Source organism: Lineus longissimus, chromosome 18 (assembly GCF_910592395.1).
Source record: "Lineus longissimus chromosome 18, tnLinLong1.2, whole genome shotgun sequence".
In the NCBI taxonomy this organism is placed as follows: domain Eukaryota; kingdom Metazoa; phylum Nemertea; class Pilidiophora; order Heteronemertea; family Lineidae; genus Lineus; species Lineus longissimus.
The window spans coordinates 2,497,693-2,569,781 of record NC_088325.1 but is presented as its reverse complement, the minus strand read 5'-3'; the positions used below and the strand labels follow the sequence as shown (position 1 = coordinate 2,569,781).

The 72,089-nt window shown below is 41.8% G+C and overlaps 4 protein-coding genes across 5 annotated transcripts; 1 reads left to right on the top strand and 3 right to left on the bottom strand.

Annotated features, from left to right (window-relative positions):
• Window positions 1-5,440: 5,440 nt before the first annotated feature.
• On the bottom strand, window positions 5,441-13,875 carry LOC135502389 (uncharacterized). The gene is made up of 8 exons (XM_064795183.1): window positions 13,714-13,875; window positions 12,059-12,382; window positions 11,310-11,604; window positions 10,233-10,535; window positions 9,212-9,526; window positions 8,142-8,453; window positions 7,842-7,920; window positions 5,441-7,484 (listed from the first exon to the last, which is right to left on the bottom strand). The coding sequence occupies exons 3-8, from the start codon at window positions 11,341-11,343 to the stop codon at window positions 6,437-6,439; spliced, it is 2,091 nt and encodes a 696-aa protein (XP_064651253.1). The 5' UTR covers window positions 11,344-11,604; window positions 12,059-12,382; window positions 13,714-13,875; the 3' UTR covers window positions 5,441-6,436.
• A 10,504-nt stretch (window positions 13,876-24,379) lies between these two features.
• Window positions 24,380-27,139, top strand: LOC135502482 (uncharacterized). Its single transcript, XM_064795340.1, has 2 exons — window positions 24,380-25,280; window positions 25,483-27,139. The coding sequence occupies exons 1-2, from the start codon at window positions 24,927-24,929 to the stop codon at window positions 26,539-26,541; spliced, it is 1,413 nt and encodes a 470-aa protein (XP_064651410.1). The 5' UTR covers window positions 24,380-24,926; the 3' UTR covers window positions 26,542-27,139.
• Window positions 27,140-40,988: 13,849 nt separating this feature from the next.
• On the bottom strand, window positions 40,989-65,547 carry LOC135502506 (peroxidasin-like). Of its 2 annotated transcripts, XM_064795412.1 has the most exons (9): window positions 58,230-58,793; window positions 57,609-57,959; window positions 55,504-55,773; window positions 52,814-53,086; window positions 50,535-50,807; window positions 48,259-48,528; window positions 45,577-45,849; window positions 43,574-43,664; window positions 40,989-42,910 (listed from the first exon to the last, which is right to left on the bottom strand). In XM_064795412.1, the coding sequence occupies exons 1-9, from the start codon at window positions 58,321-58,323 to the stop codon at window positions 42,775-42,777; spliced, it is 2,031 nt and encodes a 676-aa protein (XP_064651482.1). In that variant the 5' UTR covers window positions 58,324-58,793; the 3' UTR covers window positions 40,989-42,774. The 2 variants fall into 2 exon arrangements, with proteins under 2 accessions (XP_064651482.1, XP_064651483.1); XM_064795413.1 differs by lacking the exons at window positions 57,609-57,959; window positions 58,230-58,793 and adding an exon at window positions 65,497-65,547.
• On the bottom strand, window positions 61,779-64,877 carry LOC135502497 (uncharacterized). The gene is made up of 3 exons (XM_064795397.1): window positions 64,772-64,877; window positions 64,078-64,168; window positions 61,779-62,588 (listed from the first exon to the last, which is right to left on the bottom strand). Exons 1-3 carry the CDS (start codon window positions 64,833-64,835, stop codon window positions 61,946-61,948), a joined length of 798 nt encoding a protein of 265 aa, XP_064651467.1. The 5' UTR covers window positions 64,836-64,877; the 3' UTR covers window positions 61,779-61,945.
• Window positions 65,548-72,089: the final 6,542 nt, after the last annotated feature.

Genomic DNA, 72,089 nt, shown 5'->3' with positions numbered 1-72,089 from the left:
CACCAACTGCCGCTGAGGAGACTAGATCTGCAATACTCAACGGCGGAGGATACAGATAAGGTGATTTTTCGGGGTGGCAACAATGTGATTGAGCGTCATATACTCGGCTCAATGGGAGCAGAAATAACCTTAAGCGCGGGCACCAGCTATCTAATATATTCTGCTATTAACTCACTACTGTCACCTGGTTTTCAGGGTTTTCCTTCGTCCTCATTCTACGCCAATAGTTATTCTAAGATTGGTGAGTGCAATGAGGTCAATTACATGTAATTTCCATTTTTATCGTCACTATTTTCTGACACCAATTTTCTTTATGGTGCAGTACACGAGTGTTATTACCCCCATTTCTCATTTAATCCCCAGTATTGCGATTCGAAACCAGTGACTACTAGCAGAGTATTTCAAAAAACGACTCCTCTACTACGAGCCACAAATGATCGGGCTGGTTTATTGTTATCGGGGAATCTATTGTTCTAACGTCTAAAGTATACTCTCTTTGGTTCACTGTCGCCTCTGGACACAAATGACCCAACGCGCCGCGTAGCGGCAAAATAGCAAAGCTGGCGAAACATTTATAACGGGTCACCGTGGCCTTGACGCAAGGACCCAACGCGCCGCGTAGCGGCAAAATAGCGAAGCTGGCGAAACATTTATAATGGGTCACCGTGATCTCATTATTGACTTATAGCGCGTTTATGGGGTTGTAACTATTTTGCTGTATATTTTCACTAGGAAAGAAGAGCACGCGACCTAACGCCAACTTATGTAAAGTGATAATTAGAAGGTATTTAGTTCAGGAAATGTTAAGAAATAATCATTCCTTATCGTCTTTTGAGAGCATTTTTAATTGTAAAAAGTATATGCCTACGTCACAGAGTCTCTACAATGGTCATTTTTATCACAGTAGTCTCGCGCAGCCAGACCTTCTTCACTTATTAGTCTGGCGCAAGCCAGGCGTTCTTTGTATTAGACATTTTCCACCACAATGTATCTGGGCCGAAGAAACACTGCGCAAGATTACCTCGAGCTGGAGTTAAGATGAGATTATGCTAATGACTCGAGGAGCATACTTCCTCATTGAGTTTTCCCAGAATGGTACATATCGCGCTAAGCTACATAGCCTAAAACCATTAGGCCCCGCCTGGTGGCGTTGAGGCGGCCGTTGTAATCAAGAGAGTGGTAGAGTCACTCTAGAAGCTACTAGATGATAACAAAACGGGCCTAACCAAAATTGCTTACATTTTCGCATTGCTACAATGAAAGACCTAATACTGAAACCACATGTCTGTTGACTGTGCTTTAAGAGAGACTGGCATCATGCCTAGTCTCTCTAGTCTCTCTTAAAGCACAGTCAACAGACACCACTATACCCCCTCACACTCAGAAACCACAAACACCCACCCCTTCCTGCTACCGTAATACTTCTGGACGCAAGGGCCCAACGCGCCGCGTAGCGGCAAAAAAGCGAAGCTGGCGAAACATTTATAACGGGTCACCGTCACTTATTATTGGACTTATAGCGCATTTACGGGGTTGCAACTATTTTGCTTTATAGTGTCACCAGGAAAGAAAAGCATGCGACCTAACGCCGATCTATTTGTATAAAGTGATAATTGGAAGGTATATAGTAGGAAATATCAATAAAATAATCATTCCATGTCGTCTTTTGAGGGCATTTTTGATTGTAAAAAATATGTATGTACGTCACCGTAGTCTCTGCAATGATAATTTTATCAGAGCAGTCTCGCGCAAGTAGAAGTTCTTTACCTATTAGTTCTTCACTTATTAGTCTCAACGTCTGGCGCAAAGCCAGACGTTTTCCATTACGATTTCACTACGATGTTTGACAAGAAGGAGCAGTGCGCGAGATATGCTAATGAGCAGACTTCCCTCGCTTGAGTTTCTGAAGAATGTTCCATATCGCGCTAAGCTCATCACTACTGATTATGACAGGCGTGCAACGGTAGGTATCTGCTCCCGAACTTCCACCCTAATACGGTACAATAAGTTACCATTTGATGGGAATGGGACAATGCCCTCACTGTGTATGGAGTCATAGGGATAAGAAGACATTATTCATTAGTGTTGGTACAAGTGATTTTGCCCAAAAAGCATGCGCATTCAAAAAACAAAATATGCAAGGTATCACGTACATGACCATGACGACGTGCAGAAAGTGCACTGGCCAGTGCATACCCTATGGCTATGTACTAGTAAACATGGTAAACATGAACAACATCATTATTCATCGGCAGTTCATTTTACTCCGAGCTTTTCCTGAAACATATAGCCATGATGATTAGGCCTACCATGTACCATGACCAATAACAGCACTAGATCATGTAGATGTCAACAAGTTCACATGAACCGTATAATCCCGCATGGCGCATGTGGGGCATGCGTCTAAACCAAAGCCCCAAAATCACTTGTTTTGGTCTATTTCACTTGTGTTTCCCCCGTCTCCCAGTCCATAATACATTTACAGTTTACAATCCCCGATTATGGCCCAACAAAAGGTCATCGGTTGACTAAAGGAACACAACTGTTCAATGGATTTATAGTTGAATGCGATCAAACTACGTCTTTTCAATCGTGGATTGTAAATTTAACCCCATGGGCCTAGGGAAGGCCCTATAACAATACTTTCGACACAGTTATTATCTCCGCTGCCTCCACCATGTTACACACAGTGCTCACTGCTGATTCTAAAATGCGCCACCTAGTCAAAACAGGACATATGTTCTTCTAGGAATAGATCTCTTTCCAATATTTCGTCATTCCACTATCGTCATCACCTCATCATACTTTCATTGACATTACAGGCACACATCCACAGAGCACTCTTCAAATCATCTACACAGTGGTTATCCAACTAGGATTATAAAGGTAATTTCTTAGCCCCGCACAGTGGGTTTCAGTCTTGATAAAGGGGCACTATTGCTAGCAGCTAGGAAGGCAAGATAAAGTTAGCCGAAGTAGCCGATAGGGGTCTCTCACCTCTCAAAGTCCGTCACAACTATTCAAGCTTGTACAAGGAATACATGCAGCGCTGACTCTAACAAGACCCAATGGGAATGTCGCACAGTCATCTGTCAAAAACAAGACCTATGTTGTAGTATGATCTCTTGCCAATATTTAATAATTGCACTATCGTCATCACCTCATCATACTTCATTGACATTACAGGCACACATTGACATAGACCACTGTTGCAATCAACGACACAGTCGCTATCCAAGTAGCATTATAGAGGTAATTATCATTATCATTCATACCTCATTAGCATGTGAACCAATCGCGTCGCGTCCTTTGCGATCACGGCAAAGCCTCATGGAATAATGTCTTTCACCGTTGAATAATTTTTCATATTCCATGCCTACAACTTCAATTTCTTCATATTCCATGGCTAGAAGTTCAATACTAATATAATATCCAAGATAAAATTACAAGAAGTAGTCAATAGGGGTCTCTCACCTCTCACTGTATGTCCACACTATTCACGCTTGTATGAGGAATACATTCAATGCTGAATCTAACAACACCCAGTGCCCTTACTCTGTATATTAGTCTCTGGAAGATGGCCCATTTCACTCCTTGCTTCTACTTCACCTATAGTCTCATTGCAAACGCCTCAGTTATATGATATCACATTCACTTTCAGCTGTCATGCAACGCAACAACTGTGCTATCTGCCATCGCACATCAACGAAGAAGTGCAGCCGCCCACATTCCACCTCACGTCTGTCCGACCAGCTGCAATCCTCGAGGACGCCCCACTGTACCACGATTTCACTACGATGTTTGACAAGAAGGAGCAGTGCGCGAGATAGGCTAATGAGCAGACTTCCCTCGCTTGAGTTTCGGAAGAATGTTCCATATCGCGCTAAGCTGACCACTGCTGACCATGACAGGCGTGCATTGGACTGGTACAGGTTGGAACTGAACATTGAATATGCTGGTGGTGACGCTTTCTGATGAGAAGTTGGTCGTGACTGATGCAGTATCCTTGGACTTGTCCACAGCATCGTTCAATCATTGCTCTCTGAGCTGCCTTGATTCTGTACTTACCCAAATACTAAGACCAAATGCCTGTTGACTGTGCTTTAAGAGAGACTGGCGCCATGCCTAGAGATATGACTGACCCCTATTGGCAAATTTGTATGACTTTATCTTGCCTACCTAGCTGCTGCCTATAGTCTCCCTTTAACTGCGGAACACTTCAAAGTCGATAAAATGCCATGTTCCACCTTTTAATGTGTTCAGACCGCCATTTTCAAAATAATCAAATCAGGACACTGCCTTCTAGTCTCATAATAAATCTTGCTTTCCTCAATAATAACATTTCTTCTTCTTCAATGCTTTCATCATTCCAAACTTCTCCTCCTCTGACTTTTACAGGGGTACAGTCATGGCAATCAAAACCCAAATACTGAGACCAAATGCCTGTTGACTGTGCTTTAAGAGAGACTGGCGCCATGCCTAGTCTCTCTTAAAGCACAGTCAACAGACACCAACCCCCTCAGACTCAGAAACCACAAACGCCCAACCCTTCCTGCTACCTTAATACTTCTGGATCCAGACGTGCATATACATGAATTTCATAATACGAAAATGGCATTAATATTGTTGCGCCATTACCGTTGCAATGCGGCCGACTTAAGAGAAACAATAGAGAAACAACGCATATTGTTCGGATATCAGTTTATATATACTATTCTAAAATACCTTGGTACCGTAAAGTCAACTTTTAAATGGAAAATGCTTAAGCCTCGTTCTGAGAGTGGAGTGTTTTGGACACGCAACCAAGATGCTCTACCAAAGTTCCCTCGGGTTGCACTAAAATGTGGAAACCATGCACACGTCATCCCAATGGAATTTCAGCTCACTTCAGAAGTTTGAGGCTCTCAAAACACTGCTTCAAACACAAATCAGCCAAGGAAGCATCAACCACCCTAAGTTTTTTAATGAGCACTACACATATTTGCCGAGAAAAACGCTCCAAACAGCCCATTTGCGCGGATTTTAGCATCACTTGAGCGAGCCGATGCGGACTTCCTATGCGCGCTGTACAAATTGTACATGTCTCATTTTCTGTAACGTTGCCGTAACATAATGTAAACAACGGCGCTACCGGCGCTCCGGGCCGGCGATGGATAGAATTTGCCAAATTCGCACATATTCAAGTTATTTTCGTGGCCTATCTTTTTAAGTTTGTGGTATTTTAGAATAGAAATTGAACCCTCGGCTTCGGACCTTGGTTGAGTTACCAAGACACTCTCGGGTGGAGCTAAAATTTCGTCCAAACCCTCGCCTATCGGCTCGGGTTTGGACTGTATTTTAGCTCCACCCTCGAGTGTCTTGGTAACTCAACCAAGGTCCTCCGCCTCGGGTTCAATTCCTTAAGCCATCAATGTTAAATATTTACATGCAATACAGCGTCGGAATCCAAGCGTTGACTCCCAGCTATGGTCTGGGACCGGTGCATTGGATCCGGGTTAATATACTTACAGAACACAATTAAAACATGCATTAAAGGTAAAACTGGTAATTCCGGCTTACCTTGCCGCTCGATGGAGATACCTTTACTTGCGTTTTCGGATTAAAATGGCGAAGATGAATGAAAGAAATAGAATTCGGCAGATGTTCTTGCTTCGGATTATTTTTGAGAGTCGCCCCGAAGCGTTGTGAGTTTCAGGTTTTATATTTCGCACCACACAAGATATCGCTACGCCAAACCCAATCCAGCGTCGCAATTTGTCAAGCCCACGAAATCCATGTGTTCAACAAAAGAAGAAACGCCCCCTAGCAACTACGGTTGCAGACGGACAGGCTTACGAGGTCCCAAAAACTAATAAGGACAACTTATTGCATAGAAACCAGATTAAATATCAGTCACACGGAATAAATAAAAGTGACTGGAATCGCAGTTAAACGCACAACCACGGTTATCGACCGAATTATTATAAATTGACGATCTAAGTCAACGCGCATGGATATTCTTAGCAACCGCGTAAATGGGACACAACACGATCACGTGATAATGGCTGACTTGCCGTGCCATGTCAACAAGAATTTATCACAAGCGCTTCAAAAAGGGAATATGAAGTAAACACGCGATAACATGCGGTGAAACCGATGCACACTGACAATGAAAAGATGGCGAAGCCAAATTAGAACGTGGTAAGCAATGACGACAGTCGCTGTCATGCCGGAAATCGCGAGTCAAATGTGCTGACGCAAACAACGAAAGTTATGTACAGAGAATGCTGTACATTATATACACAATAATACGTTGGCCAAAATGCCAAATCACCATATTATATATAGACTATACGAGGACGCCACCTGTACGTCGGCTCTGTCACCACAATCACAACCGCGATCAAGTGCTGCCATGTTTAGAGTTCATTCGGTCTCATGCTCAATCGTTCCGGACTCAGATGTGAAAGTCCAAATACTCTCCATCCTTTACTCTCTCTACTTGATCCAGATTTGCATATGGCGGCTCTTGACCGTGAGTCACAACGTCACTCGATCGACTAGGAGACGACTTGTTTTTTCCATTGAATTCTCTTGATCCGGCCTTGGCCATGCATTGGATTGGCAGTCCCTGTGTGAGGATTGGTAAGTCGCTTTGAATGTAGGTGTATTCTGACTCCGGTCCTCTCTGTTTTATTTCGGAAGGGACAGCATACTCCCGATCCGCCTGGGAAACAGGAACAGGGTTTTGACCTGTATCACCTTGCTGGCAAGTCGTAGAACCATTTACGCTGTAGTAGGCAGCCTCGTCTTCGATTGAGGACATTCGAACTCGACTCAGCTCACTGATGTAGATATCATCTTCATCGTATTCTGTCTCTTCAAGATCTGGATGTGCACATGGCGACTCTTGATCATAGGCCACATCGTCAATTGAGCTACTCGGACTCAACGTTTTGGTTCCGTCGACTTGTCTTGAACCGCCCTCAGTCGGGCTTTGACAGGGCTTTCTCTGTGTATGTCCGTTGTTTGTGCCTTCTGGTTCCTGTCTCCGCACTACTTTGTTGGAGGAAGTATCCACTCGTTTTCTACTTCTGCCCAAGCGAGCAGGAACATGCTTCTGACGTGTGGCATCCAGACCGCTCTCAGCCGTTCTCCAGCGAGGCTGTCGTAGCTTGCCCATTGGATTCTGACCAGCAATTCCGGCCTGCTGTCTTGACGTTGAACAAATGATTTCATATTCATTCAGGTCATCATCTGAGGACGCGGATTGATTCCCAGGAAGTCCGTGCGCTGGCATGTGGCGCTCCGTTACAATGGGCAGAGCGGTTTTATGGCCGGCCGCGCGTTCATGGTGAAATGTTTTAATCACGTTGTCACCCCCAATGTCAGCGAAAGTTTGTGCGGAATCATTCCTGGGTGTAACTCTCGATTCCTCGAAATCCACAGTGTCATTTGCAGGTCTCTGATCCTGCCTCTTCCCCCATCGCACAAGCCCACGTTTCCTAAAAAAATAAAAAATAAATTGTTTTAAAGTAAAATCATAGGCATTGAAAAACTAGCCCAAAAATACCCTAGCCCGGCAATTTATAGTTAGCTTTTGAAAACGCCAGATGGTATCACTGGTAACGAACTAAATCAGCAAGCCCCACCCAAGATCTGTTACGAAATGCGTCTTTATGTATATTGTGAAGGCCATTTGGCATGTTCCGTAAGGTTAAACCCTTCATACACTTGCACGTCGCAGTTCTGTTGGGAGCCATTCTTACAACGACTTTCTTGAGTGTGTGAGTTAGCGTATAAGTAGGCGCTGCCGTTTTACCCACAGGTCTCTGTATGTACCCGACGATGTCGAGGCGTACCATAGAACAGCTGCCACCATGACGCCTGCTATCGCTACAATGACTGCGCCAACCAGACCGCCAACAACACCAGCAACAACTGTAAAGAAAACAATGGTCACAAAATTTGAATGTATCATCATTAAATAAGACTTTGACTTTTCATCAGCCATACGGCATGGGGTATCCTGGTGAATGAACACACCATCAAGACAAATCGGACCAAAGTTGCGATTAAACATACGTTATGTTCTATCGTGCTTTTATCTACTGAACCGTCGATACAAATATCCATATAAAAATTTACCAAACCAGACTCACCAATGTTTGTCTTGTCAGCAACAACTGGCGAATTACTCTCGTCAGGATATTCGTCATTGATGTCCGTACTCCTGTATACAACATCGCCGCCATCTTGGACAATCATATAATAATAATATGTAAAGGCATCAACGAAAAATGTTGCCATGTTGACATCTTCTGATTTAAGCACGGCGTAATCCATGCAGTCTTTCGTGCCGGTCAGGCAGTATTTGATCTTGAGTGCTGTATATATTCCGGTCACTTGTTTCCAGCGCACGGTTACTTTGTTGCCTTTTCGGGACACACCTAGGAGTGACGTTTGGGGCTTCTCTGCAAAATAAATAAACAATGATATTCGGTAAAATGACCTCGACAATGACCATGCAAATAATGAGAGTACGGCAGTGTTTTAAGCAGAATACGGCTCTATTGGAATCGGCACTCATGTGGAGCTCTGCTATAATGGAGAAATTAAATTGCTGACTTATTAAACCCGCGTAAAACTCCTACCTCAGAGGCCCAGGGTATCTTAATTCATAAGCCGGTGTAGCAATTTTAAATACCCCCTATGCAACATAAACAAAACTCTCTGCCTAACCCTCTGTCAACAATTAAACATCCCACGCATGATAAAATAAATATTGCACGTCAATCCATCGAATAGTCAAAACTATTTGTCCGGTAAAAACATTATTTCACGATCCCACCTTATTACTGTTACTAAAACTTATATGTGCAAAATGCTTCAAATTAAGATTACAATAAAAAGTATTGATTACAAAAAATGCCACCTTTATATAATGACAAATTAAGATACATGTATAGTTATATAAAGATACATGACCTTCAATACCTAAGAGATTCCTTCATTCCCTGACACTTTATCACTTGACATTGAAAACTATACACCTGTTGAAAGATTGGGAGCGCAGATGTGTCGGGAGTAACCGTTCACAGAAACCCCAGAAAGAAGAGGCATTCCCCAATCACTGCACGCGCAGCTCAGTTGTGTATTATAATTGCCGAAGGGGGTCCCTATGAAGGTCTAAAAATGGTTGTTCCACCAGAATGAATCTGGTCCCACATACCTGGTGTTTTTCCAAACGCATTGTTGCTGAACTTGCTCGTGTGTGGCCCAGAGTTGGAATTCTTGCTGCGCACCCGAAACACATACACGGCATTAGACTCAAGATCCATAAGTCCATAAGACACCAATTTATTGAGGCCTGGGTCAGTTATTCCTCCTTCAGGACCCTCCGAGGTCGGCCACTTCTCTGCAGACTTCTTGTATTGGATGTAAAATCTCTGCTCTGATCCACCATTGAATCCTGATATCCATTCAAGAGTCGCAGCTACAGCAGATGAGTTGACTACTTTGAGGTGTCTTGGCGCAGATGGTGGCCCTAAAATGTAACATAATTTATGTCATGGATGTTTTACTGAAAATCATCCAAGCAGACGAGGTAAACACCGATCATGACATAACTTAGGCAGATATGGGAGAAATAAGCGCATTTTGTATAACAGTCATAACTTAGGCAGATATGGGAGAAATAAGCGCATTTTGTATAACAGTCATAACTTAGGCAGATATGGGAGAAATAAGCGCATTTTGTATAACAGTCATAACTTAGGCCGATATGGGAGAAATAAGCGCATTTTGTACCCTGAATTGAGCATAGGTCTACAAAAATACTGCTTTTCTACTTATTCAAGATAGCCACATCAATATAAACCTAATGACAGATGTCTGTAAGTTATCATCTAGAAATGTCTACCAGCAAATCCACATCGAGTGCCATAGAACAGGAATTATTCGCTGTTGAATCGGCCTGAGTTTTCAAATTTGATATTGTCGTCTGCTAGCGCTGTTGCAACCATAGTGGACAGTGACTTGCTTGCATTGTCCGATTCCCCACACTACTCTCTATCACATGAGCGTACCGGTACCGATCGGGAATCTAACCCGGGACTGACAGTCGCTGATGTTACCACTGCGCCACTTAGACAGCCCGTGCAGCCGATGACTCACGTTTAACGCGCGGTGTCCATTAGAATATACATTCCCAGTTTGATGAGGAATCCACCAGCCCCAGCAATGGCACTTACCTGCTCCGAGAAGCCTAAACTTGAAGACCTTCGTGTGAAATGCGCTCGTTTTCACAGAACATGTATAAAACGTATAATCGGAGGATTTGACGTTTTTGATTTTCAGCTTGCTGAATGTTGGCCCGGACTGTATTTCATAATCTGGAGAGGAGTTCGCCAGGATGTTGCCATGTTTCTCCCAGACATAACCAGTTGCGGCCGGAGTCGGTTTTGCGACAATGAACAGTTCTAATGATGCCTCCTTGCCCATCTTGCCTACCGCGTCATATTTCAATTTGGCCTCTGGGTCTATCCTAGGCGAGTCTGCGGGTGAGAAGAAAATATTAAGCGAAGTTCTTTCTTCAATCAATACATACCTACTTATATCTGAGTTGTTAAATTTCAGCATGGATGGTTCAAATTATAACAGCGCAGCGGGAAAGCCGAAGGGTTCCATGCTCGTTGATATGAACAGGCCATGTGGTTATATGAAGAGGGTTACCCCCAAGAGCGGGTTAGATCTTCCCCCGTGTCCGTTATTCCCTTGTATCCTTTGGCCAGCAGCATAAACCATTTGCAACGAATCTTTCATGCAGACCAATCAGTGACAAAATATTGCCGTTACTTCTATTTCTTACCCTTACCAATATATCCAATAAAACAGGTTTCTTCTATCCATTTAGTATCTTTGTTTCCCTGGCTCTATGTTTTTCGATGTATGAAGAGGTACCTTTTGGGCTCTGTGTTTCCCAGACGTTCATTCAGTGTGTTTCGGCAAGTAAAAACCGTTTCCAACAATTTTTTTATGCACTAGGACTATTCAGTGCAGTGGCAACATGTAAGTTGGAAGAACTCCATACCCCTTATATCCCTAGTCCTAACAAACTCTCTTATTCTAGCAGTTAATCCTATCCCAAAACCCTAGTTACTTACACTCTTTGAAATAAAGGATTTTGAGTTTCTGAAAAACCATCACAAATGTGCATAGATTTTTGGGTAAAACTTGAAAACCCAAATAGTTTTTGCTCAGTTTGGATATACAAGTTTCAGTGAAAAATATCACAGTATATTTTAAAAAGAATGAAGAAACAAGCTTACATTGTACTTTGAGGCCAGTCGACGCCTGTCCCATTCCACCAAGGTTCCAAGCCTTGCACGTGTACGTCCCACTCCTATCATACGGTATGCGCGCGAACTCTTAAGAACTTTCCATTCTGCCTGCCGGTCTCTGTATCCTGGATGACCTGCCTCACGTTGGAGCCTCTCTTCTTCCAGAGCCACTGGTATCGCTCGACGTGCTCCGGGTTGCCGCCGCTGGTAGCACATTCAAACCTCACGAGTTCATTTTCATTTACAGTAGACTTGTTGGTTTCAATTTGAACGTAGTGAGGAACTGGAGAAAAGATGGTGCTGATTTGAAATTTCACCATTCAGAAAAAGAGATCGGTGGTGCATTTTGAAGCAGAGCAGTAGATATTGTTCATACTCCCCCGCCCCCTTAAAAAAACACGAATCCTAAAATTCAATAATCCCACCATTAATTCGTTTGATTTTAATTTCGCACAATCGACGGATGGGTAACACTGCAATCTTCGAACAGAAACCCGGCATATATAAAGCGGATTCAGTGGCCCAACATTTGTTGTCCGTAATACACTCTATGACTGAAGGTTTTTGAACTTTTGTCAAAGCTAGGATGCGATATAATGCGGCCTCTGCAATCACGAAATTGCATATTAAATAGCTATGTTTTGAGCCCAAATAAGGTTACGTCAAAAACGATGTCGCAAGTTCTCTCTCGATCCCTGGAGGGTCATTGATAGAACAATCTGAGTCCTTACACTTACCTAAAACATCCAAATTTAGTTTGGTTGGCGCCTCTTGTCCATCAGCCTTACATCCCCATTCCCCGCGGTCCGAAATTTTAACATCATTTAATAAAAATTGAAAATTATAATTATTCCGATCACACCTATTGTTCGTTAATCTTAATGTGTCCCCTCGAACTTGACAATTGTTCGTCATGGGCACCACTCCCCTGTGACGGAGGCCCTTCCACAATATCACCTCGTCGGGAGTTCCACCCAGAATGCTACAACTTAACGTTATCGTCTCACCGATGCGCGGGTGTGAATTATTAAAGGCACTTGTTATCGTTATCCCGAGAGTACCTGCAATGAAAAAAACACACTATTTTTTGCCCTCGTAAAACGGGCCAACAAAATAGCAACCGAAATTTTAACTTGTTGAACAATGCATTAAGAATATACAGGATCAAACGAAAAATGAATAATACCAAGCATAAACTAGACTGAGAAATCTTCTTACCAGCAAATTTGATTGGCCCCAGGATTGTGGAGGAAGCAGTGGTACCTGATGATGGTATCCATATGCGTAGAGGGGGAGGGGGAAATATATGACGAATAAAAATCTATGACGAGATTTATAAAAATATATGACGAGAGCGGAGAAATTACTATGTCCGGAAATAGATCATCCGACAATCGAAAGTGTATCATTTTTACGAAGCCTAGAGGTCCGACGTCAATGGGTAATGTACTAGGCCTATACTATAGTCTATAGTGCACTAACGTTAGAAACCCCAAAACACTACTCGTTACAAGCGTCAGGCGACCAAACACATTGATATGAGGACTACTAGGACTACAGGGAGTCACATACGCCCTAGTGAGTCGATCGAGAACCAATCTATCAACGGTCTGCCTTGGCTTCAAATGTGTATGCATGAACCGAGTAAGCCGAGTTATAAGCCGAGTTAACTGTTTTATATGAGAATGCCAACACACGGATTGAACTCGGGTTTAAGTGATGTCATCGAATCGAACTCGTGTTACGTGACGTCACCAGAATCGCTTAGGAGATTTTCAGAACTTTTTCAGATTTTTAGAACAAATCAGAAAATCCGAGCATAAAAACGCTTCAAAGTCATCGAAATGATCCGAATTTTGAAAATCGTTTTGCGATATTCCATGGATCAAGTTGAGTTCGATGGAACTGGGGTAATTGATTTTCGGTATATTCAGCAGTTTCGCTGGACTACCTCCATAAATGTTCATGGAAGAAGAATAAGAAACGAGAACCTAGTACCTGAGTGATATCAATATGGTCTCCACTGTAGTGTGGAGCCCATAAAAAATGTTTCGAGTGTCTTCGCATTGCGCTAGCGATTTTGACTGTCATTGTAATTTCCTTCTGAGTTGTGAGCCGTACATGTATATCTTCGAATTATTTTCTTTTCGTCTTCGAACAATGTCTTTAGAAGTTGAATGCGGATTCCTGTTTCACAACTTTAGAATGGGACGCTATGATTATGGTCAATATCAACAGTAGCCCTCGCCCCTAACATACATATATTAGACTAATTTAGCCCTATCCAATATTCACTGACTTCACCCAAAATACTACACTTGTGAGAATCGGATGTATTGCAGTATTCAAGCCAAAAGTGTAATGTTCGAAAATGTTCGCAAAAATTACTTACCTCCAAACTGGAGAAGCGAAAGTGTCAACATTGGTAGAAGTTTCATCGTGACTACGATCGAAGTTCTTCTGTGTTGGTTAAATTCAAGGAGAGTATAGTTAATTCAGACTTATATCTAGACTATCACTCTCCGTTGTGAATGACTCCATTTAAACGCAATGACCCTTGGCGATGTAGCATAAAGTTTCGTTGAAAGCGATGACTCTTGGCGGGAAACCTATAGTCCTTGTTTTCCTTTCGATTGCCATCGTCGCAAATAATCAGATAACATGACGTGTAAGTTATTTTAAGCCAAAACATTTTCGTGACAAGAATGGAAATTCATATCAAATACAAGATGACTTGATGTTTTACAGGTCAGGCAAATAATAAATGTTTACAATGAAGTGTGTGTAGAAAACAAATCTCAACTATTGATCAGAAAAAAAGTTTCCTGAACTCAGATACTAAAAATTATTGTTTCATGGTAAATATATTACCAATACGAACAGAATAATACCTTATTCAGCTCTGAACTCCTAAAGATAAATCTAAAGGAGACATACTTGATTATTTTCCGTGCTGTAGCGTGATGGTGGGCACTTTTTGTCTTTGAGGGATTTTAGAACCTCGTTAAATACCATTTCCTTATTGGCCGAATAATCGCTATTAACGAGTTACACTACCTGAGACATGTATTTTGTGACAAAAATAAAGCAACAACGAGCCAATTGTAGAAACAGCCATTTATTCTTGATAATATGTAGCTTAAATAAATATTCAAATCGAAAACGAGATCGATAAACTGGAGTAGTTGGATGCATTCATGTAGATTCATAAAAACATGTAGAAGAGAACACATCCTTCTTTTTCAAAACGTATGTAACTACAGTAGAATCTCTTTATTAAGAGCAGTGGGCACATTTGTGACCCGCTCTACCAAAACTAGGCGCTTGTCGCATCTGAACTTGACAGGTTGATACGGACTTGTTGTTCATTTCCCTATTGTAGACCTTTTGTGAAATTTATTACAAACTGATTTGGTCACATTTCACAAAAGGTCTACAATAGGGAAATGAACAACAAGTCCGTATCAACCTGTCAAGTTCAGATGCGACAAGCGCCTAGTTTTGGTAGAGCGGGTCACATTTTCTGGTTAATCATGTCATTATTATGCGGGAACTTCTCTTGTCTGTGAAGTATAAGCTCCTTACTTATCCAGATAAGATCGAGTATATCTCCCCCCAAAACGCTGTCATGAATTCAAAAACTAAACGCTTTTTGGATTCGACCCAACGCCTGAATGAAACTCTGCCAATTCAGCGATTATTATCCAACGACTCCAAGTGTACGTGGTGACATAATTGAATATAAACCACTAATTAACTGCATTACCATAGTATATACCATTTTTTGTGACCACTTAATATATGAATAGTATACGTGCTCCTTGCTATAATTGGATAATGAATAGTAATGTACATTTGGAAGCTGATGGGCGGACAGATCGACTGGTAGGAAATGCTGCAGCCTTTGGCGATCTGGACATGACTGTAGCAGACATTGTAGACACGATCGTCAAAAACGTGCTGGACAAGGAGGAAGAGGGGGCACAGACATGGTGCATGGAAAGGCTACAAGAGAGGGGCATCAGTAGGGGTGATGGCGGACTTGTTCTTCTTCGGGGCGAGAAGCGATGCAGTCAGTTGGCCGCGGCCCCATTTCCGCGTAATTCTCTCTGCGCTATGACGTCACTGCATATCATTACGAGCTCATTATCGCGTACATTTTGGCGTGAAAAATATGAAGTCGGAAATCGATCCTAAACTTGCCAAAATCTTTCTGAATGACACGTAAACGGAACATATTATTCTAGATGAAACATTAATTAGTAGTTTCATTAAGAAAAAAGTGTAAAAAGTCCTGAGGTTTGCTGTTTACGTGACTTTGAACAGCGGTCGTCGCCCGAAAATTTGCAATTTTTTCACGTAATTTTGTTGAATAAATGCACCTAACTCATCAAAAACATCGCGCGTGCTCAGAAGTAATGACTGATATTTATTGTTATATGTATCTTTGACTGAATAACAAGATAGTAAAAATGATTATTTCTGCCGCACGGCTAGAAAATACGTTTAAGTTGCCTCTGATTTTTGTCAGAAAATGTTGCAGCCGGATTTAGGTTCCGACCACACCCGAAGTTGAGCCGAAGAGGCCCGAACACTAGGATCGCCACCATCGCTACAAAACGTGTTCTAGAATACTGATTATGAAAACTTGTCCAATAGCCCATCCTGCCGTCCCATCCCTCCTTTCATGAGACCACCATTGCCCAAATTTAATGACAAAATGATGCAAAGAAGAAACTTAACATTAAAGATAACTAATCCTCTCTTCTGCATCTTGAAACTCTTTAACAGTGAAACGCTAACATTGAAACAAGAACACCAATAACAAACAGACAGTCAATTGTTGAAGGGTGTAAAACACAATGCCAAATTCAAATTCTTGCAAGTGGTGCTGTTGAACTTTTCAAGTGGAAGGAATCAAACTTATTTTCATTCGTGACGTTATTTGCTAATGATTGTTTACACCATTCAACAGCTTGACATGTTCATCAAACCCGATTGACTGGAGAAGTGAAAGTATGAGCTGAAAGATAAAGCAGATTTTTCCTGAATGACAACAGCCTGGATGTACAATTACAACAGTCAAATTGATGACAAACTTCAAGTTAAACCAATCACAATCTTGCAGGAAGATGTCCTGTAATAGGTTAAGTTTACACCTTTAACACTGGCATTGGTCATGCTGCTCAAATTACATACTTTATCAACTTTTTGGTATTATCTTTTACTGATACAGCAACTCTAAAAATGAGATCATGGCAAGTTCTGTGCGCGATGTCTGGCACAAAATAACTCTTGTGGGGGTACTGATGAGGCTATTCCCGGCTTTATAAGCATCATTGATGGCTTGGAAGCCCGTTCAGACCCAGGCCAGAGTCAGGGAAAATAAACTATCCATCCAAAGGTCGTCCAAAATTACCAGACAATGCCTATTATTGAGCCATGTCACCTAGTAGGCCCTGGTGTTTTGGACCGTGAAGATCCACATTGTAATGTGTATATGATTTCTTTTCCTGAACTATGGCAGCCTTTTACAGGCAAATCTGGCAAAAAAGTGCCTAAACATAGGCAACTAAAATTACCAAACAAACAAAAGATATATCATTATGAGAAAGTTTATTTTCACAGAGGATATACAGAGAAATTTCTGAAGAATCAGCCGGATTGCCCAACAGTAGTAGTAGACATCTCAGTCACCTGGATCTTTTCGGAAGTGAAGCATCATGGCTCATGCTTTACTGTTTGAGCACATCCACACAAATCGATAGTATTCCTGGTCAATATCAATGACCATATGGTGGAACACATGACATACCTCCAGTCTCATAACATAACAATAACATAACACTCACTCAGTCACTGTCGCTCTGACATTTCTGACGACTATTCTACCAGTAGCTTTATCAAAAGGCTCAAAATCATCTGGTCATTTGGCCACAAGTTGTAGAAATTATAGTCAGACTAAGCATATTCATCAACAGAACTCAAACAGGCTACCATCATGCCATTCTCACTTTTAACCACAATTTTTTTGAGACACGCTGTGCATTAAAATATTTTTACAATATCGCGTCGTGCACGCAATTGCCGCGAAAAACGGCTTGATTAACATCACGTGATCCAAAACGTCATAAATATTAATGAGATTTCTTCGAAAAATCACCAAATTAAGTGCCAAAAAAGAAATATTTAGGAAACCGGGTGCTCAAATGTTTTAAAAGATATGAATTCATTTAGGATTGGTCAACCACTTCGCAAAAAATCAATTTACCAAATATCGCCGCAAAGCTGGAAAATATCTTTGAGTGAGGTATGTTCAGCGAAGATTGCGAAAATATCATATTTCGAAAAATTGATCAAACTCGGTTGATTTTGCTTGGAATTTGATGAAATAAACACCAATTTTTTCTTTCAATAACGAACAATTTCGCCATCTTTGATCAATCGCTCTCCCCGAACAGTCGTGCATGCTACAGAGGTTTTAGTCTCTGCCACAAATATGGCGCGAATTAGTATCAAATTTTTACCGATAGGTGACAGTAGCAGCGCAACGCAGAGAGAAACGCTCTTTTGGCGCTGCGAACGGGGGCGCGGCCAACTGACTGGATGGATAGCGACCCAGCTACGGTGGGTGCCTTATCCAAAGCGGGACTGCGCACGCTGCTGGCGATGCTGGAGGGAAGAGGGCCAGTGTACTTGCCAGAGCCGTTGCTCTTCTGATGTTAAAACTAAAACATCATCAACAACAACAACAACAAGAGAATGTATAATACTAAAAGCGATCACGAGTTGAGAGGTTATTTTTAGAAACATTTCCTTGTCATTATACATTTTTTGCCTGATTTGTCAACAATCAAGTCATTTAGCATTCATGAACATGTATTTTCATTCTTGTCACGGAAAGGTTTTTATCTAAAATACCTCACAACTGTAATTACACTGATAGTTTGCCATGATAACGATCGAAGGGAATACGAGGACAGTAGGCTTCAACAAGTAGAGGCCAATCCAGTGTCATTAAATCACAAAATTTTATGTCATCCCGCCAAGAGCCTTCTTGTTCAGGAAACGTTTATGCCGTACAGCCCGGAGTTAACGCGGCGACGAAACTTTTTGAGGTACAGCCAAGAGGCATCGCTTTCAAATCGAGTTACTCGCAATGGAGAGATTTTAGTGAAGATATTAGGTTAAAATGATAACACTATCCTCGAAGTTAACCAACCTTGTAGATCAGGGCCCGGTTGTTCAAAAGAAGTTAAATTCCATTGATGTTAAGTTAAATATCAACGTTAAATTCCTTAACTTGGCGTTAGCTAACTTGGCGTTAAATTTGGGTTGTTCAAAACAACGTTAGGGTAAACTAACGCTAATGTTAGTAAATATTGCATCTTGGTTCACTGATGTTAGTTGCCATGGTAGGTATAGGTAATCAAGTTAAAGATAACGTCAGATTTAACTTAGGGTTTTAGGTAAGTTAAATCTAACGTTAAAGATAACGCCAATGTTAGGCTAATATTGTTTGAACAACTCAAAATAAAACTTGACGTTATCTTAACGCCAAGTCAGGAATTTTAACGTTAAGTTATCTTTAAAAATGTATTTCTTCTTTTGAACAACCGGGCCCTGACATTGATCGCATTCAAGATGAAACTTGTACCAATGGTGGCACTTTCGCTTCTCCAGTTTGGAGGTAAAAAATCTTCGCGACTATTTTCAAACATCACACCTTTGGCTGTTAAGGGTGAAGTGAGTGAATATTAGAGAAGGATAAATTAGTTATACTGGGGTAAGGGGCGGGTAATGTTGACCATAATCATAACCGTCGTTTGATTGAGGAGCGGGAATCAGCTGTCAACTTAAGCGGAAATCAGCTGTCAACTTGAAATTCAAAAAAGGTATTGTTAAGACGATTGTCCTTGACTTAGGTCATAATGACGTAATTCAAAAGCATCCAATAAGATGTCAGCACATACTAACTGCGATATATACATGTTGATTCCCGAAAATAACCGGATGCTGCGACCGTATTAGTTGCTCAAATAGGCCGGCCTGTTTCCCTGTCCTGCGGGGCTCTGGTAATAATGATAAAGATATATATTTACAATGTAGTTAATGTGACTTAATATGACTACTCTCTCTTGGTTCCAGTTCCACCCCTCACCCCGTCAGTCACAAATCCATCGCCAGTCAAAGTTGGAAAAACTGCAAAGTTCACCTGCAATGCCGAAAATGAAAACGTCACGAAACCAGTCACGTACACGTGGACAAAAATTGCGACACTGTATCACCAATAACCATTAAACCTGGTGCCCTGCTTTTTTCGCCGGTCAGGAAGAGTGATGCCGGGAAATATGTCTGTGTCGCGAAAAATGATGCTGGAACTATGACAAGCATTGAACAGAATTTCGTTGTATACTGTGAGTAATCTTTGTGTATTCTCGGTCATTACGTCTGTTTGCCGCATACCTCGCAGTAAATTCAGGCCTAGACAAGTACACGGTCAATTGTCTCTCAACAAAGTCAACAAGGCCTAAATTCCCATTGTCCTTCTGTATATCAAAGGGTTAGAGACTCGCCAAAGATAGACCCAGGGGCCAAAATGATGTTTGAAGCATCATTCGAACTGTTCATCATCGCCAACCCGACTCCGGCAACAACTGGCTACGTCTGGTCCAATGATGGCGACATTCTGTCCAACTTCTCTCGAAGTCATAAAATCATTTCCGGGCCAACATTCAGCAAGTTGAAAATCAGAAACGTCAAATCCTCCGATTACACGAACTACACGTGTTCAGTGAAAACGAGTGGCTTTCAAACTAAGGTTTTCAAGTTTGAGCTTATCAAAGCAGCAGGTAAGTTAAATTGCCGTTGTTAGTGGATTACCCATGGAGCTGGATACTTCAATTGGCATCAGTTATCATCGTTATCCAAAAAAAAACACACATACAAATGATGGCATATTGTACCAGGCATACACAAGTCCGCACCAGCCACTCCTGCCTCGTTCAGACAATGGGTGATATGAATAAAGGCTAGCAAATGCTTTTACTACAATTTTGTACAGAAAGGCCAAGTGTAAATGTACATGGAGTTTTAGATAAAAGCATTTACTACTCTTTATTTATATCACCCAATGTAAACTTTCCCGGTTCATACAGTTCCAATGTTTGTATCCACTATTATCTCGCTCGACATAACATAGAATCGTCGGTAGATTTAATATTGACCCTGCCTTCAATTTGTCCCATTTGTTTTGATAATGCATGTATATTCATTTAGGATATTGCATTTGTCTGGCTGAAAAGACAAAGATTCGTGAGATAGAAACAAAAGTATGCTAAATCGTTGTTTTTCTTTAAAGTCCTTCCGGATGTCGTTGACGGTCTGGTTGGAGTAGGAGTCGGAGCTGCAGTCATTGCATCCTCGGCACCCAGTGGTTGTCCATATGGTCCAGCTCTCGCTATTACAAACCCCTGGGGAAATCCATGCCCTTCAGACGGATTGCAGCGGTAGAAAAAAAAGCGCCCAATCAGAGCGTCGGTTGTATTTGAGTCTCGGAAATTCGTAAACCACGGACCCAGGAATTAATGCTCTCAGATGCACTATCAATTGTATAGTCTTTTGCGCCATAGGGCTCGGGTCCGAGGTAGGTTAGTTAAATTTCAATCAGCGCCATGAAACGCGTATTTTCATTAGCTGCTATTTTTAGAACATCCAGGTATTTATGAAAATTCTTAATTTTTCAGTGCTGTTCCTTCGTATTGCGCGCACCCCGCTGCAAATTTATTTCATTACTTAATTAAAACACAATTACACGTCTACACAATGTTTAACAGCATAGAATCGATGAAGTATAAAACGATTTAACGATAGGATTATCTTAAACTTTATTCATATACATTTTATTGTCATATAAAACACTTTATATACATACATTACGCACAGTGTATCAGGTTATCAGAAGAGCCACCCTTCGCTGTCGATTCTAATGGATTTTCTCAGGGTTTTGTATGGGACGTAGGAGTATCAAAAACCTGAAGCTCAGGATGCAGTCATTGTAGTGATAGCTGTCGTTATTGTGGCAGTTGTTTTATGGTAAGCTATCCATAAGTAAAATCAGATACGAGACAAGACCACCATTGATTTTTTAAGCTTTTTAGCAGCTAAATAGCATTCCGCGAAGTTACTATTTATAGCTCACAAGGTCATTTGCATAATATATTGATGACGTTTTAGTCACGTGACAGTCGGATATCGACACTTATTTCTACGCATTTGAGCTTATTTCAAAGTCAATTATCTTTGACCCTGCATTGTTTTTAGCATGAATGATACCATAGAGTCAGAGAGAGAAATATTCAGAACAATTATGTAGTATTAACAACATTCGGACATGTGCCAGATTGAATCTAACTGCCCTAGTTAGAAAGCCTGAATCCATTACGAAACCGCCCATGTTTGTCCGACATTGCCTGTAATTCAGCGATGGGGAAATAGAGGGCAGCAGCTGCAGTGACGTCATCTTCGCGGAATGCTATTGTCAATGTTTGACCGCGTCGCATCAAATACTGCGTGGGGTTGTGAATCTGAAATTTTGATATGATATTCCCGACAGTCGCGCAAGTAAATGGTGAAAAGTAAACTGGTAGTTGACCACGGAAACTTTTTTGATAATCGACATTTTACACAATCAATGTTAATCATCACGGTTACACCATTCTTCTTAAGAAATTAGACGCCTGACCGCTAGATGTCGTATCGGGCAGACTCTGATCCCACACGTGACTTGGCTTGGCCGATACGACATCTAGCGGTTACACGTCTAATTTCTGAAGAAGAGTGGCGTAACCGTGATGATTAAAACTCATTGTGTAAAAAAATATATCTTTATCTTTGGGTCTAGACTGTTACATAGTGTTCTGACGATATTAACCAGAGGGAGGGGACCTTTGACGAAAATGTAACTCATGAATTTTTAATGAACTAACCTTTTCACTCAATTCTTGACTTGGTTTCCTTGGTTCTCGGGCTACACAGCTCCTTTCCTATTCCTCTTGTTTACTTTTTACGGCAATTAATTCCAAGGATCCCTCTTGGGCTTCAAAACATGTATGTAAAGTCTGAAGTTCCAATGATTGTTCATCTTGACCCTCAATGTATTGACATTGCTCAGCTCCCAGACAACGCGCGTCAAGAATCTATTTCCAGCTGCAGTTGATCGGCTATATCTCACTCATAAACGGCATCGCTGTACACACAAGGGTTCAGTACACAATTAAATCTGCTACAGGGTCCGTGTACATTTTGTGTACATACATTTTCGTGATTGAAAAAAAAATGCTGCGATTTTCATCGACCTTTGCAGAAGTGTAGTCCTATATCATGTCAATGTCATAAGTGAATTTTAGAAAGTTCCAATGATTCTGAATTGTTTTCTTAGCGTTTTCACGAGACATGCCAGAATATGACATGATGCGGGGCGTGTTTACTGCCTGTGAGAGAATATTTTTCCGACCCCCTAAAATCTAGAAAAAGAGTTCCTATTTCAAAAGCGACCTGGATCGTGTTAGTTGATATCATTCAAAATCAAAAAAGCCTAAAATGATGTTTGCAAACCAAATAGCTAACATTCCAGGCGTCCCATGGTACCGCTGAACAGTCGATACTGATCTCAGCCCTACACACAACGGTAGAGCAAGTTAGAGTGAAGCCACTGACCATCGCTGTTGCTCGATCAGCGCCGGTCTGATAACTCGGCAAGGTGGACTGTCTCATTGAAAAACCACAAGATACTTTGCGTTGAAACTTACGTACGCAGTGTCCAGAAGATGAAAAGGGCAGACCATATGAAGTAGTTGTTAAATCCAGTTCATTTTGGCAGCGCAGTGGTCATGGAAAGCGAGCTGTGTGATCGAAAAACAGGTTCACCATGCTGCTTTATATTCAGATACACTATTTCCTCACGTATACCGTATTTGGGCGCTATGTTTAAGCGGCCCGAAGGGATGAGTACCTCGTATACCTAATACAAAGGTTAGGCCTAGTGGATTGGACTGATTGGCTCAGATCGTGGCGCAGACCAGAGACACCCAATACTTGCAGTCCACTACCATTGGTTGATGGGATTTTAAATGAGATTGAATGGGTTGTATAACCAGACAATCGTGTTTGGGCTTTATTCTTGGCGTGACCGAGGCGGAGCAAATTGACAATGCCCATTCATCACGTGAAACACCGCCCCACATGTGGTGAACCCTATTGCGTACCCCATCCAATGTATGGACACTGTTATTTTGTGTAAGTGGTATAGGAAGATTGTGTACGTGAGGAAACAGAGTAATGTACGTTACACTGCATACGGCAGAATCAGATCAAATTTTACTTCGATTGAAATGTTGTGTGATCTAAATCTTTCTCATCAAAGGTCATAAATCGAAATTCGCATTACTAAGCACTTTATTATAAACACTCAAGTGTGATGTTTCCATACATTGTTCAGGTACACTTTTGAACTTTATTATATCATGCTGTTTAATACTTAATCAACAATAATTTCTCTATTCTAATGCTCCAAAGTCGATCAATATAAAAATCGATATGGCTTAAAAATCGATAGAGCTTCAGATGCGAACAAAATAAAAGCACCATTGTTGTTAAACTTTTTATAGATACGTTCATTCTAATGGTGTGATGTAGTCGGTTACCAGTACTGTCAATTCTCTGTTTGAAATCCCCTTGGTTGGCATTTTAGATGGCTCTATCGTGTTCCACGAGCATTACAGATTTTAACCCCATCGTCTTATCTATTCTTTTATGCGGTGGCTATATGACCATTCTAAACTGTTTGCTTCTTTCGAAATTTCTGCCATCAACGGTCAATAAGATATTTGGCGCCAATGGGATTTCGCGCAAGATTTATGGATGTTTTTATTACCACTTTTTCAAATACTAGCATCGGTCTGCCTGGCATGCAGCGATTCGGGAAGAATTAACGAACAAATTGGCCATCTTCAAGTTTGTCATGTTATCTTTTCTTTCTATAGGTGAACTATTTACAATCTTGATGACTTATTCGATGAGTTTGGCAAGGACCTAATTACTGTCGCGCTTGTAAGCTATTTCTGTACAACACTGCGTCGTGGTTTGAATGCTTTTCGGCCGGACAGCAAGACCACTGCGTTACGCATCGGCGCCTATTTGAATGAGCTACCAGACAGCGTTCTCTCGTCCAATCAGAATTATAGAAATCTTGTGTAGCCTTGGGTCATTACACTCCTCTGTCCGCGGTATATGATGAAGTCGTGACGTCGTGAGTTAAAGACTATACTGCAATGATGAGAATCAAGACGTTCCCGAAAAATGCCGAGCTCGTGACTTCGGAAGATTTGGTACAAACGGATTGGTAATGTAACCAATGTTTACTAGTTGTATAGTATTTCAGAGAAATGAAATCTTTACGCAGAGGAACGACTGATATACGAGTAACCATTTAAACGAGGACCTGGTGATTACAATGAAGTTGGACTCCGTCAGTTCAAGAGTGGATTATTTCTTTCATGATTTATGTAGTCAAATGCTGGACTGAAAAAGCATGGTACAGAATATATGAAGGAAATGTTGTATGTGATGCGAGGATCAAGAATTCTAAAACCCAGAGCAATTTATTGGTTCGGGGGTGCTATGCTCGAGATTAAAATGGAAAAGATATTCATGGGCTATTTGTTCTATCATTTAATAAACAATAAAGTTCTCATTCACCCCAACCTCGGGACTTCGTTTGTCGTGTCTAGCCTCCACTGCAGCATCCAGTGCATTTCATTGAAGAATTGTACCACGTTTAATCTCGTCCCTAGTACGGCGATGAGATTTTCGTGTCAACTGAATCAAAAGCAAGGAACCAGATTAGGAGAGGAACAAGCGGTTTCTCTATCAACTGGATGCCGCATGTTTCAAGAAAAAGTAAATATTGTTTTCTACTTCGGCTATTCTCTCCTTCGAGTTGGCTTATTCAGACAGTATTGGACGTATCACTCTGTATTCGGTATAACACTTAGTTTTCGTGTATATACTTGTACCATAACTGCTGTCGATGGCATGACAAATCAACGTTTAGCGTTTACAGTATAGCAAATTCATGTCATGTGTATTGTTTGTGTTTTAGATGATGAAATACAAGAGAATCATGTTCAGAAAAACCGGGAGACCGACACTTAAACCCGCTTTTACGATAAGGCCTGGAGTGGATTCATGGTGGTACGACTCCTCGTCTGGATACTTAATTATATCATCAACAGAAAATTTGGGAGGAGGTCCTTTTTCATCACGGGGTACAGTAAGATGTTATCATCAAACCAAGGCTAACTTTCGCCTCCTACATCTATTTACGTTCCCCGGTAAAAGCCTGCTCTTTCTCAATCAGTACCAGGAGATGTACAAGAAAACGATGATTTCATTACTTCCACGCATACAAGAAGGTAACCGTCACGACATTCATCTTTATAATATTTCCCAGGACTACCATAAGCAGAAAACAACGACTTTAGTCCTTCCATCTTCTGACCCTTGCCTGTCCATGAAACAACGGATGGGGAAACAACATTACTTCCCTCCAAGATACGGCAGGGATGTACTTTTGATCATCTGTAGTCGCGGTAGTGGTGAAGAGGATACTGCAGCAGTTATCTATCCGTTTGAGCTGGTAAACAGGTATAGTTTTAACCGAATAGTTTTACCAGATGGTGTGAATGTAAAAGTGATGGGTCTTTCGAAACCTTTCATTCATGCCTTTATTCCGGATGGCGACTGGGTACAAGTTACTCATTTTAAGTGGGATAGCTTCATACAACACCGAAGAGCGTTTTATTTCAAGACGGAAACAATAACACTGCGACCACCAGAGAATGCCACATGCGTGGGGTTGCCGATATGGAGTCTCAATCATCAATCCTATCTGAGATTATACCGGCGACGCGGTGCACGGGCAAGACTTGAAGAATATATGTTGGTCAGTTACAAGGTCTCCTGTAACCTGAAACCTCTACTCCCATCATACTCAGTTAATCCGATAAGTTTTTCATTTGATGATATCAAGTTGGAAGCTCGTGACCGACTATTGCCGAAAGTTTCTTCACCGGATGGCAGTCTTCTGTCATTTTCGATGGGAAAAGAATCTCGAACTATAGAAGTGGTCAGAGTTTTTTCTTCATCACTGCGATTGTGAAGAATTTGCGTGTCGCTTTGGTTGTACACTTGGTTATACGTGCCCTTCATGACGTACATGTAACGTCGTTAAAGACATGTATTGTCGCTAGTGAGCACAAGTCTCAGGAAAAAAGTCCTCTTGGTTGTGGTAGTTAGACGCCCTGGCATACACATTGTAAAGTCTATGCCAGGGCAACAGATTAAACCTGATGTTCCTCTAAAGAGGAACAAATTAATTACGTCTCAATCAACGGACTGCTGAGGGAAACCGAGACGAAATAGTCTAATTTTGACACTAGAAGCGCTGATTTCGTTCCTTACAACGCCTTTAGTACGAGGTTGTTGCCACCATCTTGAAAAGGAGTACCGCGGATGTGGAAAGGGAAAAAAAATCGATTTGCAAATTGGCCATCGCTGGCATCATCACCACGTAGCCCGCGAAAATGACTGCAGCACTACGCGGTATTTATACTTTTCCATAAAATCACTTGAAAACGCACCAAAAAGTGTCAGATTTTATTTGCAAAGATCCTATTTTGTTATTTATTGATAAAAAAGCCCGTTCGTTTAATGAAAGAAGCTGGCACTTATTAGGTCTGATAAGACTTACAGTCTGAACTGGTGACGCCGTAGACGACGGAAGATTATCAAAAACCTGAATCCAGGATAGCGATATCCAAGATGGCGGCATTCAATGAATTCCATTGTCTGAAATTTAAGTTAGATTTCGTCACTGTACGAGTTTGGATACAGACGTGATCCTTCAACGACCCCTTACGCCTCAAGCAAACGCTAAAAATGTTATAATTCAGTTGGAAGGACTGTACAGTACATTATATGTTTGGAGATGATAGTCGAACAACAACAAGTACCTAGTTCGTGTGAGAGGGTAGCTCAACAGTGATGCATCAAAAAGTGTGCACAAAGATTAGCATGCAACACTTTGTTCTCACTTTCGGATGTATAGCAGTAACTACAGTAATTCAAATTCGACTGTAAACATGGTGACAGTTACTTATGAAGCTGACTACATGAGATGGTTCTTGAGGTTTTCCAAGCTGTGCACAACACCGCAAATTTCCGACTCACCAATGCAACATCTCACTCGAATCTGAATTGCCCTTACTCCGCAGTTGTAAATTGTCAGGCCTATTACACGGTCTATTGTCGTTAAACAAAGCCCGCTCGCACCTCGGCCTAAATTCCAATTGTTTTACCAAAATGTTATCACGGCATATCTTGGTTACATGGACCCCATGTACAGCTTTCATGGGGGTCGACAGGCGTTAACCAACTGATCAATACTTTGAACTCGTTTATATCTCAACTAAATTGATCATGCGACGATAATCAAAATACATATCCATCTACATCGCGTTACCAAGTGTATGTAACGTGTTTTATGTCTTTACATATTATTTTGGTTGACTTTCGCAACATGGTTTACATTGCCAATGGAACTAACCATGGTATAAACTGGAAATTATTGAACAAGAATTGATAGTTTTGTTTTCTGACGAATGATAATTATGACAATTATGACGGTAAACAAATTTCAAATAACAGACACTTTCAATTCCCATGCAGGAAACCAACTAATGCAATGTCTAACAATAACATTATGTATCCAATGCCCCATGCTTTGCTCCAAAGTGTGGTTAGAATGATAAGACTGGTAATAGTTTATGTCTATGCCCATTGTCCGAAGCTGACATAACATTCATGCAAATTGTCTCTGCCATTATTTGCTTCCATGTTGTGACGTTACTGTAAGTGTAAAGACTGAAAATGGCTATGACCACAGATTCGTACTCAATTTGGGGATAAAATTACAAAAATTGATGTCGTTTAAAATAGAATTATGTAAACTGAAATATTCTTATGTGCCACCTTAACCATGTCACAAACTTTCGTGTGACTGGAGAGCCTGTAAGTTGTATAAAAATGAAAGAGGCCAGCCTGGGCCAGTAGGGGGCAACGGCGGCCAATGAAAGATGGGACAGAACAACGTCATCCAATATAGAATATAGGTCTTGCACAACAAGGCTTGGTAAATGCCTCAACCATGTTAACTTGGCGATATATAAACATCCCAACCTTGTACCGACGAAACCTACAAACAATGCTCCGATAGCATTTGCTCTTGTCGGTAACGTAATGGGTTTGGGTATTTTTAACAAACAAATCAGGCCAGTCGGGCAAATAAACCTTGCATTCTTTGAACGATGGAGATAGAATTGTACGCTGCAAAAACGTGTTTGCACCGAGATGAAAGATACTATGTATATGCTGCCGCTGATTTTGGCTTTTGTTTCGTGCGTGGCTAAAGGTAAGTTCATTTTTTAAAAAGGCCCTGTCATTACGTGTTTTTACCTTTACTTCGACGTTAAAATAATTCAAGCCGAAATACAATAAGAATTTATCTTAAGTTTTCTGAAGGTAATGCCGATCTCATGGATACTGATACCCTCCTTTATGTTTCCAGCTGCATTCGATCCACATCCTGTAGGAATTTGGATGATGAACACAGATTCGGGTGGAACAGACACGTCCGGAACCGGAAATGACGTCACACCACATGACGTCACACTCACCACGGGTCCAACGGGTGAGGAAAATACAGCCTACCGGTTCCATGGGCGTTCAACATCCTATCTGAGTATTGAAAACTCCAGCTCCATGGATGTTGGAGCAAATGGGTCGTTTACTTTCACAGCGTTTGTTAAAACTGAGAAGAGCACCGCTGCGTTTTTGGAATACGTCCACGCCTCTCAACCCTGGTGTCTCCACATCTGGAACTGGGATTACAATAACTTATATGTCAACCTACCAAAGCGATCACCATTTGAAGGACAAGCTAACAATTTCGACAAAAACCTTCCAATCATGAAAAGCGCGTGGCATTTCATTGGCGTTAATTATAACAAGGAACAGCAATGGTTATTGGGCATTGTAGATAACAAGACTGATATTCAAAGCTTCGGTGGGTGGACCATCGAGTCGCAATCGACAGAAATATTGCTCGGAAAGCGCGGCGGGGCAGAGGCGAGCTACCTACTGGGCGAGATGAGTTGTGCCATGCTATTTAGCACCAGTTTGTCCGAGGTTGATATTCACAGAGCAAAGAAGTACTGCTTGAAGAACGCAAAGCCACAGGGTACGTATAGACTCCCAGGGCAGTCCATCTCGTCATCTTGATCGTCACTCACATGGGTGACAATACGAGGCCGGTCCACTGAGTCCGGAGTGTACATACGGCTTGGCTGATATATTCTTAGTGTCTTTACTCGCCCATAACAGACTGATCTAGCCCTATGCGATACAACATGCACTTTTTTGTCCATCATTAAACAATGCTACACAAGATCTGTCTATGAATAGAATCTCTCTAACAATCTTCCAATGATGTAATTCCTAGATGTGCTGTTCGTGGTGGTTTTCGTCAATTATTGTTCAACGATACGACCTGATGCCGCGTTGCTTCAATTCAAACAAGACATATACCAGTAATGTGTTTCTTTCCTTTTTCAATAGATTAGATATGATTGACATAATCCAGATTTCGTTCCATTCTTCATTCTCATTTTATATCTACCCGTCCGTTGTTTAAGATTCAACATTTAAGAAGTACGCGAATGGAACCATCCCTGCCGTGTATCGCCTCGAAGAACAGGAGTACCAGTTTAAACTCGACTGCGCTCGGAACTGCGAGAAGAAGGAAGCCTGTATGTCATTCTCCTACAACAGGGTCTCCAAGCACTGTGTCTTGTCGAATGTTGACTTCTTCTCGGAGAGTGTTTCTCCCGATTTGGATGAGAGCGACGCAGTTTCATATTCAATAGTATTTCCAAATAAAGATTCCTGACCGACAGTTCGAACGATGTTTTGCGGATATTTTCAAACTTGTTATTTCAGTTGTTGAGTGTTTCTATTTCCGAGTGTTCCCCTCATTGTTTTGGAAAGCTGAACGATAGATTGACAAGTGTTTCTTTGTTTTCCCCTGTTGAAAAGTCACTGTTTCTCCATCTGTCTGTTGTATGGAAACACTGAAATTTGATGAACACCATAATTCAAACATGGCATAGATGCTTATTTTACATAATTCTTATGTAGACTGTGCTGCAGATTACATGTGAAAGTATACACAAAAGCTTCGCGGAACATTTCAAATAAAGGAACAATTTATCATTAGCATGTGTCTCTTATGTCGCCATGAAAGTTGTGCCAACTGGTGTCCCTCTCCACCACCAGGGTTGCCAGATTCTTCTCGACTGTATATAGTAATCCAGTATATGCTATTTTTCATATTTACACCTTACAATACATGTATATAATACGATAGTATATAAAACGATAATGGCAAAAATAAACATCAGGTTATGCGGGCGCCACCTGTACGTCGGTATTGGTATCACAACCATCACAACCACGAACAAACACGGCCATGTTCCTCATTTAAAATTATAAATCGACCTCTATCAATTGTTCCGGACTCAGCTGTCTGAAATCTAAATACTGTATCGTTTCCATTGGCTCTAGATGTGCACATGATGACTCTATAACGTGAGACGCATTGTCACTCGAGCGAGTTGGAGTCAAATATTCGGCTTCATCGACTTCTCTAGAATCACGCTTGGCCTTGCTTCGGTCTGGCTGCCCCTGTGAGAGGATTGGTAAGTCGTTATATGTGTATATTGACTCTGGCCTCCTTTGCATGTGTTCGTAAGGGACAGTATACTCCGGATCCGCCCGATTCACCTTGGGAGCAGGAATAGTGTTCTGACCTGAAATACCTTCAGTCGTGTAGCTTCAAGGTCGTGTAACTGTGCACATATTCTTAAACATCCTCGTCTTCATCTGACGACGCAGACGCATTCCCAGGTACTCCATATTCCGGAACGGGTTGCCCAGTAAGAAACATAACTTTCGTACTAATCACTCCCGATATCGTCTTATACAGAAGTTTTCTCGAGTGTTGTGAATACAACCCTCGTATCATCGTAATCTGCATTGTCCTTTTCAGGTTGTCTGCTCTGCCTCTTTCTCCGACGTACCAGTGCATGTTTCCTACGGAAGTAAAAACAGTCTTTTATTAGTTCTTACAAATTTCCTTTGGCGGGTCGATTGCACATACCGACGCCATCGTTTATAAGGTAAAGTCGGTATTACCCGCCATGCTTTAGGCCATATTACACCTGCGGCGCCGAGTTATCTTTAGAATGGGAACTCCTTGGGGAAACTCCGCCTTAAATTTATTAAAATCACAATCAGATATCACGGCTGACGAGCTTCCAAGAGGGTGGGACAGCATCGGGACAGCCGGACTTAGGAATCAATTAATCAATTAATGCATTAGTTCTATATATCTAAAGCCTTTTTACTGTAACGAGTACACTACATGATTTAGGCATCACCCATTCATCGGAAACGTCTAGACCGACTTGCTATATATTATTATTCACTGAGATTTGCAACCACTTAAAAAATACCATCTGCTTGAGGGGAACGACATCCCAGCTAGCAAAACATATGGGAACCACATGGGTTTTACCTGGGCAAGCAGGGTCCCATCTGGCCCACATGTAACCCATGTGGGACCAAGATGGTTTATCTCACATGGGATTTCACCATGTGGGGCCCATATGGGAAAGCCCATATGGGTTTTGAGTTATGGGCCCCATGTGGGTTTGCGATGGTTGATATGGGGATCTATTGAGAATTGTAAGCCCAATGTATCCCATATGAACCCCATATCAATCCCACATCCGAGAATTTCCAATTATATGTTTTAAAAATAAAGGGTTTACATGAGGCCCATTCAAGATTATGATAATGAAATATGTTTTATAAAATTTATGAGTAAAGCTGGCATTTTACAAAATTTGTTTGGCGCCAAAGCAAATCAAAATCGTCCCCATTGGCCTCCGAGTGCATCGTGCGTCTCCAATGGAGCTGAAAGAGCTGATGGGGACGAGTATTGTCGCCTCCTTGCACGCCATTGTCAGCCGCCATATTTGATTTTGTTCTTCACGCCAGTATTCAAAAAGCAGAGAAACTTTCCCATAATTTCATTGATTAGAATAGTTTTTTGTTTGCCAGGTTAGTTGTGACCTTGTCTAAAGCACCAATCTTGATGTTTGTGTGCTTTATATACATTCTTCCAATACAATCCTGCTGATTCTTTGATGTTTTTGTTGTGATATCCCGTTCGTTGTAGGCTCCTAGTGTAGGCTACTGTAACTGTACATCGATTTTTCGGGAAAAGGGGGTTAATTTTCACTCTTGTTTTGGGGAAAAATCCCCGAAAAATCAATAAATAGGGGTGTTATTACTGCTATTTTCCCTTCAAAAACTGAAAATAGGGGTATATTTTCTCATGTTTTCCTTCCCTGGGTCTTCTTCCCCGAAAAGATTTTTAAAAAGCCCGTTTTACGGGCCGTTTTATCCCCGGTTAAAATTAATTGGAAATCTACAAGTTGGCCTAAGGACATGTATGGGCTGACCCTTCCTTTAGGGGGTAGGGATCCAAGACTCCCTTCAATTAGGGGGTAGGGATCCAAGACTCCCTTCAATTAGGGGGTAGGGATCCAATACTCCCTTCAATTAGGGGGGTAAGATCAAATCCTTCCTTCAAATAGGGGGTCAATTTCCTCACAAAAGCCCGCAAATAGGGGGTACAAAAAAATGCTGTTTCCTTCCATTAGGGGGTGATTTTAAAACTTGGGAACAAGCCTATGTACCCCCTAAATAAGGGGAGTGGGGGGGGGGGGGGGCGGGCTTCTTCCCCCTTGTCCGTCATTAAAGGCATTCAAGTGTGTTGGTCAACCATGACTATCTCCTTTGTCCCTCCACCACGGGCCTAGTTTTCCCTTATGACATCACTATTTCGGACACTCAGCGCCCCATTTCTGGAAAGGGGTATAGGACATTTAATATTGCCGTGCTGAACGGATATCTAGAGCCAACCTTGTCTCCAGGAACTCGCGTGTCATTTTAACATTGGAATTTCTGCTCGTAAAGAACCTGGGTAGGAGGTTGATCTGAACCAGCTATATTTAGGTGTATTTAGCTGTATTGACGGTAAGATACCAGTGGCTTGCATAGCAACATGGCGCATGGTTTTATCAAAAATGCGAACTTGTAGGAAACGAAAAATGGTCGGATTAGATACGGTGAAAACAGCTGGAAAGGGGTTGGTAATGATCGGTTCTTTTTTATTTTCCTCCACTTATGATTCTATGTATAAATTACAGTCCAAGCAGTGATATTCTTTAAAAAGATTCCAACTTGATCGCGTCATCGAGTCATCGCGTCGTCGAGTCATCGAGTCGAATACCACAAGCCCTCATAAACGGCATCGCTGTACACACAAGGGTTCAGTACACAATTAAATCTGCTATAGGTTCCGTGTACATTTTGTGTACATACATTTTCGTGATTGAAAAAAATTCAATGCTGCGATTTTCATCAAACTTTGCAGAAGTGTAGTCCTATATCATGTCAATGTCATAAGTGAATTTTAGAAAGTTCCAATTATTCTGAATTGTTTTCTTAGCGTTTTCACGAGACATGCCAGAATATGACACGATGCGGGGCCGTGTTTACTGCCTGTGAGAGAATATCGTTCCGACCCCCTAAAATCTAGAAAAAGAGTTCCTATTTCAAAAGCAACCTGAATCGTGTTAGTTGATATCATTCAAAATCAAAAAAGCCTAAAATGATGTTTGCAAACCAAATAGCTAACATTCCAGGCGTCCCATGGTACCACTGAACAGTCGATACTGATCTCAGCCCTACACACAACGGTAGAGCAAGTTAGAGTGAAGCCACTGACCATCGCTGTTGCTCGATCAGCGCCGGTCTGATAACTCGGCAAGGTGGACTGTCTCGTTGAAAAACCACAAGATACTTTGCGTTGAAACTTACGTACGCAGTGTCCATAGAAGATGAAAAGGGCAGACCATATGAAGTAGTTGTTAAATCCAGTTCATTTTGGCAGCGCAGTGGTCATGGAAAGCGAGCTGTGTGATCGAAAAACAGGTTCACCATGCTGCTTTATATTCAGATACACTGTTTCCTCACGTATACCGTCTTTGGGCGCCATGTTTAAGAGGTTCGAAGGGATGATTACCTCGTATACCTAATACAAAGGTTAGGCCCTGTGGATTGGACTGATTGGCTCAGATCGTGGCGCAGACCAGAGACACCCAATACTTGCAGTCCACTACCATTGGTTGATGGGATTTTAAATGAATTGAATGGGTTGTATAACCAGACAATCGTGTTTGGGCTTTATTCTTGGCGCGACCGAGGCGGAGCAAATTGACAATGCCCATTCATCACGTGAAACACCGCCCCACATGTGGTGAACCCTATTGCGTACCCCATCCAATGTATGGACACTGTTATTTTGTGTAAGTGGTATAGGAAGATTGTGTACGTGAGGAAACAGAGTAATGTACGTTACACTGCATACGGCAGAATCAGATCAAATTTTACTTCGATTGAAATGTTGTGTGATCTAAATCTTTCTCATCAAAGGTCATAAATCGAAATTCGCATTACTAAGCACTTTATTATAAACACTCAAGTGTGATGTTTCCATACATTGTTCAGGTACACTTTTGAACTATATTATATCATGCTGTTTAATACTTAATCAACAATAATTTCTCTATTCTAATGCTCCAAAGTCGATCAATATAAAAATCGATATGGCTTAAAAATCGATAGAGCTTTAGATGCGAACAAAATAAAAGCACCATTGTTGTTAAACTTTTTATAGATACGTTCATTCTAATGGTGTGATGTAGTCGGTTACCAGTGCTGTCAATTCTCTGTTTGAAATCCCCTTGGTTGGCATTTTAGATGGCTCTATCGTGTTCCACGAGCATTACAGATTTTAACCCCATCGTCTTATCTATTCTTTTATGCGGTGGCTAAATGACCATTCTAAACTGTTTGCTTCTTTCAAAATTTCTACCAACCAGCGGTCAATAAGATATTTGGCGCCAATGGGATTTCGCGCAAGATTTGTGGATGTTTTTATTACCACTTTTTCAAATACTAGCATCGGTCTGCCTGGCATGCAGGGAGTCGGGAAGAATTAACGAACAAATTGGCCATCTTCAAGTTTGTCATGTTATCTTTTCTTTCTATAGGTGAACTATTTACAATCTTGATGACTTATTCGATGAGTTTGGCAAGGACCTAATTACTGTCGTGCTTGTAAGCTATTTCTGTACAACACTGTGTCGTGGTTTGAATGCTTTTCGGCCGGACAGCAAGACCACTGCGTTACGCATCGGCGCCTATTTGAATGAGCTACCAGACAGCGTTCTCTCGTCCAATCAGAATTATAGAAATCTTGTGTAGCCTTGGGTCATTACACTCCTCTGTCCGCGGTATATGATGAAGTCGTGACGTCGTGAGTTAAAGACTATACTGCAATGATGAGAATCAAGACGTTCCCGAAAAATGCCGAGCTCGTGACTTCGGAAGATTTGGTACAAACGGATTGGTAATGTAACCAATGTTTACTAGTTGTATAGTATTTCAGAGAAATGAAATCTTTACGCAGAGGAACGACTGATATACGAGTAACCATTTAAACGAGGACCTGGTGATTACAATGAAGTTGGACTCCGTCAGTTCAAGAGTGGATTATTTCTTTCATGATTTATGTAGTCAAATGCTGGACTGAAAAAGCATGGTACAGAATATATGAAGGAAATGTTGTATGTGATGCGAGGATCAAGAATTCTAAAACCCAGAGCAATTTATTGGTTCGGGGGTGCTATGCTCGAGATTAAAATGGAAAAGATATTTATGGGCTATTTGTTCTATCATTTAATAAACAATAAAGTTCTTATTCACCCCAACCTCGGGACTTCGTTTGTCGTGTCTAGCCTCCACTGCAGCATCCAGTGCATTTCATTGAAGAATTGTACCACGTTTAATCTCGTCCCTAGTACGGCGATGAGATTTTCGTGTCAACTGAATCAAAAGCAAGGAACCAGATTAGGAGAGGAACAAGCGGTTTCTCTATCAACTGGATGCCGCATGTTTCAAGAAAAAGTAAATATTGTTTTTTACTTCGGCTATTCTCTTCTTCACGTTGGCTTATTCAGACAGTATTGGACGTATCACTCTGTATTCGGTATAACACTTAGTCTTCGTGTATATACTTGTACCATAACTGCTGTCGATGGCATGACAAATCAACGTTTAGCGTTTACAGTATAGCAAATTCATGTCATGTGTATTGTTTGTGTTTTAGATGATGAAATACAAGAGAATCATGTTCAGAAAAACCGGGAGACCGACGCTTAAACCCGCTTTTACGATAAGGCCTGGAGTGGATTCATGGTGGTACGACTCCTCGTCTGGATACTTAATTATATCATCAACAGAAAATTTGGGAGGAGGTCCTTTTTCATCACGGGGTACAGTAAGATGTTATCATCAAACCAAGGCTAACTTTCGCCTCCTACATCTATTTACGTTCCCCGGTAAAAGCCTGCTCTTTCTCAATCAGTACCAGGAGATGTACAAGAAAACGATGATTTCATTACTTCCACGCATACAAGAAGGTAACCGTCACGACATTCATCTTTATAATATTTCCCAGGACTACCATAAGCAGAAAACAACGACTTTAGTCCTTCCATCTTCTGACCCTTGCCTGTCCATGCAACAACGGATGGGGAAACAACATTTCTTCCCTCCAAGATACGGCAGGGATGTACTTTTGATCATCTGTAGTCGCGGTAGTGGTGAAGAGGATACTGCAGCAGTTATCTATCCGTTTAAGCTGGTAAACAGGTATAGTTTTAACCGAATAGTTTTACCAGATGGTGTGAATGTAAAAGTGATGGGTCTTTCGAAACCTTTCATTCATGCCTTTATTCCGGATGGCGACTGGGTACAAGTTACTCATTTTAAGTGGGGCAGCTTCATACAACACCGAAGAGCGTTTTATTTCAAGACGGAAACAATAACACTGCGACCACCAGAGAATGCCACATGCGTGGGGTTGCCGATATGGAGTCTCAATCATCAATCCTATCTGAGATTATACCGGCGACGCGGTGCACGGGCAAGACTTGAAGAATATATGTTGGTCAGTTACAAGGTCTCCTGTAACCTGAAACCTCTACTCCCATCATACTCAGTTAATCCGATAAGTTTTTCATTTGATGATATCAAGTTGGAAGCTCGTGACCGACTATTGCCGAAAGTTTCTTCACCGGATGGCAGTCTTCTGTCATTTTCGATGGGAAAAGAATCTCGAACTATAGAAGTGGTCAGAGTTTTTTCTTCATCACTGCGATTGTGAAGGATTCGCGTGTAGCTTTGGTTGTACACTTGGTTATACGTGCCCTTCATGACGTACATGTAACGTCGTTAAAGACATGTATTGTCGCTAGTGAGCACAAGTCTCAGGAAAAAAGTCCTCTTGGTTGTGGTAGTTAGACGCCCTGGCATACACATTGTAAAGTCTATGCCAGGGCAACAGATTAAACCTGATGTTCCTCTAAAAAGGAACAAATTAATTACGTCTCAATCAACGGACTACTGAGGGAAACCGAGACGAAATAGTCTAATTTTGACACTAGAAGCGCTGATTTCGTTCCTTACAACGCCTTTAGTACGAGGTTGTTGCCACCATCTTGAAAAGGAGTACCGCGGATGTGGAAAAGGAAAAAAAATCGATTTGCAAATTGGCCATCGCTGGCATCATCACCACGTAGCCCGCGAAAATGACTGCAGCACTACGCGGTATTTATACTTTTCCATAAAATCACTTGAAAACGCACCAAAAAGTGTCAGATTTTATTTGCAAAGATCCTATTTTGTTATTTATTGATAAAAAAGCCCGTTCGTTTAATGAAAGAAGCTGGCACTTATTAGCTCTGATAAGACTTACAGTCTGAACTGGTGACGCCGTAGACGACGGAAGATTATCAAAAACCTGAATCTCAGGATAGCGATATCCAAGATGGCGGCATTCAATGAATTCCATTGTCTGAAATTTAAGTTAGATTTCGTCACTGTACGAGTTTGGATACAGACGTGATCCTTCAACGACCCCTTACGCCTCAAGCAAACGCTAAAAATGTTATAATTCAGTTGGAAGGACTGTACAGTACATTATATGTTTGGAGATGATAGTCGAACAACAACAAGTACCTAGTTCGTGTGAGAGGGTAGCTCAACAGTGATGCATCAAAAAGTGTGCACAAAGATTAGCATGCAACACTTTGTTCTCACTTTCGGATGTATAGCAGTAACTACAGTAATTCAAATTCGACTGTAAACATGGTGACAGTTACTTATGAAGCTGACTACATGAGATGGTTCTTGAGGTTTTCCAAGCTGTGCACAACACCGCAAATTTCCGACTCACCAATGCAACATCCCACTCGAATCTGAATTGCCCTTACTCCGCAGTTGTAAATTGTCAGGCCTATTACACGGTCTATTGTCGTTAAACAAAGCCCGCTCGCACCTCGGCCTAAATTCCAATTGTTTTACCAAAAGGTTATCACGGCATGTCTTGGTTACATGGACCCCATGTACAGCTTTCATGGGGGTCGACAGGCGTTAACCAACTGATCAATACTTTGAACTCGTTTATACCTCAACTAAATTGATCATGCGACGATAATCAAGATACATATCCATCTACATCGCGTTACCAAGTGTATGTAACGTGTTTTATGTCTTTACATATTATTTTGGTTGACTTTCGCAACATGGTTTACATTGCCAATGGAACTAACCATGGTATAAACTGGAAATTATTGAACAAGAATTGATAGTTTTGTTTTCTGACGAATGATAATTATGACAATTATGACGGTAAACAAATTTCAAATAACAGACACTTTCAATTCCCATGCAGGAAACCAACTAATGCAATGTCTAACAATAACATTATGTATCCAATGCCCCATGCTTTGCTCCAAAGTGTGGTTAGAATGATAAGACTGGTAATAGTTTATGTCTATGCCCATTGTCCGAAGCTGACATAACATTCATGCAAATTCTCTCTGCCATTATTTGCTTCCGTGTTGTGACGTCACTGTAAGTGTAAAGACTGAAAATGGCTATGGCCACAGATTCGTACTCAATTTGGGGATAAAATTACAAAAATTGATGTCGTTTAAAATAGAATTATGTAAACCGAAATATTCTTATGTATCACCTTAACCATGTCACAAACTTTCGTGTGACTGGAGAGCCAGTAAGCTGTATAAAAATGAAAGAGGCCAGCCTGGGCAGTCGGGGGCAACGGCGGCCAATGAAAGCTGGGACGGAACAACGTCATCAAATATAGACTTCAGGTCTTGCACAACGAGGCTTGGTAAATGCCTCAACCATGTTAACTTGGCGATATATAAACATCCCAACCTTGTACCGACGAAACCTACAAACAATGCTTCGATAGCATTTGCTCTTGTCGGTAACGTAATGGGCTTGGGTATTTTTAACAAACAAATCAGGCCAGTCGGGCAAATAAACCTTGCATTCTTTGAACGATGGAGATAGAATTGTACGCTGCAAAAACGTGTTTGCACCGAGATGAAAGATACTATGTATATGCTGCCGCTGATTTTGGCTTTTGTTTCCTGCGTGGCGAAAGGTAAGTTCATTTTTAAAAAGGCTCTGTCATTACGTGTTTTTGCCTTTACTTCGACGTTGAAATAATTCAAGCCGAAATACAACAAGAATTTATCTTCAGTTTTCTGAAGGTAATGCCGATCTCATGGATACTGATACCCTCCTTTATGTTTCCAGCTGCATTCGATCCACATCCTGTAGGAATTTGGATGATGAACACAGATTCGGGTGGAACAGACACGTCCGGAACCGGAAATGACGCCACACCACATGACGTCACACTCACCACGGGTCCAACGGGTGAGGAAAATACAGCCTACCGGTTCCATGGGCGTTCAACATCCTATCTGAGCATTGAAAACTCCAGCTCCATGGATGTTGGAGCAAATGGGTCGTTTACTTTCACAGCGTTTGTTAAAACTGAGAAAAGCACCGCTGCGTTTTTGGAATACGTCCACGCCTCTCAACCCTGGTGTCTCCACATCTGGAACTGGGATTACAATAACTTATACGTCAACCTACCAAAGCGATCACCTTTTGAAGGACAAGCTAACTATTTCGACAAAAACCTTCCAATCATGGAAAACGCGTGGCATTTCATTGGCGTATCTTACAACAAGGAACAGCAATGGTTATTGGGCATTGTAGATAACAAGACTGATATTCAAAGCTTCGGTGGGTGGACCATCGAGTCGCAATCGACAGAAATATTGCTCGGGAAGCGCGGCGGGGCAGAGGCGAGCTACCTACTGGGCGAGATGAGTTGTGCCATGCTATTTAGCACCAGTTTGTCCGAGGTTGATATTCACAGAGCAAAGAAGTACTGCTTGAAGAACGCAAAGCCACAGGGTACGTAGAGACTCCCAGGGCAGTCCATCTCGTCATCTTGATCGTCACTCACATGAGTGACAATACGAGGCCGGTCCACTGAGTCCGGAGTGTACATACGGCTTGGCTGATATATTCTTAGTGTCTTTACTCGCCCATAACAGACTGCTCTAGCCCTAGGCGATACAACATGCACTTTTTTGTCCATCATTAAACAATGCTACACAAGATCTGTCTATGAATAGAATCTCTCTAACAATCTTCCAATGATGTAGTTCCTAGATGTGCTGTTCGTGGTGGCTTTCGTCAATTATTGTTCAACGATACGAACTGATGCTTCGTTACTTCAATTCAAACAAGACATATACCAGTAATGTGTTTATTTCCTTTTTCAATCGATTAGATATGATTGACATAATCCACTGTTTTCGTTCCATTCTTCATTCTCATTTTATATCTACCCGTCCGTTGTTTAAGATTCAACATTTAAGAAGTACGCGAATGGAACCATCCCTGCCGTGTATCGCCTCGAAGAACAGGAGTACCAGTTTAAACTCGACTGCGCTTGGAACTGCGAGAAGAAGGAAGCCTGTATGTCATTCTCCTACAACAGGGTCTCCAAGCACTGTGTCTTGTCGAATGTTGACTTCTTCTCGGAGAGTGTTTCTCCCGATTTGGATGAGAGCGACGCAGTTTTATATTCAATAGTATTTCCAAATTAAAGATTCCTGACCGACAGTTCGAACGATGTTTTACGGATATTTTCAAACTTGTTATTTCAGTTGTTGAGTGTTTGTATTTCCGAGTGTTCCCCTCATTGTTTGGGAAAGCTGAAAGATAGATTGACAAGTGTTTCTCTGTTTTCCCCTATTGAAAAGTCACTGTTTCTCCATCTGTCTGTTGTATGGAAACACTGAAATTTGATGAACACCATAATTCAAACACGGCATAGAGGCATATTTTACATAATTCTTATGTAGACTGTGCTGCAGATTACATGTGAAAGTATACACAAAAGCTTCGCGGAACATTTTAAATAAAGGAACACTTTATCATTAGCATGTGTCTCTTATGTCGCCATGAAAGTTGTGCCAACTGGTGTCCCTCTCCACCACCAGGGTTGCCAGATTCTTTTCGACTGTATATAGTAATCCAGTATACGCTATTTTTCATATTTACGCCTTACAATACATGTATAAAATACGATAGTATATAAAACGATAATGGCAAAAATATACATCAGGTTATGCAGGCGCCACCTGTACGTCGGTATTGGTATCACCACCATCACAACCACGAACAAACACGGCCATGTTCCTCCTTTAAAATTATAAATCGACCTCTATCAATTGTTCCGGACTCAGCTGTCTGAAATCTAAATACTGTATCGTTTCCATTGGCTCTAGATGTGCATATGGTGACTCATTAACGTGAGACACATTGTCACTCGAGCGAGTTGGAGTCAAATATTCGGCTCCATCGACTTCTCTAGAATCACTCTTGGCCTTGCTTCGGTCTGGCTGTCCCTGTGAGAGGATTGGTAAGTCGTTGTATGTGTATATTGACTCTGGCCTCCTTTGCATGTGTTCGTAATGGACAGTATACTACGGATCCGCCCGATTCACCTTCGGAGCAGGAATAGTGTTCTGACCTGAAATACCTACAGTCGTGTTGCTTCAAGGTCGTGTAACTGTGCACATATTCTTAAACATCGTCGTCTTCATCTGAGGACGCAGACGCATTCCCAGGTACTCCATGTTCTGGAACGGGTTGCCCAGTGAGAAACATAACTTTCGTACTAATCACTCCCGATATCGTCATATACAGACATTTTCTCGAGTGTTGTTAATTCAACCCTCGTATCATCGTAATCTGCAGTGTCCTTTTCAGGTTGTCTGCTCTGCCTCTTTCTCCGACGTACCAGTGCATGTTTCCTACGGAAGTAAAAACAGTCTTTTATTAGATCTTACAAATTTCCTTTGGCGGGTCGATTGCACATACCGACGCCATCGTTTATAAGGTAAAGTCGGTATTACCCGCCAAGCTTTAGGCCATATTACACCTGTGGCGCCGAGTTATCTTTAGAATGGGAACTCCTTGGGGAAACTCCGCTTTAAATTAATTAAAATCACAATCAGATATCACGGCTGACGAGCTTCCAAGAGGGTGGGACAGCCTCGGGACAGCCGGACTTAGGAATCAATTAATCAATTAATGCATTAGTTCTATATATCTAAAGCCTTTTTACTGTAACGAGTACACTACATGATTTAGGCATCACCCATTCATCGGAAACGTCTAGACCGACTTGCTATATATTATTATTCACTGAGATTTGCAACCACTTAAAAAATACCGTCTGCTTGAGGGGAACGACATACGCCTCGTACAGTAATATCTGAATTACAACCGTGACCATGGGGTCACCAGTATGGACACTTTTTGCCTCCGTCGTTAACCGCGAAGACCTATTGTACAGATGGTTAGTTTCCTCGACCCTAGGTGGTACTTGCGTATCTGGCAAATGCCCTTTATGTAGCGAACATATCGTTATACCCACAGGCTTTTGTATCCGACTTTATTTATAGATAGCTTACCGTAGAACAATGACCGAACCGACGCTGGCTATCGCTACAATGACTGCAGCTCCGACTCCGACTCCAACCAGAAGGCCATCATCAATAACACCTATGAAGGAAAAAGTACCAACGACGATATATAGGTAATTTTATGTAAAATATTGGATGGCACCAAAAAAAATCCTACGATGTATGTCTTCTTACGAGTGGTTTTGTAACACATTGCGTACGTGCATTCCAGCATATATAGTTCTCTATCTGCTACCGAAACGTTGGGGACGAAAAAGCCAATCAAGGTACGAGACGTAACAGACGGTCGCGACCTGTGTCCAAAAGAATTTTTATGTCGGCGCAATGGGAAATACTCACATTAATGGAAGACATCTTGAAAATGACCCGCCTGAGATGGGAGTGGTCGGATATCGATATTTCGTAGACGCAGCAAGTTTGGGGCGTGTCATATTGACTGCTTTTGGGCAAGGAAGACAGTTTTCTTTGGCCACACGTTTCCACTTGGTCTCTCGTCCAAACAACCAATATTAAGCGAGGTGTGTGCAAAATAGACACTAGGGTCGGCCCCTGAACGTGTTCCAATCTTCAGAACTCATTCAGACCTTTTCCGCATGTTTAAGTTACAGCTTCCCTCCATATTTCACAGCGTGTTTCGGTTGGGTAAAATTGAGTATACCCAGATTCGTGGGGAATCCACCAACAGCTCAACAGAACTCACCTGCTTTGATAAGCCTAAACTTGAAGACCTTCACTTGAAATCCACTTGTTTTCACAGAGCACGTGCAGTTCGCATAATCGGATGCACTGCACAATGGGACACCCTAATCTGAGAGCCAAAAGCCAAGAGCCAAGAGCTAAGAGCAGCGACAACCGTTTTTTACAGGACAGATAGCAGAGTACCGGTAGTAATAGTGTATCACTGCGCCATCTCATTGCTTGAATTGGCCGATTTCAAGAATTTTGAGCAATATCATGCCTTTTTAAAACAATTTGATTGCACTATTTGCGCAAGGCTACATGATACGGCAGGAATGACGAACACGTGTGATTGTAGGCAGTGTATGAAGTGCAAAATGATTGACGAAACAATGGCCTGATTGGCTGGCTAGCCTCGTGACGTCAAGCTATTTTTACACCGAGGGGTTTTCTTGTTTTTTATCATGGCTTATGCTTAAATGCGTTTGGGCTGGAATTCCCGTCGCTTTTTTCGAGGTAGCACATAGGCTCGACATACAGTGTAGTGGATCGAGGCTTTTTGGAGAAAAAAAAATGCAACCAACTTCCACTCCCAAGGGGTTCAAACCATTGATATCAGGGGATAAGGAATCTTTCTAGGATAGGAATGATACCAAGATCGCCCGTTTTTATTTTAGAGCCTAGTTTTCAAGCACAGACAGACTTCATTCGCGCATAAGAAAAATCGCAGTGTGCGAGTAAATTGAACTTAGTATGAAGTAGGTGGATGAAATGTTAGGTAATGATACTGATATGAGATAACGTTGACAAGGTTCCTGGTGACCATTTGCAACTGAGTAAAGGTCATGGCCAGGCACAGCACACCACAGATATGTTTGTAACCTACAACAGAAGCGTTCTGTTTTTCTGCATTGAACCTGGCCAAGGGACTCCAACCTTGCTGAACAGAATCGGTACGTCGATCTTGTTATCATTCTTATTCTAGAAATTTCCCAATCCACTGGTTACAATGGTTTTAATCCATTGGTAGTGAAAATATCCGATTGCGTTTTTTCTGGACCACCCTGTATAATGAGCTAGGCAGACTGCTGACAATTCCGCTATCCAGGCGGCGATGTCTTACAACGTCATAAACGGTTGCAAAATATTGAGGTTGATGATAGTGATTGCCCTGCTAACCTTTTGATAAGGCAGATGATGGGAAATCAGGCCAAGTTTGGAGACAATTGACCGTGTATTTGTCTAGGCCTGAATTTACTGCGAGGTATGCGGCAAACAGACGTAATGACCGAGAATACACAACGAATACTCACAGGATACAACTCTGAAATCCTGTTCAATGCTTGTCATAGATCCAGCATCATTCTTCGCGACACAGACATATTTCCCGGCATCACTCTTCTTGACGGGCGAAAAAAGCAGGGCACCAGGTTCAGTGGTCCCTGGTGACACAGTGTCGCCATTTTTAGTCCACGTGTACGTGACTGGTTTCGTGACGTTTTCATTTTCGGCATTGCAGGTGAACTTGGCAGTTTTTCCAACTTTGACAGGCGATGGATTTGTGACTGTCGGGGTGAGGGGTGGAACTGGAATCAAGGAAAGAGACAGTAGTCGGCAACTGGGCGGCTTATCAACATCTTCATCATTCCTACTAGAGCCTAATAGAAAGCGTTAGAGGGCGGCCATAAAGGTCACGTCATCTGAGACTTGAAACTTGGACTTTGGAGTTGAAAGACCTGTCCGTTATATGCGAGGATGCAATTTTACATGAGTCCAATATATTATGTGGGGTTATAGGAACTTGAGGTATTGGTTGTCTCACCAATGCATACACCGTGAGGGCGGATCTAAAATATCGCCCATAACCGAGACAGCTCGCCGAGGTTTTTGGGGGGAAATGTCAGTTCCATCCAATGTGATACCAAAACGAGGCTGGACATTAATGGGAGACATCTTGAAAATAGCCCGCCTGAGATGACTGTGGTCGGATATCGATTTTTCTCAGACGCAGCAAGTTTGGGGTGTGTCATATTGACTGCTTTTGGGCAAGGAAAACAGTTTTCTTTGGCCACACGTTTCCACTTGGTCTCTCGTCCAAACAATCAATATTAAGCGAGGTGTGTGCAAAAATAGACACTAGGGTCGGCCCCTGAACGTGTTCCAATCTTCAGAACTCATTCAGACCTTTTCCGCATGTTTAAGTTACAGCTTTCCTCCATATTTTAAAGCGTGTTTCGGTTGGGTAAAATTGAGTATACCCAGCTTCGTTGGGAATCAACCCACAGCTCAATAGAACTCACCTGCTTTAATAAGCCTAAACTTGAAGACCTTCACTTGAAATCCACTCGTTTTCACAGAGCACGTGTAGTTTGCATAATCGGATGCACTGCACAATGGGACACTCTAATCTGAGAGCCAAGAGCCAAGAGCCAAGAGCAGCGACAACGGTTTTTTACGGGACAGATAGCAGAGTACCGGTAGTAATAGTGTATCACTGCGCCATCTCATTGCTTGACTTGGCCGATTTCAAGAATTTTGAGCAATATCATGCCTTTTTAAAACAGTTTGATTGCACTATTTGCGCAAGGCTACATGATACGGCAGGAATGACGAACACGTGTGATTGTACGCAGTGTATGAAGTGCAAAATGATTGACGAAACAATGGCCTTATTGGCTGGCTAGCCTCGTGACGTCAGTGTTCTGGGAGGCTTAAAGAGCCTTGAGGGTGAAAAATCCACTAGGCCTCTCTCTTGATATCTTGACTAATGGTATGCAAAATTTTGATTTCATATCTCAACTGGTCTCTGCTATATTATTGGTTAAAGTCATGAGGGGCAGGGTTCTAAAATGCCAATCAACAGAAAAAAGCTGTCGTCTTAGCGTGGTCTCAGCCAATTAGCTCAGTATCTATGCACATTTTGGCACATAATGATGCCTTCTTTCAGATGCAAGCGGTCTGATGGCTTGAAATTAAAATAGTTCTGAGAAATCTTCAAATAAACAGTGGCTTGATAGATGGGGTCAAACATGCTGAGAGACACATGTTGGGTGCCATGTTCTGTGAGGCTTAGAGTTCAAGACAGTTGATGTATGATATCCATGGGTACATAATGTCCTAACGTATCAAAATATAGTCATCTTAAACTGAAATATACCACACATGATGTAAAATCAGTACTTTGTTGGTGCTCATTTTGCAAATCAGAGTTAAAAATCCAGGACATGACCTACTTCCTTGATGCACATCCTGTATACCCTGCACTAGTATGCATGTGTCAGTTAGGCATTGGTGTAGTGGTTGCTATGGCATTTTCACCATTAGTTAAGTTAGTTCATTGTAGAGTTTGAAGTTACTAGTACATATACCTAATTGATAATATATCCCAAATGTCCACTTAGATTAGTTAGCATAGCCCCATAGGTTTATAATATTCATGAAATTTTTTATCTTTCACCCATGGGTGGATGGAGCCCATGTGGTCAGCATGAGCTAGTAGCTAGTTAGTTTTCCAACAGACAACATGCTTGGGTTTGTTTCTTTTGGATTGCTATCCAGTCAATCACGGATGCCTCTCCATCACGGAATGGCTATATTGAGCGTGTCCTAATTAGAGTCTGGCCTGCTTGCAGCAGATATGCCACTCAGCGTAAACCAAACCGACGCATCAGATAACACGGGAACTGATATCAATTACATATTCCTGGTCTGGATCGTTGACTGAATCGTCCTTTAAATTGCCTGTAGCCAATCCTATCATTACGTTGAATGCCTTGCTGGTTTAGGCTTATCGACACCCTGTAAGGTGTTTCATGGGGGTCGATGATAACAAGGTTTGCCCTGATAACCCATTGATAAGACAGAAGAACAATGGGAATTTAGGCCTTGTTGACTTCTTTTAGAGACAACTGACTGTGTATTTGTCTAGGCCTGAATTTACTGCGTGGTATGCGGCAAACACACCTAACGACCGAGAATACACAAAGATTACTCACAGTATACAACGAAATCCTGTTCAATGCTTGTCATAGATCCAGCAACATTTTTCGCGACACAGACATATTTCCCGGCATCACTCTTCTTGGCGGGCGAGAAAAGCAGGGCACCAGGTTCAATGGTCCCTGGTGACACAGTGTCGCCATTTTTAGTCCACGTGTACGTGACTGGTTTCGTGACGCTTCCATTTTCGGCATTGCAGGTGAACTTTGCAGTTTTTCCAACTTTGACAGGCGATGGATTTGTGACTGTCGGGGTGAGGGGTGGAACTGGAATCAAGGAAAGAGACAGTAGTCGGCAACTGGGCGGCTTATCAACATCTTCATCATTCCTACTAGAGCCTAATAGAAAGCGTAAGAGGGCGGCAATAAGGGTCTCGTCATCTGATACTCAAAAACTTGGACTTGGGAGTGGAAAGACCTGTCCGTTATATGCGAGGATGCACTTCTACATGAGTCCAATATATTATGTGGGGTTATAGGAACTGGAGGTATTGGTTGTCTCACCAATGCATACACCGTGAGGGTGAATCTAAAATATCGGCCATAACCGAGACTGCTCGCCGAGGTTTTTGGGGGGAAATGTCAGTTCCACCCAATGTGATACCAAAACGAGGCTGGACATTAATGGGAGACATCTTGAAAATAGCCCGCCTGAGATGACTGTGGTCGGATATCGATTTTTCTCAGACGCAGCAAGTTTGGGGTGTGTCATATTGACTGCTTTTGGGCAAGGAAAACAGTTTTCTTTGGCCACACGTTTCCACTTGGTCTCTCGTCCAAACAATCAATATTAAGCGAGGTGTGTGCAAAAATAGACACTAGGGTCGGCCCCTGAACGTGTTCCAATCTTCAGAACTCATTCAGACCTTTTCCGCATGTTTAAGTTACAGCTTCCCTCCTTATTTCACAGCGTGTTTCGGTTGGGTAAAATTGAGTATACCCAGATTCGTGGGGAATCCACCAACAGCTCAACAGAACTCACCTGCTTTGATAAGCCTAAACTTGAAGACCTTCACTTGAAATCCACTTGTTTTCACAGAGCACGTGTAGTTCGCATAATCGGATGCACTGCACAATGGGACACCCTAATCTGAGAGCCAAGAGCCAAGAGCCAAGAGCTAAGAGCAGCGACAACCGTTTTTTACAGGACAGATAGCAGAGTACCGGTAGTAATAGTGTATCACTGCGCCATCTCATTGCTTGAATTGGCCGATTTCAAGAATTTTGAGCAATATCATGCCTTTTTAAAACAATTTGATTGCACTATTTGCGCAAGGCTACATGATACGGCAGGAATGACGAACACGTGTGATTGTAGGCAGTGTATGAAGTGCAAAATGATTGACGAAACAATGGCCTGATTGGCTGGCTAGCCTCGTGACGTCAAGCTATTTTTACATCGAGGGGTTTTCTTGTTTTTTATCATGGCTTATGCTTAAATGCGTTTGGGCTGGAATTCCCGTCGCTTTTTTCGAGGTAGCACATAGGCTCGACATACAGTGTAGTGGATCGAGGCTTTTTGGAGAAAAAAAAATGCAACCAACTTCCACTCCCAAGGGGTTCAAACCATTGATATCAGGGGATAAGGAATCTTTCTAGGATAGGAATGATACCAAGATCGCCCGTTTTTATTTTAGAGCCTAGTTTTTAAGCACAGACAGACTTCATTCGCGCATAAGAAAAATCGCAGTGTGCGAGTAAATTGAACTTAGTATGAAGTAGGTGGATGAAATGTTAGGTAATGATACTGATATGAGATAACGTTGACAAGGTTCCTGGTGACCATTTGCAACTGAGTAAAGGTCATGGCCAGGCACAGCACACCACAGATATGTTTGTAACCTACAACAGAAGCGTTCTGTTTTTCTGCATTGAACCTGGCCAAGGGACTCCAACCTTGCTGAACAGAATCGGTACGTCGATCTTGTTATCATTCTTATTCTAGAAATTTCCCAATCCACTGGTTACAATGGTTTTAATCCATTGGTAGTGAAAATATCCGATTGCGTTTTTTCTGGACCACCCTGTATAATGAGCTAGGTAGACTGCTGACAATTCCGCTATCCAGGCGGCGATGTCTTACAACGTCATAAACGGTTGCAAAATATTGAGGTTGATGATAGTGATTGCCCTGCTAACCTTTTGATAAGGCAGATGATGGGAAATCAGGCCAAGTTTGGAGACAATTGACCGTGTATTTGTCTAGGCCTGAATTTACTGCGAGGTATGCGGCAAACAGACGTAATGACCGAGAATACACAACGAATACTCACAGGATACAACTCTGAAATCCTGTTCAATGCTTGTCATAGATCCAGCATCATTCTTCGCGACACAGACATATTTCCCGGCATCACTCTTCTTGACGGGCGAAAAAAGCAGGGCACCAGGTTCAGTGGTCCCTGGTGACACAGTGTCGCCATTTTTAGTCCACGTGTACGTGACTGGTTTCGTGACGTTTTCATTTTCGGCATTGCAGGTGAACTTGGCAGTTTTTCCAACTTTGACAGGCGATGGATTTGTGACTGTCGGGGTGAGGGGTGGAACTGGAATCAAGGAAAGAGACAGTAGTCGGCAACTGGGCGGCTTATCAACATCTTCATCATTCCTACTAGAGCCTAATAGAAAGCGTAAGAGGGCGGCAATAAGGGTCTCGTCATCTGATACTCAAAAACTTGGACTTGGGAGTGGAAAGACCTGTCCGTTATATGCGAGGATGCACTTCTACATGAGTCCAATATATTATGTGGGGTTATAGGAACTGGAGGTATTGGTTGTCTCACCAATGCATACACCGTGAGGGTGAATCTAAAATATCGGCCATAACCGAGACTGCTCGCCGAGGTTTTTGGGGGGAAATGTCAGTTCCACCCAATGTGATACCAAAACGAGGCTGGACATTAATGGGAGACATCTTGAAAATAGCCCGCCTGAGATGACTGTGGTCGGATATCGATTTTTCTCAGACGCAGCAAGTTTGGGGTGTGTCATATTGACTGCTTTTGGGCAAGGAAAACAGTTTTCTTTGGCCACACGTTTCCACTTGGTCTCTCGTCCAAACAATCAATATTAAGCGAGGTGTGTGCAAAAATAGACACTAGGGTCGGCCCCTGAACGTGTTCCAATCTTCAGAACTCATTCAGACCTTTTCCGCATGTTTAAGTTACAGCTTCCCTCCATATTTCACAGCGTGTTTCGGTTGGGTAAAATTGAGTATACCCAGATTCGTGGGGAATCCACCAACAGCTCAACAGAACTCACCTGCTTTGATAAGCCTAAACTTGAAGACCTTCACTTGAAATCCACTCGTTTTCACAGAGCACGTGTAGTTCGCATAATCGGATGCACTGCACAATGGGACACCCTAATCTGAGAGCCAAGAGCCAAGAGCCAAGAGCTAAGAGCAGCGACAACCGTTTTTTACAGGACAGATAGCAGAGTACCGGTAGTAATAGTGTATCACTGCGCCATCTCATTGCTTGACTTGGCCGATTTCAAGAATTTTGAGCAATATCATGCCTTTTTAAAACAATTTGATTGCACTATTTGCGCAAGGCTACATGATACGGCAGGAATGACGAACACGTGTGATTGTAGGCAGTGTATGAAGTGCAAAATGATTGACGAAACAATGGCCTGATTGGCTGGCTAGCCTCGTGACGTCAAGCTATTTTTACACCGAGGGGTTTTCTTGTTTTTTATCATGGCTTATGCTTAAATGCGTTTGGGCTGGAATTCCCGTCGCTTTTTTCGAGGTAGCACATAGGCTCGACATACAGTGTAGTGGATCGAGGCTTTTTGGAGAAAAAAAAATGCAACCAACTTCCACTCCCAAGGGGTTCAAACCATTGATATCAGGGGATAAGGAATCTTTCTAGGATAGGAATGATACCAAGATCGCCCGTTTTTATTTTAGAGCCTAGTTTTTAAGCACAGACAGACTTCATTCGCGCATAAGAAAAATCGCAGTGTGCGAGTAAATTGAACTTAGTATGAAGTAGGTGGATGAAATGTTAGGTAATGATACTGATATGAGATAACGTTGACAAGGTTCCTGGTGACCATTTGCAACTGAGTAAAGGTCATGGCCAGGCACAGCACACCACAGATATGTTTGTAACCTACAACAGAAGCGTTCTGTTTTTCTGCATTGAACCTGGCCAAGGGACTCCAACCTTGCTGAACAGAATCGGTACGTCGATCTTGTTATCATTCTTATTCTAGAAATTTCCCAATCCACTGGTTACAATGGTTTTAATCCATTGGTAGTGAAAATATCCGATTGCGTTTTTTCTGGACCACCCTGTATAATGAGCTAGGTAGACTGCTGACAATTCCGCTATCCAGGCGGCGATGTCTTACAACGTCATAAACGGTTGCAAAATATTGAGGTTGATGATAGTGATTGCCCTGCTAACCTTTTGATAAGGCAGATGATGGGAAATCAGGCCAGGTTTGGAGACAATTGACCGTGTATTTGTCTAGGCCTGAATTTACTGCGAGGTATGCGGCAAACAGACGTAATGACCGAGAATACACAACGAATACTCACAGGATACAACTCTGAAATCCTGTTCAATGCTTGTCATAGATCCAGCATCATTCTTCGCGACACAGACATATTTCCCGGCATCACTCTTCTTGACGGGCGAAAAAAGCAGGGCACCAGGTTCAGTGGTCCCTGGTGACACAGTGTCGCCATTTTTAGTCCACGTGTACGTGACTGGTTTCGTGACGTTTTCATTTTCGGCATTGCAGGTGAACTTGGCAGTTTTTCCAACTTTGACAGGCGATGGATTTGTGACTGTCGGGGTGAGGGGTGGAACTGGAATCAAGGAAAGAGACAGTAGTCGGCAACTGGGCGGCTTATCAACATCTTCATCATTCCTACTAGAGCCTAATAGAAAGCGTTAGAGGGCGGCCATAAAGGTCACGTCATCTGAGACTTGAAACTTGGACTTTGGAGTTGAAAGACCTGTCCGTTATATGCGAGGATGCAATTTTACATGAGTCCAATATATTATGTGGGGTTATAGGAACTTGAGGTATTGGTTGTCTCACCAATGCATACACCGTGAGGGCGGATCTAAAATATCGCCCATAACCGAGACAGCTCGCCGAGGTTTTTGGGGGGAAATGTCAGTTCCATCCAATGTGATACCAAAACGAGGCTGGACATTAATGGGAGACATCTTGAAAATAGCCCGCCTGAGATGACTGTGGTCGGATATCGATTTTTCTCAGACGCAGCAAGTTTGGGGTGTGTCATATTGACTGCTTTTGGGCAAGGAAAACAGTTTTCTTTGGCCACACGTTTCCACTTGGTCTCTCGTCCAAACAATCAATATTAAGCGAGGTGTGTGCAAAAATAGACACTAGGGTCGGCCCCTGAACGTGTTCCAATCTTCAGAACTCATTCAGACCTTTTCCGCATGTTTAAGTTACAGCTTTCCTCCATATTTCACAGCGTGTTTCAGTTGGGTAAAATTGAGTATACCCAGCTTCGTTGGGGATCAACCCACAGCTCAATAGAACTCACCTGCTTTAATAAGCCTAAACTTGAAGACCTTCACTTGAAATCCACTCGTTTTCACAGAGCACGTGTAGTTCGCATAATCGGATGCACTGCACAATGGGACACTCTAATCTGAGAGCCAAGAGCCAAGAGCCAAGAGCAGCGACAACGGTTTTTTACGGGACAGATAGCAGAGTACCGGTAGTAATAGTGTATCACTGCGCCATCTCATTGCTTGACTTGGCCGATTTCAAGAATTTTGAGCAATATCATGCCTTTTTAAAACAGTTTGATTGCACTATTTGCGCAAGGCTACATGATACGGCAGGAATGACGAACACGTGTGATTGTACGCAGTGTATGAAGTGCAAAATGATTGACGAAACAATGGCCTTATTGGCTGGCTAGCCTCGTGACGTCAGTGTTCTGGGAGGCTTAAAGAGCCTTGAGGGTGAAAAATCCACTAGGCCTCTCTCTTGATATCTTGACTAATGGTATGCAAAATTTTGATTTCATATCTCAACTGGTCTCTGCTATATTATTGGTTAAAGTCATGAGGGGCAGGGTTCTAAAATGCCAATCAACAGAAAAAAGCTGTCGTCTTAGCGTGGTCTCAGCCAATTAGCTCAGTATCTATGCACATTTTGGCACATAATGATGCCTTCTTTCAGATGCAAGCGGTCTGATGGCTTGAAATTAAAATAGTTCTGAGAAATCTTCAAATAAACAGTGGCTTGATAGATGGGGTCAAACATGCTGAGAGACACATGTCGGGTGCCATGTTCTGTGAGGCTTAGAGTTCAAGACAGTTGATGTATGATATCCATGGGTACATAATGTCCTAACGTATCAAAATATAGTCATCTTAAACTGAAATATACCACACATGATGTAAAATCAGTACTTTGTTGGTGCTCATTTTGCAAATCAGAGTTAAAAATCCAGGACATGACCTACTTCCTTGATGCACATCCTGTATACCCTGCACTAGTATGCATGTGTCAGTTAGGCATTGGTGTAGTGGTTGCTATGGCATTTTCACCATTAGTTAAGTTAGTTCATTGTAGAGTTTGAAGTTACTAGTACATATACCTAATTGATAATATATCCCAAATGTCCACTTAGATTAGTTAGCATAGCCCCATAGGTTTATAATATTCATGAAATTTTTTATCTTTCACCCATGGGTGGATGGAGCCCATGTGGTCAGCATGAGCTAGTAGCTAGTTAGTTTTCCAACAGACAACATGCTTGGGTTTGTTTCTTTTGGATTGCTATCCAGTCAATCACGGATGCCTCTCCATCACGGAATGGCTATATTGAGCGTGTCCTAATTAGAGTCTGGCCTGCTTGCAGCAGATATGCCACTCAGCGTAAACCAAACCGACGCATCAGATAACACGGGAACTGATATCAATTACACATGTACATATTCCTGGTCTGGATCGTTGACTGAATCGTCCTTTAAATTGCCTGTAGCCAATCCTATCATTACGTTGAATGCCTTGCTGGTTTAGGCTTATCGACACCCTGTAAGGTGTTTCATGGGGGTCGATGATAACAAGGTTTGCCCTGATAACCCATTGATAAGACAGAAGAACAATGGGAATTTAGGCCTTGTTGACTTCTTTTAGAGACAATTGACTGTGTATTTGTCTAGGCCTGAATTTACTGCGTGGTATGCGGCAAACACACCTAACGACCGAGAATACACAAAGATTACTCACAGTATACAACGAAATCCTGTTCAATGCTTGTCATAGATCCAGCAACATTTTTCGCGACACAGACATATTTCCCGGCATCACTCTTCTTGGCGGGCGAGAAAAGCAGGGCACCAGGTTCAATGGTCCCTGGTGACACAGTGTCGCCATTTTTAGTCCACGTGTACGTGACTGGTTTCGTGACGCTTCCATTTTCGGCATTGCAGGTGAACTTTGCAGTTTTTCCAACTTTGACAGGCGATGGATTTGTGACTGTCGGGGTGAGGGGTGGAACTGGAATCAAGGAAAGAGACAGTAGTCGGCAACTGGGCGGCTTATCAACATCTTCATCATTCCTACTAGAGCCTAATAGAAAGCGTAAGAGGGCGGCAATAAGGGTCTCGTCATCTGATACTCAAAAACTTGGACTTGGGAGTGGAAAGACCTGTCCGTTATATGCGAGGATGCACTTCTACATGAGTCCAATATATTATGTGGGGTTATAGGAACTGGAGGTATTGGTTGTCTCACCAATGCATACACCGTGAGGGTGAATCTAAAATATCGGCCATAACCGAGACTGCTCGCCGAGGTTTTTGGGGGGAAATGTCAGTTCCACCCAATGTGATACCAAAACGAGGCTGGACATTAATGGGAGACATCTTGAAAATAGCCCGCCTGAGATGACTGTGGTCGGATATCGATTTTTCTCAGACGCAGCAAGTTTGGGGTGTGTCATATTGACTGCTTTTGGGCAAGGAAAACAGTTTTCTTTGGCCACACGTTTCCACTTGGTCTCTCGTCCAAACAATCAATATTAAGCGAGGTGTGTGCAAAAATAGACACTAGGGTCGGCCCCTGAACGTGTTCCAATCTTCAGAACTCATTCAGACCTTTTCCGCATGTATAAGTTACGGCTTTCCTCCATATTTCACAGCGTGTTTCGGTTGGGTAAAATTGAGTATACCCAGCTTCGTTGGGAATCAACCCACAGCTCAATAGAACTCACCTGCTTTAATAAGCCTAAACTTGAAGACCTTCACTTGAAATCCACTCGTTTTCACAGAGCACGTGTAGTTCGCATAATCGGATGCACTGCACAATGGGACACTCTAATCTGAGAGCCAAGAGCCAAGAGCCAAGAGCAGCGACAACGGTTTTTTACGTGACAGATAGCAGAGTACCGGTAGTAATAGTGTATCACTGCGCCATCTCATTGCTTGACTTGGCCGATTTCAAGAATTTTGAGCAATATCATGCCTTTTTAAAACAATTTGGTTGCACTATTTGCGCAAGGCTACATGATACGGCAGGAATGACGAACACGTGTGATTGTACGCAGTGTATGAAGTGCAAAATGATTGACGAAACAATTGCCTGATTGGCTGGCTAGCCTCGTGACGTCAAGCTATTTTTACACCGAGGGTTTTTCTTGTTTTTTATCATGGCTTATGCTTAAATGCGTTTGGGCTGGAATTCCCGTCGCTTTTTTCGAGGTAGCACATAGGCTCGATACACAGTGTAGTGGATCGAGGATTTTTGGAGAGAAAAAAAAAACGCAACCGGATACTTCCACTAGCAAGGGGTTCAAACCATTGATATCAGGGGATAAGGAATCTTTCTAGGATAGGAATGATACCAAGATCGCCCGTTTTTATTTTAGAGCCTAGTTTTTAAGCACATACAGACTTCATTCGCGCATAAGAAAAATCGCACTGTGCGGGTAAATTGAACTTAGTATGAAGTTTTCCAACTTTGACTGGCGATGGATTTGTGACTGTCGGGGTGAGGGGTGGAACTGGAATCAAGGAAAGAGACAGTAGTCGGCAACTGGGCGGCTTATCAACATCTTCATCATTCCTACTAGAGCCCAACAGAAAGCGTAAGAGGGTGGTTTCAGCAAATCGACCCCCTTGAAAGCTGGCTCGTGGGGGGGGGGGGGGTTTGATGCCACGGAGATTTGGCCTGATAGCCCTTTGATATGACAGGAGAACAATGGGAAATGAGGCCAAGGTGCCAGCTGGCTAAAGACAGTAGACCGCGTATTGGGCCAGGCCTGAATTATTTTAACTGAAGTAAGGGCAAATTTGAGTGCTGCTTTGATATGAGAAGTGTTGTTTTTAACTTACCTAAAACAGTCAATTCAAGCTTACGTGATCGAGCCCAGTTGATATTGACAACGGCTTGACAGTACCACAACCCTCGGTCCGAAATTCGAACATTACTTAATTGAAAAATGTGATTATAGTTATCATCACTCGAATCACATTTAGTGTTTGTTAATCTTGATTTATACTCCTTTGCAACAACAGAACAATCGTTCGACAAATGTATTGTTTCATTCCTATCATGTGCGAACATGTACCACCCGATAACGCTGCCGGCTCCACACGACACAGTACAGTTGAGCGTTATCGTTTCGCCGAGGCGTGGTCGTGAATTACTTAGGGTATTTGTTACCACCATCAACCCGAGAGCACCTGAAATTAGATAAGAAACACGATATGTTCCCCAACACAGGCAAATACAGGCAAATACAACACAGGCAAATACAACACCACATATTTAAAGGGGGACGCTGTTCGTAATAACTGGTGGTCAAGGAAAATTGATATGTAGTTGGGACGATTCACAATGCCGTAGCGCAGTTATTATGCATACATGGTTATACTAGTATGTCAACAAATTTTCATATTTTGTACCTGCTGAATTTGTAGGTTGTTCGAAAATGCTCGCAATATATTACTTACCTCCAAACTTGAGAAGTAAAAGTGTCAGGAGTGGTATGATTGCCATTGAGACTGCGATCAAATGTCTACATGGCTCGGCGTTAACTTCGAACATAGAGTAATAAGCGTACACAATATCCACCCTGATATCGAATATAATTTTTCTCTACTCCGATTGAAGTCCGTTTAAACGTGATGACTCCTGGTGGTATGGCATAAAGTTTCGTTGAACCCGATGCCTCTTGGCCGATGTGACATAGATTTTCGTTGAACGCGATGATTCTTGGTGGTATGGCTTAAATGTTCGTTGAACCCGCTGACTCCTGGTGGTATGGAATAAAGCTTTGTTGAACTCGATGGCTCCTGGCGGTATGGAATAAAGCTTTGTTGAACTCGATGACTCCTGGCGGTATGGAATAAAGCTTCGTTGATCCAGATGAGCTTTAGCGATATAGGATAGCTTTTCGTTGAACGCGCTGATTCTTGGTGGTATGGCTTAAATGTTGTAACTAGATGTCATCAGATTGCCCTCCTCGTGATGAGACCGGCTGCCTGGTAAAATCCGCCCATCGTGAACATTGCAAATGGTCAGATTAAATCTCTATGGTCTTTTGAACAAAGCTTTCCGTGATAGAAATTAAATATGAGATGATGAGATGATGTGATGTTTGATTGGACTGGCGAATAATATATCGTTTCAAGGAATTGTTTATAATTATGTATATACTCTCAACTCGTGATCACTTATTATATATAATTTCCATACTTGCCACAGAATGGACATGATAGATGAGCAATAATTCCGACAATTTCAAAGCTTATGTAACTATTTATTATCAAATTATAGCAATGAGCATTATCTATGTATCAAATTGGCCAATCAATGAGTACAAGTATACATTGTAAGGAATGGAATTGTACAGATATCATATGATAAATAACACTTGATACAGCGCCCTTTCAACTGAGAAGTGACCAAAGTTCAAAAGTGCTTGACAAAAGAGTCACCTTTTTATCATGAAATCAACGTTTTACAAATACGTAGTCAAACATTGAAGTGTCGTTCAAAGAGGAATGTATTGATGAGTGAGGTTTTGAAACTTTCGATATTATTGGCAGTTTTTAAGCCTATCGGCAGAGTGTTCCACATTCGGGGGACGAGTGACACAAATGTCCTTCTATCGAATGGTATCAGCCGAAATCGTGGTTCCACTTACTCATGCAGATAGAACAAGGGCGGTCCATGTTATATGTTATAGATCTTGCCACGCTCAGGGCCCTGTAAGTACCAGTTATGCTGTACATTCTATGTACATGTATATACATTTTTTCCCGATTTGAAACAAAATCAATGCTGGAATTTTTTTCAAACTTTCTAGGAGCATAGTCTTGACAGCTCTATGATTTTAAACATTTCCAATGACGCCTACATACTCGTATTATTGATATTTTTCGGCGTTATGTCAGAATTTGAGACGATATGCGGCCATGTCATTCCACCTTAGGAAATCAAGAAAAGGAGTTGCTTCAAAACGTGTCAAATATCATGTTTACAAACCAACAAAACTAACATTCCACGTCGTTATTCAAGCATGACAGTGCCTTTTTAGCACTTTATATAATTCCCCCATGATCACACCAGTCATCTCGGCCCTTCGGTAATAAATTAATTACTGTGATAACAACAGCATTTTCAAAACTGTAAAAGCATGCAACGCCAAACATTAGAATAGGCCAACTCGAAAGAGATAGACTAATTACCAAATTACAATGGCTGCAATGATCATGTGCTTCAGCGGGACGGCAAGTCGCCAAATGAACAATGTAACAACAGACGAATCACGCATAGAGATCACTTAGCTTTTCCTTTCATTTCGAAAGTGTTGCCTTTTGGTAACATGTATATCTTCGTAAATAAATTAACGTCACTCTGAGGTCACGCCTGTTTGCCTTCGCATTTCGCAGCCTGACACTACAGGCTGGCAAATCTCCAAGCTTCGCAATTGGTGTTCACACTATCACGAGCACGGTCCTCTAAATGCGCACAATCCAGTAGAGATCACTCCAATGAAATTCAAAAGTCTGGGCCCAAGAACTAACAGCGAGACTCAATGTCATTATACACATTTATCCTCAAGAAAACACCCCACTCACACCTGGTTACATAAAGGTCATTCAAAGATACAGTGGTGAGAATACATATTATCAAACAGCATGGCACAATCATAACATCATCACAATACACGTAGAGATACAAGTGCAAAGCACAGGGAGTTTGACCCGAAAACAGCATGGCAGAACAAAGAACTTGAATGGCAGCTTGCAAGACTCTAAAAAGGGAGAAATTCGGTTTTATAATTTTCGGAATATTGGAGTGATATACGCGAGTATAACGCTACAATATTTTAGGCAATTTGATACGAACTGGGCCCTTTTGCAGACTTACTCTGTGAGCAACCACCAGTTATGAAAAGTGTTTCCATGAAAGAAAGCACGTGAGTCGACCCCCGTTAGGAAAGATACTCGATACCGATTTCTAAATACCTGTGCAATACTGGCTCCCCAGTGATCCACTGAGCTAGTAAGCAGGAGAAATACGCAGGAGTTTTAGCTGCATGTTGAACATCCGCCGCAGAAGGTTTTTGGCATCACAGCATGGTCATCAAGTTGATGGATTCGCGTCTAATCGCGGCGTAAGTCAATCAGAGACAAGACCACAATTGATTTTTTAAGCCTTTTAGCAGTTAAATTGTTAATGTTTGACCGCGACGCATCAAAGAACGCGTCAAGTAGTGAAACTGAAATTCGGATATGATATACGGGTTAGTCTTGCGAGTAACTGGTGCGATGGAAATTGGTGATTGACCACGGAAATTTTTTTATAATCGACAAATTAGACAGACTTTGATATTTCCACTGTTTTCAGCCAACTGGCAGAAAAAACTCAAAACACGCCCCCTATTACCCAATTAGCAAAATTCGAAATTAATTTTTTCATCAAATAATTTCTTTATATCTGTAGACTTGCCACAGCAAATATTTTTTCAATACCTCTCCAAATATGTACTTGAGAGTAAAAAACATGCACTCGTCTAATTGATAGGCCTCGACCCTCCAACCTATGAATATTCATTAGTGGTCTTGTCTCATCAGATCAAATAAAGGGGTGCTGCCATTTAAAAAGCAGCATGCAAATAAGATGCTTACCCACAATGCATTGCGAAACTCTATAAAACCAGAGTAAAGGTGGTTGAAAGACTCGGATAAAACACTCAATAAAGTTTCCTAACTACACACAAGGTTATAGAAATATGCTCAATACATCCTACAATTGATATTACCCAAGGTACCTGGCTTTTAATAACATAATCTATCTATAATGTGCTGAATTTATCTTTACTCCCAAAAACATGAGTGAGAACTTCCAGGAAATTACAACTGGAGTAGCAAACTTTCAACCAATCAAAACGCTCCAAATGGTCAGAACCAATTGATATCTAAAATATGTAAACAAAGATGGTTCTCACAATGTTAGCATAACAAGTTGAATGAAAACTATACTTTCAGGCATGATCTTCACACACAAAACTACTGGATCATACATAAAAACCTGGGGAAGTCAGGGGTAGTGTTGTCATTAGAAAACGAAGATGATCTTGATGAACAAAAACCCTGGTCGTTTCAATACCACAACCATCACAACCACGAACGAACACGGCCATGTTCCTCCTTTGAAATTATAAATCGACCTCGATCAATTGTTCCGGACTCAGCTGTGTGAAATCTAAATACTGTATCGTTTCCATTGGCTCTAGATGTGCATATGGTGACTCCTTAACGTGAGACGCATTGTCACTCGAGCGAGTTGGAGTCAAATATTCGGCTCCATCGACTTGTCTCGAATCACACTTGGCCTTGCTTCGGTCTGGCTGTCCCTGTGAGAGGATTGGTGAGTCGTTGTATGTGTATTTTGACTCTGGCCTCCTTTGCATGTGTTCGTAAGGGACAGTATACTCCGGATCTGCCCGATTCACCTTGGGAGCAGGAATCGTTTTCTGACCTAAAACACATTCATGTAGCTTCACGGTGTAATTTTGCAGATAGTCGTAAGCAGCCTCGTCCTTATCTGAGGACGCAGGCGCATCCCCAAGGACTCCGTGTTCTTGAACGTGGTGCCCCGTAATCCTGGGCTCTGCGGGGTTTTGGCCGGCCGCGCTTTCGGGCTGAGAAGCATAACTTTCGTACTCATCACTCCCCATATCGTCATTTACAGAAATATTTCCGGGGGTTGTGAATACAACCCTCGTATCATCGTAATCTGCAGTGTCATTTGCGGGTTGTCTACTCTGCCTCTTTCTCCGACGTACCAGTGCACGTTTCCTACGGAAGTAAAAACAGTTTTACTAGATCTGACATATTTCCTTTGGCGGGTCGATTGCACATACCGACGCCATCGTTTATAAGGTAAAGTCGGTATTACCCGCCATGCTTTAGGCCATATTACGCCTGCGGCGCCGAGTTATCTTTAGAACGGGAACTCCTTGGGGAAACTCCGCGTTAAATTAACTAAAATCAAAAGCAGATATCACAGCTGACGAGCTTCCAAGAGGGTGGTACAGCCTCGGGACAGCCGGACTTAGGAATCAATTAATCAATTAATGCATTAGTTCAATATATCTAAAGGCCACTCACCTTGGTCATATTGTTGGAGAGAATAGTGATGGAAAAAACCTTGAAAATGCCATCAACGTTTTGTATTCTAGAGTAAATACTTTGGTTGCTCAATTTGGACATTGCCACTCAGTAACAAAATACAAGTTATTCAAATCATTCGCAATGGCACTATATATTACCCCCAGAAAACTTGATCGATTCTGCGTCGCCTGGAGGACATGTGTCAGGAAATTATATAATGTGTCCTATTTGACACACTCTAATCTGCTCCCACTCATCTGTGAAGACCTACCCCCAGAACTGCAACTCCATACGCGCTTCTTAAAATTCATTGGTGGGATAGCAAGAAGCACTAACCCATTGCTAAGAATTATTGGTCAGTTGGCCCTTAAGGGTAGTAATTCACAGGTCGCTAACAACATCAATACCGTGTGGGCAAAAGCGGGTGTTACAAAATATGATGTTACACAGATTTCTATAAATAAAACTGTTTTTTTAAATGATGCAACAGTCATTCTAAGAGACAAGGCAAATGTCATCAGAGATATGATAAGTTCGAGAGACAATAGAGACCGCAATTTCTTTAATCTTGATGAGATTAATACTATATTAAATGATTTATGTGTAAACTAAATTTTACAGACACCTGAGACTGAATAATTTGTTGATGGCCAATATAATATCTGTATAAACAAGTTCAATTGAGTATCACTGGTAATTAGTTGTGGCATTTGCTGCCTGTTTCTAACTTGTTTTTAAAATGTTCTTCCATCTATTTATTTTTCTCACTGCACAATACAGCACTGCACTCTGTTGAATGTACTATTATGTACGATTAAATAAATAAATAAATAAATAAAGCCTTTTTACTGTAACGAGTACACTACATGTTTTAGGCATCACGCATTCATCGGAAAACGTCTAGACCGACGTGCTATATATTATTATTTACTGAGATTTGCAACCACTTTAAAAATACCGTCCGTACAGTAATATTTGGATCACAACCGTGACCACGGGGTCACCAGTATGGATACTTTTTGCCTCCGTCGTTAACCGCGAAGACCTATTGTACAGCTGGTTAAATTCCTCGACCCTAGGTGGTACTTGCGTATCTGGCAAATGCCCTTTATGTAGCGAACATACCGTTATACCCACAGGCTTTTGTATCCGACTTTATTTATAGATAGCTTACCATAGAACAATTGCCACACCGACGCTGGCTATAGCTACAATGACTGCAGCTCTGACTCCGACTCCAACCAGACCGCTAACATCAACAACACCTGTGAAGGAAAAACGATATGTAAGAAATTTTATGTAAACTATAGGATTGCAGCAAAAAAGGTCCTACGATGTATGTCTTCTCACGAGTGGTTTTGTAACACATTGCGTACGTGCATTCCAGCATTCATAGTTCTCTATCTGTTACCGAAAACCTGGGGACGAAAAAGCCGATCAAGGTAACTGACGATCGCGACCTGTGTCCAAAAGAATTTTTATGTTGGTGCAATGGGAAAAATTCACTTTAACGGGAGACATCCTGAAAATGGCCCGCCTGAGATGGGAGTGGTCGGATATCGATTTTTCTTGGACGCACCAAGTTTTGAGCGTGTCATATTGACTGCTTTTTGGAAAGAAAAACAGCTTCCTTTGGCCACACGTTTCCACTTGGTCTCTCGTCCAAACAACCAATATTAAGCGAGGTGTGTGCAAAAATAGACACTAGGGTCGGCCCCTGAACGTGTTCAAATCTTCCGAACTCATTCAGACCTTTTCCGCATGTTTAATTTACAGCTTTCCTCCATATTTCACAGCGTGTTTCGGTTGGGTAACATTGACTATACCCAGCTTCGTGGGGAATCCACCCACAGCTCAATAGAACTCACCTGCTTTGATAAGCCTAAACTTGAAGACCTTCACTTGAAATCTACTCGTTTTCACAGAACACATGTAGTTCCCATAATCGGAGGATTTGACGTTTCTGATTATCAACTTGCTCGACCTGGGCCCAGAAATAATTTCATATTTTCGCGATGAGTTCAACAGTATGCCGTCATCTTTGGACCAGATGTAACCGGTTGTGTCCGGAGTCGGGTCGGCGATGATGAACAGTTCGAATGATGCCTCCTTGCCCATCTCGCCTACCACGTCATACTTCATTTTCACATCTGGGTCTATCCCAGGAGAATCTGTGGGTGAAAAGAAAGTGTTCAGAGGGCAATGAATGATGCACTGCACAATCGGAAACCCTAATCTGAGACCCGATCTTGGATTCTTTTTCTAGAAATTTCCCCATCCACTGGTTACAAGGGTTTTAACCCACTGGAATTGGAAGTATCCGGTTGCGTTTTTTCTGGCCCATCCTGTATAATGGGCTAGGTAGACTGCTGACAATTCCGCTATCCAGGCGGCGATGTCTTACAACGTCATAAACGGTTGGAAAATATTGAGGTTGATGATAAGAAGCTTTGCCCTGCTAATCTTTTGAGAAGACAGAAGATGGGAATTCAGGCAAAGTTGACAATTGACCGTGTATTTGTCTAGGCCTGAATTTACTGCGAGGTATGCGGCAAATTCACCTAACGACCGAGAATACGCAAATAATACTCACAGGATACAACGCTGAAATCCTGTTCAATGCTTGTCATAGATCCAGCATCATTTTTCGCGACACAGACATATTTCCCGGCATCACTCTTCTTGACGGGCGAGAAAAGCAGGGCACCGGGTTCAATGGTCCCTGGTGACACAGTGTCGCCATTTTTAGTCCACGTGTACGTGACTGGTTTCGTGACGCTTCCATTTTCGGCATTGCAGGTGAACTTTGCAGTTTTTCCAACTTTGACTGGCGATGGATTTGTGACTGTCGGGGTGAGGGGTGGAACTGGAATCAAGGAAAGAGACAGTAGTCGGCAACTGGGCGGCTTATCAACATCTTCATCATTCCTACTAGAGCCTAATAGAAAGCGTAAGAAGGCCGCCATAAAGGCCACGTCATCTGAGACTTGAAACTTGGACTTTGGAGTTGAAAGACCTGTCCGTTATATGCGAGGATGCAATTTTACATGAGTCCAATATATTATGTGTGGTTATAGGAACTTGAGGTATTGGTTGTCTCACCAATACATACACCGTGAGGGCGGATCTAAAATATCGCCCATAACCGAGACAGCTCGCCGAGGTTTTTTGGGGGAAATGTCAAAATGTCAAAACGAGGCACGGTGTATCATGCACGGTTAACAATGGAACATCGTAACAAAGGTGGTTGATAACTTTAGTTCCTGGGTAAAGGAGGAAAACAAGAGAAGAACGATCAAAGACATTAATACATTTATTTGCACTTGTTGGTTTCGGAAAATCGACCCCCGTGAAAGCTGGCTCGTGGGGGTTGATGTCACGGAGATTTGGCCTGATAGCCCTTTTATATGAGAGGAGAACAATGGGAAATGAGGCCAAAGACTTTCTAAAGACAGTAGGCCGCGTATTGGGCCAGGCCTGAATTATTTTAACTGAAGTAAGGGCAAATTTGAGTGCTGCTTTCATATGATAAGTGTTGTTTTTAACTTACCTAAAACAGTCAATTCAAGCTTACGTGATCGAGCCCAGTTGATATTGACAACGGCTTGACAGTACCACAACCCTCGGTCCGAAATTTGAACATTACTTAATTGAAAAATGTGATTATAATTATCATCACTCGAATCACATTTAGTGTTTGTTAATCTTGATTTATACTCCTTTGCAACAACAGAACAATCGTTCGACAAATGTATTGTTTCTTCCCTATCATGTGCGAACACGTACCACCCTAGAACGCTGCCGGCTCCACCCGACACAGTACAGTTGAGCGTTATCGTTTCGCCGAGGCGTGGTCGTGAATTACTTAGGGTATTCGTTACCGCCATCAACCCGAGAGCACCTGAAATTATATTAGAAACACGATATGTTCCCCTTGCAACACAGGCAAATGCAATAACACATCTTTAAAGGGGGACGCCGTTCGTAATTACTGGTGTTCCAGGAAATATATAATGTAGTTATACACAATGCCGTAGCGCAGTTATCATGCATACATAGATTTTGTATATAGTATGTGTTTTGTCGAAGGTTCGGATACCAATAAACAACAGGGACGGTAGAACTCGAACAAACACTGGACCCACCTGGTTATGGCTGTTGTTTCTAATTCAAATGGCAGCACCCTTCACGGTCGTTGATACCAGTACCAATCAGCTGCCCTGGAGACTATGTCATTACGCCCTTGGCTTCACACCCTGTGGCTAGCCCGCAAGGTAGCCCGTGGGCGGTGCAATATCTAGAAGAGGTTCTGGGTTCCTCTCAAACTCCGCGCTTGACCAACAAGCGGGCTAAGTATAATTTTGTTAATTACGGTGGTCCATAGAGGACATGCGTTTATTTTCAATATAATAGAAACATTTTCTTTTTACAATGCGTTTTTTTTCTCTCGAATTACAACCGCCGTCGGATTTATTTCTCACCGCCGAATGCCAATTATAATTCCGGCTATCGAGCAGTGTAGACACGAATGCTATTTGCTAGTAGTCGAATAAATTCAACTACAAATTCAACCACAATGGCCGAACCGAATGTCTACTACGAAGAATGCTAGAAGTGCTTGAATGCACTACATGTATTTTGAACATGACGTCACCGATTAACGCCTAGTTCTGTAAACTAGAAAACAACCAAATTTATATAACACGCCTACAATTTAGGTGCTTAAAGAATGGTGGCCCTTCCGTTCAACCCGGAAACAACGACTAGAACCGAGCATCAAGACCCATCCAACGATGACATATGTAACCACAGGACATTCTAACACACCATCACGAAGGACTATAATTATTAGTCCAGACCTAAGCATATATGACATAAATAGTAAGATTACCCAACTAACTGGAAAACCAGAACAGTGCATGAAACGTCAACGATATAAAATCTGTCCACAACAAATGCGAAGACAAAACCTACAGGCCGACGAAACCGGCCAGAATAGGTATAATACTATACGAATGCATGAGCTAGCGTGTAGCACAATTTTGCACACACGCAAGGGAGAAATCCCATACAAAGCGATTATGCCAATACACAGGTTTGGAAACGTAATCAAAACATGAGCTCACAAACGAAATGGCGGCTCAATTTAAGTGTATGTCATTACGACATTACGAAGGGGAGTGACGAAGACTACGGCCTACCGACTCCCAGTCAATTTTGGGAATTAAAAGGAGAAATTATCGGAATAATCCTACCAGGACCTTCAAACTTCAACTTCCTTCAACGAACCGCCTCAAAACAGTATAACATGGCACAGGATTCCAACCAGGACGAATAATACAAATAAAAACACAGGAAACCCGGGAAGAACGAAAAGGCCGTGTGCTCCCTGCAGGGCCCTAGCAGAAAGAGAGAGAAAAACCTAGTGCGAGGCCGTGATCTCGCGTAGTTTTATTAATTTTATAATATTTATTTTTTATATGACTCCCATGAGCCTCTATTAAAATGGCGTCCGTTTGTTTACAATTACTATAGCACATGAGGAAATGGCACTTCGCCAAAATAGTATGTCAAGACAAATTTTCATATTTAGTACCTACTTAATTCGTACGATGTTCGAAAATGCTCGCAATGTATAACTTACCTCCAAACTTGAGAAGTAAAAGTGTCACGAGTGGTATGATTGCCATTGAGATTGCGATCAAATGTCTACATGGCTCGGCGTTAACTTCGAAAATAGAGTAATAAGTGTACACAATATCCACCCTGATATCAAATATAATTTTTCTCTAATCCAATTGAAGTCCGTTTAAACGTGATGACTCCTGGTGGTATGGCATAAAGTTTCGTTGAACCCGATGCCTCTTGGCCGATGTGACATAGATTTTCGTTGAACGTGATGATTCTTGGTGGTATGGCTTAAATGTTCGTTGAAGCCGATGACTCCTGGTGGTATGGAATAAAGCTTTGTTGAACCCGATGGCTCCTGGCGGTATGGAATAAAGCTTCGTTGAACCCGATGACTCCTGGCGGTATGGAATAAAGCTTCGTTGAACCCGATGACTCCTGGCGGTATGGAATAAAGCCTCGTTGAACTCGATGACTCCTGGCGGTATGGAATAAAGCTTCGTTGATCCAGATGAACTTTAGCGATATAGGATAGCTTTTCGTTGAACGCGCTGATTTTTGGTGGTATGGCTTTAATGTTGTAACTAGATGTCATCAGATTGCCCTCCTCGTGATGAGACCGGCTGCCTGGTAAAACCCGCCCATCGTGAACATTGCAAATGGTCAGATTAAATCTCTATGGTCTTTTGAACAAAGCTTTCCGTGATAGAAATTAAATATGAGATGATGAGATGATGTGATGTTTGATTGGACTGGCGAATAATATATCGTTTCAAGGAATTGTTTATAATTATGTATATACTCTCAACTCGTGATCACTTATTATATATAATTTCCATACTTGCCACAGAATGGACATGATAGATGAGCAATAATTCCGACAATTTCAAAGCTTATGTAACTATTTATTATCAAATTATAGCAATGAGCATTATCTATGTATCAAATTGGCCAATCAATGAGTACATGTATACATTGTAAGGAATGGAATTGTACAGATATCATATGATAAATAACACTTGATACAGCGCCCTTTCAACTGAGAAGTGACCAAAGTTCAAAAGTGCTAGACAAAAGAGTCACCTTTTTATCATGAAATCAACGTTTTACAAATAGTCAAACATTGAAGTGTCGTTCAAAGAGGAATGTATTGATGAGTGAGGTTTTGAAACTTTCGATATTATTGGCAGTTTTTAAGCCTATCGGCAGAGTGTTCCACATTCGGGGGACGAGTGACACAAATGTCCTTCTATCGAATGGTATCAGCCGAAATCGTGGTTCCACTTACTCATGCAGATAGAACAAGGGCGGTCCATGTTATATGTTATAGATCTTGCCACGCTCAGGGCCCTGTAAGTACCAGTTATGCTGTACATTCTATGTACATGTATATACATTTTTTCCCGATTTGAAACAAAATCAATGCTGGAATTTTTTTCAAACTTTCTAGGAGCATAGTCTTGACAGCTCTATGATTTTAAACATTTCCAATGACGCTAACATACTCGTATTATTGATATTTTTCGGCGTTATGTCAGAATTTGAGACGATATGCGGCCATGTCATTCCACCTTAGGAAATCAAGAAAAGGAGTTGCTTCAAAACGTGTCAAATATCATCTTTACAAACCAACAAAACTAACATTCCACGTCGTTATTCAAGCATGACAGTGCCTTTTTAGCACTTTATATAATTCCCCCATGATCACATCAGTCATCTCGGCCCTTCGGTAATAAATTAATTACTGTGATAACAACAGCATTTTCAAAACTGTAAAAGCATGCAACGCCAAACATTAGAATAGGCCAACTCGAAAGAGATAGACTAATTACCAAATTACAATGGCTGCAATGATCATGTGCTTCAGCGGGACGGCAAGTCGCCAAATGAACAATGTAACAACAGACGAATCACGCATAGAGATCACTTAGCTTTTGCTTTCATTTCGAAAGTGTTGCCTTTTGGTAACATGTATATCTTCGTAAATAAATTAACGTCACTCTGAGGTCACGCCTGTTTGCCTTCGCATTTCGCAGCCTGACACTACAGGCTGGCAAATCTCCAAGCTTCGCAATTGGTGTTCACACTATCACGAGCACGGTCCTCTAAATGCGCACAATCCAGTAGAGATCACTCCAATGAAATTCAAAAGTCTGGGCCCAAGAACTAACAGCGAGACTCAATGTCATTATACACATTTATCCTCAAGAAAACACCCCACTCACACCTGGTTACATAAAGGTCATTCAAAGATACAGTGGTGAGAATACATATTATCAAACAGCATGGCACAATCATAACATCATCACAATACACGTAGAGATACAAGTGCAAAGCACAGGGAGTTTGACCCGAAAACAGCATGGCAGAACAAAGAACTTGAATGGCAGCTTGCAAGACTCTAAAAAGGGAGAAATTCGGTTTTATAATTTTCGGAATATTGGAGTGATATACGCGAGTATAACGCTACAATATTTTAGGCAATTTGATACGAACTGGGCCCTTTTGCAGACTTACTCTGTGAGCAACCACCAGTTATGAAAAGTGTTTCCATGAAAGAAAGCACGTGAGTCGACCCCCGTTAGGAAAGATACTCGATACCGATTTCTAAATACCTGTGCAATCCTGGCTCCCCAGTGATCCACTGAGCTAGTAAGCAGGAGAAATACGCAGGAGTTTTAGCTGCATGTTGAACATCCGCCGCAGAAGGTTTTTGGCATCACAGCATGGTCATCAAGTTGATGGATTCGCGTCTAATCGCGGCGTGAGTCAATCAGAGACAAGACCACAATTGATTTTTTAAGCCTTTTAGCAGTTAAATTGTCAATGTTTGACCGCGACGCATCAAAGAACGCGTCAAGTAGTGAAACTGAAATTCAGATATGATATACGGGTTAGTCTTGCGAGTAACTGGTGCGATGGAAATTGGTGATTGACCACGGAAATTTTTTTATAATCGACAAATTAGACAGACTTTGATATTTCCACTGTTTTCAGCCAACTGGCAGAAAAAACTCAAAACACGCCCCCTATTACCCAATTAGCAAAATTCGAAATTAATTTTTTCATCAAATAATTTCTTTATATCTGTAGACTTGCCACAGCAAATATTTTTTCAATACCTCTCCAAATATGTACTTGAGAGTAAAAAACATGCACTCGTCTAATTGATAGGCCTCGACCCTCCAACCTATGAATATTCATTAGTGGTCTTGTCTCATCAGATCAAATAAAGGGGTGCTGCCATTTAAAAAGCAGCATGCAAATAAGATGCTTACCCACAATGCATTGCGAAACTCTATAAAACCAGAGTAAAGGTGGTTGAAAGACTCGGATAAAACACTCAATAAAGTTTCCTAACTACACACAAGGTTATAGAAATATGCTCAATACATCCTACAATTGATATTACCCAAGGTACCTGGCTTTTAATAACATAATCTATCTATAATGTGCTGAATTTATCTTTACTCCCAAAAACATGAGTGAGAACTTCCAGGAAATTACAACTGGAGTAGCAAACTTTCAACCAATCAAAACGCTCCAAATGGTCAGAAC

Excerpts from the sequence above, each read along its gene's own strand:
- LOC135502482 (XM_064795340.1), top strand. The coding sequence starts at position 24,927 with ATGAAGGAAATGTTGTATGTGATGCGAGGATCAAGAATTCTAAAACCC. Across the intron at positions 25,281-25,482 it reads GCCGCATGTTTCAAGAAAAA|ATGATGAAATACAAGAGAAT; the intron begins GTAAATATTGTT and ends TTTGTGTTTTAG.
- LOC135502389 (XM_064795183.1), bottom strand. The coding sequence starts at position 11,343 with ATGGGACAGGCGTCGACTGGCCTCAAAGTACAAT. Across the intron at positions 10,536-11,309 it reads GACTGGCCTCAAAGTACAAT|ACTCGCCTAGGATAGACCCA; the intron begins GTAAGCTTGTTT and ends TCTCACCCGCAG. Across the intron at positions 7,921-8,141 it reads TGCTGACAAGACAAACATTG|TTGTTGCTGGTGTTGTTGGC; the intron begins GTGAGTCTGGTT and ends TTTTCTTTACAG.
- LOC135502506 (XM_064795412.1), bottom strand. The coding sequence starts at position 58,323 with ATGTTCGAAGTTAACGCCGAGCCATGTAGACATTTGATCGCAGTCTCA. Across the intron at positions 45,850-48,258 it reads ACAGGATTTCGTTGTATACT|TTCCACCCCTCACCCCGACA; the intron begins GTGAGTAATCTT and ends CCTTGATTCCAG. Across the intron at positions 43,665-45,576 it reads GGATTTCAGAGTTGTATCCT|GTGTTATTGATGATGGCCTT; the intron begins GTGAGTATTCGT and ends TTTCCTTCATAG.
- LOC135502497 (XM_064795397.1), bottom strand. The coding sequence starts at position 64,835 with ATGTGTTCTGTGAAAACGAGTAGATTTCAAGTGAAGGTCTTCAAGTTT. Across the intron at positions 64,169-64,771 it reads GTTTAGGCTTATCAAAGCAG|GTGTTGTTGATGTTAGCGGT; the intron begins GTGAGTTCTATT and ends TTTCCTTCACAG. Across the intron at positions 62,589-64,077 it reads GGTGTGGCAATTGTTCTATG|GAAACGTGCACTGGTACGTC; the intron begins GTAAGCTATCTA and ends TTACTTCCGTAG.